The sequence below is a fragment of the Phoenix dactylifera genome, chromosome 8, assembly GCF_051530095.1.
Source record: "Phoenix dactylifera cultivar Ajwa chromosome 8, Ajwa_hap1_PhDact_Kaust_v1.1, whole genome shotgun sequence".
In the NCBI taxonomy this organism is placed as follows: Eukaryota; Viridiplantae; Streptophyta; class Magnoliopsida; order Arecales; family Arecaceae; genus Phoenix; species Phoenix dactylifera.
In genome coordinates this window covers 19,860,042-19,932,130 of record NC_143197.1, presented here as the reverse complement: position 1 = coordinate 19,932,130, position 72,089 = coordinate 19,860,042, and the positions used below count along the sequence as shown (strand labels likewise).

Below are 72,089 nucleotides of genomic sequence, written 5' to 3'. Positions count from 1 at the left end.
TTCCTTTTCTTTTCTTTGGTCCTTCCCTCCGGCACCACCACCTCTTGTCGGAGAGGAGGCAGTGGTCCGGCCGGGGCTGGTGGCCTCGTGGTCACGCCGGTTGCCGGCTTGGCCTGACCGGCGGCTCGGGGCTGCCCCCCGAGCCCTAGGGTAGCCGCAGCCGAAGCTGCGGTGCCCTGCTCATCTGCAGGCCGAGCCCGGTTGGGCTCGGCCCGGGTGACCGTCGGGCCCGGGCCTGGGCCGCGGCCGTTCTCAGGCCGACCCGCGGCCTGTGGGTCTGGCCCGGCCTGCGGCCTGTTGGCCTTTCTCCCTCCTCGGTGCCGGTTTCCTCCCCTCGGTTTCATGGTTGAACAGAGGGGAGAACACCCCACAGAGGGGTTTCTCCACGCTTTAAAATTTTATTAACATGGGTTCATACCTGGTTTTGGTCGGTTGCAGTCGGGCAATACCACCCCTTGGTAGTCCCTCCTTCCTCTCCTAGAGCTTCAGGGCTTCTTCCGCCTCTAGCTTCAGGGTTTCGGCTCTCTGGTTTTTGTGTTCTAAGGGGTCAGGGAATAGAGGGTACAGTACTGGGGCTTAAATACTTTTGTTTAAGGGATGAGACCCCCTTCTGAGAGGTCCCATCCTCTCTTCCCCCTTGCCCCGGGGGCTTCCAGCTGCCCCCCCTTGTCTCAGGCCCGCCGGAATCGGCTGCCAGCAAGGGGTGAGGTGGCGGCCCTCAGTTTTGCATGGGTGAGGGTCCCTCAGTGAGGTCCCATCTTCCCCTGTTCTCTGGTCCGGGAGCTCCCAGCTGCCCCCCTTATCTCAAGGGCGCGCGGTGGCTCTCCCTCTGCCGGCCAGCTATGGCCCTGTCACTTCCCTTCTCAGCAGGAGGTGGCAACCTGATGACCCAAAGATATTGATTTTGATGATCACAAAACCTTGAAGTATAAATACTAATGTTTGTGTTGCAAGGAGAAAGATATTTATTTTGCAAGGAACATAGCAAGTTGAAAGAACACAAGAAGGCCTCCAAAGCTCTCAAGAAAAGTTGGAAGAAAGCTACAATTTATTGGCCCAAGTTTCAAGTTCAAAGGATTCAAATTGGAGGAGCAAATTCAAAGGAAAATTCAAAAGAACAGTCTTCGAGTCGACTCCAGAGTAGAACGAGTCGACTCCAGGGAGTAACAAGACAGAAAGACAGAAAAGACATTTAGGGCTGAGATTCGAGTCGACTCTCAGTGTTACACAAGGGAAAAGTTAGAGAGCAGTTTTTCGGACACTGAGATTCGAGTCGACTCCCACAAAGTCCGAGTCGACTCCAAGACAGCGCAACCCCAAAGACAGAAGATGGTATTTTCGTCTCTGAGAGGCGAGTCGACTCCAAGACAGTTCGAGTCGACTCCAAGGCAGCGCGAACCCAAAAATACAGAGGATCAGTTTTTCGGGCTCTGAGAGCCGAGTCGACTCAAAGGGAATCCGAGTCGACTCGAGGAAGAAAATCAGAAAGTATGTCCTCTGGATTCTTGAGAATGAGCCGACCCCCAAGTACCCGAGTCGTCTCCAGCCATTGGCGAGTCAACTCCAGTTTGATCCGAGTCGACCCAAGGACAAGGCAAGCACATTAATTCAAATTTGGAACAGTGGCCGAGTCGTCTCCAGTAAAGCACGAGTCGACTCCTGCAATAGGCGAGTCGACTCCTGATCGCGCGAGTCGACTCCGATCCCAACGGTAATATTGTCAGGAGGTGCAGACTGTGTCCAACGGCTCTATTTTTGTCTCTAACGGCTAGATTCTTGTTTCCACGCCATCTAAAGCTATAAAAACAAGAGGAGAGCTAGGGGAGAAGGCATGGAAGTGGGAGAGAACATTTAGGAAAGAGATTTCAAAGAGATTACAAGGGAAATCTCCCATAAGCACAAAAGGGCCACTCAAAGTGAAATAGAGAGAAGAAGAGCATCCAAGTGCATCCCAAAGCTTCCTCTCCATCCGTGTGCTGCCTCGGTGATCCTCTACTTCGTGCCAAATCAGAAGAGGGTCAAGTAAAGAAGAAGCCGAGCTCCTTCATCTTCAAAACTCGTTCGAGGGCTTCTCTTTACTCTATTTATTTATATTGTTATATTTGCTTGTTTAAGAAGCTTTGATTTGTTTTAAACTTTGTTTTTAATATCTTGTAACTTGATTCAATCAAGGGATTGAATCAAGGGGTTAAGGTTTGTTGGTGAGCCAAAAGAAAAACCAACGGTGAGAGGTTTGTTGGTGAGCCTAGGTCGAAACCAACGGTGTAAGGGTTTGATTGTGATCCCGGAAAAACAATCGGGGTGGTTCTAGTCGGTGAGCCTAGGAAAACCGACCGAGTTCGTTGTGCGCTCGTAAAACAACAAGTTGGGTTGTGAGCTTGTAAAACAACCGGCTGTAATCTGTAGGATTATAGTGAAATTCCCAAGAGGTCTTGGGGAGTGGATGTAGGTGCTGGGGTGCACCGAACCACTATATGTTTGTTGTGTTTGTAATGCCTCTTGTCATTGTCTAACTAACACACTTACTTACTTAGATAAATTGCTTGCTTTACTGTTATCCGCACATCCTTTAGTTGCAAGCATATTCAATCAAGTCACATTCTATACATCAAACTGTTGACTTTCACTGTGCATCCATACAACTTAGCATAATTAATCAAAAACTTTCAGAAGTAGGTTAAAAGTTTTAAAAGACCCAATTCACCCCCCTCTCTTGGGTTGTATCTACTGGGCAACAAGTGGTATCAGAGCAGGTGCTCTAAGATTAATTATTGATCTCACGATCAAGAGCCAAAGATCATGACAACTCAAATAGATAGTTTTCTAGGAGAAGGACAATCAATTGATACACCTCCACTATTTAATGGCATAAACTATACACATTGGAAAGCACGCATGCGCATTTTTATACAATCACTTGATTATAATTTATGGAGCATTATAGTCAATGGAACACACACAAACACTAGTCATAATGAGAAAATGGTTCAACAAAATTCAAAAGCCATGAACCTATTATATTGTGCACTAGATAGGAATGAGTTTAATTGCATATCTTCTTGCATGACTGCTAAAGAAATATGGAATATGCTTGAAGACAAATATGAATGCACTAACAAATCTGAAACATCATGTGTAGAACAAGAGCAGTATCATATTGCAAATCCATGCTTCGTGGCACAAGAGGTACATGCTGAAACTGAAAGCAATTTTACATTTGATGAACTCCATGATGCCTTTTCTGATTTGTATTTAGAATATAAGAAACTTATTTGTAAGAACAAGAACTTGAAGAATGAAAATCAAATTCTAATAGATGAAAAACTGAAACTAACTAGTAAAATTGAAATCTTAGTTAAAGAAAATCAAGAACTAAATCAAAGAGATCAACTTCTCACTGAAAGTCAAGATAAACTTAAGAAAAATAATGAATTACTTTCAGAAGATAACAGAAGATTAACTAAAGAAGTTGACAAATTAAAACCTATTGTTGAACGATTTACCTTCAGCTCTGAAAAATTGAACCTAATGATAAATAATCAAAGAGCTGAATTTGATAAAGTTGGATTAGGATATCAATCTTGGTACACCCAAAAATCTTTTAAGAATATGTTTGTTAAAACAGTTTTTAATTATTCTAAAACAGATTCTTATAATACTGATAAACAAAAGCTAAGTAAAATCTCTTCTGTTGTTCCTAAATCTATACATTACAAATTTGATGAACCTAAAAGGCAAAAACAGAAAACTGAAGGTTTATCTACTACTTATGTTAGATCTATGTTTGTTAAATTCAACAAGAGGATACAGAAATACATCCCTTGTAATCCTAAAATCTTTAAATTTATGGACAAAATAGCTATTAAGAAAATATGGGTTCCAAAAGGAACAAGTATAGCTAACCTACAGGGACCCAAAAGAGCTTGGGTTCCTAAGTTAAAAATATGATTATTTTTCAGCAAGCATGTCTAGCTATCCAAGGTTCTAATGAAAGATGTTATCTAAACAATGGGTGCTCTAGACATGTGTTAAAGAATTGAATTTAAAATGTAATTAAGAAGAATGATTTAAATGAAAGAAATAATGAAATAAGTAATTCTTGCATCCTCTCGTATTGAAATTACTTTATTAGTTGATTAAAACATAACTTGCAAGTATTAATCATTTTTGTGATATAAGTGATATTTTTTTTTGGTATGAAAAGAAAATATATTCAAATCACTTCATTTTATAGTATGCTCTACTCACTATTGGATAAGTTGCTAAATGATTAATTAATTTATTAAAAATAACTCTATGAATTCTCTATATGCTTGATTAAGAATTTCTATCCATGGCATTATTTTTATTGATCATAAACATGAGAATGTGTACTTGGTATACCTTTGAATATATGTATTTAAATACTAAGATCAAAGAATTCTTTTTGGCATGTAAACTTACCTTATGCTAGTGTGGACCTAATTTCAAAAGACCTTGTCATCGGTTTACTTAGATTATCTTCTGTAAGGTCAAAGTTTGTTATGCATGTTAACTAAGGAAACAAACAAGAATCAATTTCTAAATCTAAGGAAGTTGTTTCCATCACTAAGTTTTCAAAAGCTTACATTGGATTTGTTCTTGACAAATAAAATTGAAGTATTTTCTGTATTTGCTAAATCTTGTAAAAGTGTTTCAAATGAAAAAGGTTTCCAAACTGTGAAGATAAAGAGTATCATGGCACAGTGTTGAAAACCAAAATCCTGATAAAGTTTATACAGAAATTAATTATTTCAGCACCAAGGACACCTTAAGTAAAATAGGGTTAATAGAATTCTTGAAGAAATGAAAAAGACAATTGTGTATGATAGTCATCTACTTAAATGATTTTTTTAAAAAAGGGCTATCATCACTGCTTGTCATACATATGACTTCTATTAGATCTATTTTTGATGAAAACTTCTTTTGATCTTCTGAAAAATAGAAAATGAACTATTGCATATCTCTCATATTTTTCAGTCGTACATACTATGCTTGATATGTTCTTATGAAAATAATGCCAAATCTGATAAAGATATTTCTATCCTTGGATATCATTCATCAAGCAATGCATATAGAACATTCAATGAAAAGTTTCGAGGTGTAGAAATATCAATTCATTTTATTCCTTATGAGACTAATGATTTATTATGAAGATACTAAAATTAAATTATATATATGGTTAATCTTTTACATATAACAATCTGAAAACTTGTTAATAATTATAACAAAATTGAGTTTTTCAGAAATGCACTTAATGAAGAAAAATTGATGACTACTAAAAGACTAAATCAAGAAAAGATGAAATAGATCTTGATTCTTGCATGATTAGAAGTAAAGATCACCATTATCATTTGCTTGCTTTATGAGCTTTATATTCTATCAAATGAATGTGTAGAATGCACTCCTAGGTGCTTATTTTATTAAAGAAGATATATGTTAAATAACCACCATATTTGAAAACACTCATTACAAATATGATAAAGCAATATATGATTTGAAACAAGCATCAAAAGCATGATATAAAAAGCTTAAGCAACCTTTTTGATATAAAGTAATAGTGATAATTCTTTGCATCAAAAAAATGTGATATCTTACTTGCTCAAAGTATACATTAATGACATCATTCTTGGTTCTACTAATGGAGATTTATATGAAGATTTTACTTAGCTCATGTAAGGTGAGTTTGAAATATGTATGATGAACATCTTCTCTCAAACTCCAAATTAAGACAAACAAGAAAGGGGATCTTCATTGACCAAAGTTAGTCCACAAGAAAATCCTTATAGAAGATTGGCATGAAGAAGGTATGTCTATGACCCCATCTTGTAGAATTTGAAAAGGATGAGCAAAGTAGATCTATTGTTTAAAGCTGTATTGAAGGATGATAGAATAATTATTTTATCATACAGCTAGTAGACCAGATTGTATGCTTATTATGTGCCCTTATGCAAGACTTCAATCCAACTTTAATGAATCATATTTTATTGATAACAAATAAATCATAATCTAAATTTTGATAGAAACAACCGTTTAAGATAAGTTGATTAAAACTTAACTAGCATGTCTTATTGACAATTATCTTAAGCAAATAAAATCTAAACTAAATCGATTTTGAAAATAAGAAATTGATTTGACCTTGATAAATCTTCCTATTGCCTCACATGCTTGTCCTTGAACTATCTTGGTTAATGAAACTATCTCTTTAGTTCAAATGATATGTGCTTGCTTATATTTAGGCAATCTCTTGAGTAAAGTGACTCAACATGCAACTATTGTCATATCCTATATTGAGTCATATAGTTAAAAAAAAAATAAATAAAAAATATGTTGGATGAATGTTTTGTATCTTGAAGAAACTAATGACTTTCCTTCAAGAAAGAAAAGAACTTTGTTAATAATGCAGGATCCTTGAGCAAGAAAATGAGAGATTTCAACTTGAAGGATATCTTCATACACTAAACATTCACATGCAAACAAGAGAGAAGACCTTCTTCAGCCAAAAGTTCATACATAAGAAATCTAGTAGGTATTTGACTGAAGAATGCAGAATGAATTTGTAATTCTAGATACTTCTTTCATAAATTAATTGAGCAAAGTCAATAACTTAAATCTTATTATGGCATGATTAAGGTCTTTAAATTATTAATTTTTGATATCATGTCTATATCTATATATATTGATTGACTTATATTTTTAGAAATTGTTTCATGGTTTGCCCAAACTAAAATATATCTTTGCCTATGTCATAACCATGAAATACACAAGTGTATGCTTAAAATTTTGATTTAAAATGACTTGTGAGAAATTATGAATCCTTGAGCACAATGAAAATGTTGTTTGCATGATATACATCTATATGATACATAAGATTATTTCTTTATTCTGCTCTTTCATGTAAATTATTTGAGAATAACGAAAAGAGAGAGGAGATAAAGAAAAGTGTTGGCGGAGGCCTGAGGGGCCGAGTCAACGTTGGCGGAGGCCTGGAGGGCCGAGTCAGTCCTGCCGCCTGCCAACGTGGATGCGCTGGAGGAGTAGGGTGGGTTATACCACTAGGGGGTCCCTGAACCCACTGGCGAGGCCCTGTCGGAGTCCGGAGTTGGGCGAGGCTTGGTCGGAGTCGACTCGTGGCGCTATGGGCCCCTGCGCTAGTTTAAGGAAATAAAGTTTCGCCTTCACTAACACCTGCGGGTTTTGGTGTAATGGTAGCGCTTGATCCTGACAATTGGTATCAGAGTCATAGGTCTCGAGTTCGAAACCCAGGCATCACGTTGGGGGGGGGGGGATTGTTGGCGGAGGCCTGAGGGGCCGAGTCAACGTTGGCGGAGGCCTGGAGGGCCGAGTCAGTCCTGCCGCCTGCCAACGTGGATGCGCTGGAGGAGTAGGGTGGGTTATACCACTAGGGGGTCCCTGAACCCACTGGCGAGGCCCTGTCGGAGTCCGGAGTTGGGCGAGGCTTGGTCGGAGTCGACTCGTGGCGCTATGGGCCCCTGCGCTAGTTTAAGGAAATAAAGTTTCGCCTTCACTAACACCTGCGGGTTTTGGTGTAATGGTAGCGCTTGATCCTGACAAAAAGAAAATATATATTATTCAAGAGAAGTAAAATCTAAGTAAAGGCAAATACTTCAATCTTAAGGAAAAGCAAAACAAGCATAATATATTTGGGATATTTATGAGACTCACGAAAGGGATAAAATCCGCAATTAATTACACTTAAACAGGGAGAGTTTGAAGTAAAAACTTTTTAACATTTCTATATTGCTCATCATAGGGATGGTGCCAATGGGGAGGCTAGTGGTAGTACCCGGCACTATTTGACCCAACTATTCGGTGTAGGGCATATTAGGGACGGCACAAGAGGGAGGCTAGTGGTAGTACCTCGTGCCCCTTCCCAACTCCACTGGATAGGGAGCAAATAGAGTATAGAGCATAAGAAAGTAAAAATGAAAGACAAAGTTAATGAAAGTATATAAGAAGAATCAAGTCAAATTTTTAATCACTTGAAAACACACTTTAAGGATGAAATCATTGCAAGATAATGTTTAAATAGGGGGAGTTTATTTGAAAAGAATTGATTTTGATCCTTGACATGCTTGTTCTTAATATTTTAATGCATGACTTAACACATAATATATTTTGCATGTGGCATGATGTTTTGAATTATGGGTTCTCAATATTTTGTAATGCTCCATGCTTGGATAAGTTGATTGAATTATGTTTTAACTTGGAATATGTCTTAACTTTGCTCACAAGTCTTTACTTCACCCTTGCCTCAAACTAACTTGTGTTCCAATGCTTGAATGTTTAAAATACTACATAAAGTTTTTTTTTAAGTAATATTAAAAAGAAATTTTAGTTTTATCATTCACGATTATCTTTGAAAGTTAAATAGATTTACAAAAAGAAGAAGAGAAGGATATTTCTATTTAGGCAAAATGAATTGATCTTGATCTATCTTTCTACTTGCTTAACTTTGATACATAATGTCCTAATACTTGTTAAAATATCCTTTATTTTGTATCGAAACTCAATATTAAATACAAAGATTCTGAAAGTGCTCGAATGTTATTGAAATATGTGTTTTCAATCTTAGTGATTTAAGATGAGCTACAATGTAGAAGATACATATCTCAAATTATAATTGTGAAAGCCTTCTTGGAAATTCTTATGAAAATTCAGAATCTGATTTTGTATAAAAGCTTAAACTTAACTTAAAAATGCTTATATCATTACATCTTTGTAACCTTAGTTATATGCTTCTATGATCATGTCATTCAGGAGAATAACTCAATATGATTTCTAAATGAAAATTTTAATATAAGAAAAACAGAATTAATTTTGATGCCTTGGTTGATTGTCTCGATACGCATCCGAAACATATCTTTTCTTATCCTTAAAGTGTACTAATATTGGTCTAAATGATGTGTCTTTCAATGATCTTAATTGCAAACAAATATTTTTAAATATATGATCTTATTTTGATATTAAAAAGATTTATTGTGTTTTATGAATACATTGGTGAAAAACTATGATTAAGAAATTGAGTTCTATAAATATATATACCTCAATGATCATCTATATGTTTTTCTCTCCTACATTCTTAAAGATTTCCATCAGAATATATATAGAGTGAATCATCTTAAAGCTAGAAATATTTTAGCTCACTCAAATGACTCTAAAAGAAAGAAAATGTAAATGCTTTTGAAAGAAACTGAGCTTCAAATGAATCATTTTCTGATTAATATTTCTATACATTTTCTCTAAGATTAAGAGAAAGCATAACTTGTTCTTGAAAGATTAAAAAGGGTGATTGCTATAAATTTTGAATAATTCTTGATCACTCTACATTCTCGATATCATAGAATTTCAGTTTTATTCACGCTTGTCATTAAAATCTGAAATTCAATAAAAGAAAAGAATGATTAAAGAGGAATGCATCTTTTGAGGGGGAGATTTAGATATCTTATCCTAAAGATACTTTAATGCATACCTTGAATTTTCTGGATTGATTTTGATGAACCTCTTATATTGCAAGACATGCTTTAATTACCTTGAGATGAGCTCTATAAAGGCTGTCTTATCTCAAACCTTGAGTCTTATGAAAATAAGCTGAAACTTATAGAAAATATATTTTTGAGATTGACAATTTTATTGAACATTATCTTCAAATTCTAACTCTTAAATGAAACTTAATCCCATAAATCTATAACTAAAGAAGAGGGAAAGAATACTAAATGAAAAGTGATCCTAATACTCTCCAATATGTATCATTTGAAAATCTTTATGATACACCATTGAGGCGTGTTAGTTGGTTAGTATATCTTATGCATCACTCATGAACCAAATTGCAAATCTTAAGAGCCTCTAATTTAATGAAAAAGGGGGAGAATAATGTGTTAAATTTTCTTGAGTATCTCTTAGAAAATCTATTTTGAACTTCACTAATGAGTCCTAATTGGCTTGCTCTTTAGAACTTCAATATTGTACCAGTTCATTATTATATGTACCAAAATGTGCTTTTTTTTTTAAGGAATAAAGTCTTTAAAAGAGCTCTAAAAGAACCTTCAAAGCTTTGAATTTTATGTATGCTCTAAGATACATCAAAAATTGCATGATTTCATATTTTGGTATTTGTGCCCCAATGCTCTTACTATCATAAAAGAACTTTGAAGTCATTAAGAATTAATGATCCAACATGATGATATGTTTTTCAAGTATGTAAGTTTTGATCTTATACTCTGAAAATTAATTAAATTGCTCTCATGTTGATAAAATACTTAATAGATTGGGCAAAAGATCTTAAATGAACAAGCTTTCATACTTATTATTGAAGAGAGGTTAGATTTCCATTCGTGTTTTCCTTGAATATCATTTGTGGTACTTCTTGAATTAATTTAAGAAAGATTCCACCTATACTTGATTAGAAAACTATCTGTGGTATCAAATTAGAAAACTTCTTGAAATCACATTCGATGTGTTCTGCTATGAAATTATCTTAATTGGCTCTGATCTATGCTCATTAATCTGATTCTAATATTATTGCCTTGAGTTATATGATTCATATCCTTGCAATAATTTGACATGCAAATCAGAGTACAATAAGGAAAAGAAATATATGAGCATTCTGATCTTTGTGCTTTATGTTTCACTATCTTTTTGATGTTGTCAAAAAGGGGGAGAAATATCTAAGTATATGCTCATAATGCTTTGTGTTTTGAATTGAATACAAATCAGCTTAAATTGAAATATGTTGATTGTGTTAAGATGATTAAATCTAAAGCATTATCATGAAGTATGTTTTTTAAATATATATGTTTTCTACTTCATGCAACTTAGCTATGTATTACTTCTAGAACACAATATATTTTATATTGCATATACTCCAAGTTTTGTCATCATCAAAAAGGGGGAGACTGATGACCCAAAGATATTGATTTTGATGATCACAAAACCTTGAAGTATAAATACTAATGTTTGTGTTGCAAGGAGAAAGATATTTATTTTGCAAGGAACATAGCAAGTTGAAAGAACACAAGAAGGCCTCCAAAGCTCTCAAGAAAAGTTGGAAGAAGCTACAATTTATTGGCCCAAGTTTCAAGTTCAAAGGATTCAAATTGGAGGAGCAAATTCAAAGAAAAATTCAAAAGAACAGTCTTCGAGTCGACTCCAGAGTAGAACGAGTCGACTCCAGGGAGTAACAAGACAGAAAGACAGAAAAGACATTTAGGGCTGAGATTCGAGTCGACTCTCAGTGTTACACAAGGAAAAAGTCAGAGAGCAGTTTTTCGGACACTGAGATTCGAGTCGACTCCCACAAAGTCCGAGTCGACTCCAAGACAGCGCAACCCCAAAGACAGAAGATGGTATTTTCGTCTCTGAGAGGCGAGTCGACTCCAAGACAGTTCGAGTCGACTCCAAGGCAGCGCGAACCCAAAAATACAGAGGATCAGTTTTTCGGGCTCTGAGAGCCGAGTCGACTCAAAGGGAATCCGAGTCGACTCGAGGAAGAAAATCAGAAAGTATGTCCTCTGGATTCCTGAGAATGAGCCGACCCCCAAGTACCCGAGTCGTCTCCAGCCATTGGCGAGTCGACTCCAGTTTGATCCGACCCAAGGACAAGGCAAGCACATTAATTCAAATTTGGAACAGTGGCCGAGTCGTCTCCAGTAAAGCACGAGTCGACTCCTACAACAGGCGAGTCGACTCCTGATCGCGCGAGTCGACTCCGATCCCAACGGTAATATTGTCAGGAGGTGCAGACTGTGTCCAACGGCTCTATTTTTGTCTCTAACGGCTAGATTCTTGTTTCCACGCCATCTAAAGCTATAAAAACAAGAGGAGAGCTAGGGGAGAAGGCATGGAAGTGGGAGAGAACATTTAGGAAAGAGATTTCAAAGAGATTACAAGGAAAATCTCCCATAAGCACAAAAGGGCCACTCAAAGTGAAATAGAGAGAAGAAGAGCATCCAAGTGCATCCCAAAGCTTCCTCTCCATCCGTGTGCTGCCTCGGTGATCCTCTACTTCGTGCCAAATCAGAAGAGGGTCAAGTAAAGAAGAAGCCGAGCTCCTTCATCTTCAAAACTCGTTTGAGGGCTTCTCTTTACTCTATTTGTTTATATTGTTATATTTGCTTGTTTAAGAAGCTTTGATTTGTTTTAAACTTTGTTTTTAATATCTTGTAACTTGATTCAATCAAGGGATTGAATCAAGGGGTTAAGGTTTGTTGGTGAGCCAAAAGGAAAACCAACGGTGAGAGGTTTGTTGGTGAGCCTAGGTCGAAACCAACGGTGTAAGGGTTTGATTGTGATCCCGGAAAAACAATCGGGGTGGTTCTAGTCGGTGAGCCTGGGAAAACCGACCGAGTTCGTTGTGCGCTCGTAAAACAACAAGTTGGGTTGTGAGCTTGTAAAACAACCGGCTGTAATCTGTAGGATTATAGTGAAATTCCCAAGAGGTCTTGGGGAGTGGATGTAGGTGCTGGGGTGCACCGAACCACTATATGTTTGTTGTGTTTGTAATGCCTCTTGTCATTGTCTAACTAACACACTTACTTACTTAGATAAATTGCTTGCTTTACTGTTATCCGTGCATCCTTTAGTTGCAAGCATATTCAATCAAGTCACATTCTATACATCAAACTGTTGACTTTCACTTTGCATCCATACAACTTAGCATAATTAATCAAAAACTTTCAGAAGTAGGTTAAAAGTTTTAAAAGACCCAATTCACCCCCCCCCTCTTGGGTTGTATCTACTGGGCAACACAACCCTTTCACGGTTGCCCCCTCTCAGTACTGCCCCTACAGTGAAATCGGGCCCCACTCCCCCCGTAACTGGGCCTTAAAATATTGGGCCCAGTTGGTAGTGGGCCCGGACATTACAACCTTAGCTATCAAAGAAAGCTAGAAACTAGAGCACACTGCTGAATTCAAATATAAAGCCATGTTGGAATTATAAAGCAAGTATATATATTTCATTATATTTTTAGATAATAGGATTATGATAAGCGAAAACAGCATTGTGCAATGATTATCAAATATAAAGCTATATTAGAATGCAAGCATAATAAATATAACATAAGGCGGAGAAATAAATATTTCCGGTAAATAAAAATTTATTCAAATTTTTGCAATCAAAAAAAGATGATCTCATTGCAAGAATATTATCTTGATCATTGTAAAACAAAATGCATTGGTATAGAGAAAAAAAAAGATCCATATCCAACATAATCTCCACTTCTCTAGCAAAACATGCGATCAAATCTTATAGAGTTCTTAACCTTCTTAAAGTATCCTCCAAATTTCACCTTCAATTTGAATAGTTGTTTGCTCCATTTAAGAACCCAGTACATGGAATAAATAAATACGCACGATATAAATTTTAAGAGAGAGTGCTTATCAACCAAAACTATGCTAACAAAATAAAAGAAAAAAAAAGTACATAGCCATACCGTGTTTTAGCAATTAAAAATGGGGGACACTTCGCCTCTCTTACCATCAAATAAGGTATATGGGTATGCAGTTAGAAACCAAAAAACAAAACTTCAATAGGTTTACAATGAGAAATAGGAATGAAATAAAATTAGCTACAACAATCATTGTTGTTCTTCTAACACTCGCAATGATGGTTTTTTTTTTGGTTCAGTTTAATAGGAGAAAAACAATAGACAACAATGAGAGGGAAGAAAGGGCAAGATGGCATTGCAATACCTTTCTTTAAGATGAACACTGCTTACTTAGAGTCTAGTGATTGATCTTCGGACTAGCTTCCACGGCCAAGATATAAATAGAGAGGAGAGATTCGAAAGATGGATTGAGTCCATGAAGAGTCCAACGGTGACCAAATTCGAGAGATGAGAGATTTGAAAGCAGTGAGGAGATGGGTACCAGCGAGAATCAATCTCCGGTGAAGGAAAAGGAGCGGCAAACAGATCTTGGTGAAGGGGAGGGAGCGGCGACGAGTATCCAATAAGACAAAAGGCCGGCAATGAGAGGCATTCAGATAATAAGCGGCGAGGAAAGAGCCAACAAAGGGAAGAGAGGAAGAAGGATCAATGGCGGTGGAGAATCAAATGGAGGAAGGCGAAGAATTTCTTTTTCATTGTAAAATACTATTGTTTCAGGGGATCATGGATACAAGGCATCACGGGGGGAAGAAGGCAATCGCAATCGTAAGCAGGATCACGATTCCTAGTAGGGACAAGAAAGTAATTTCAGAATCTTATTTTATTTGTAATTAAAATAAATATGGTTTTCATTAATGGTGTTAGAAGAACTGTTATGTTAAGGGCATTTGTGCAAAAACAATGTTTTATGAGAGTACATATCTAAATATAAATTTTAAGAGCGTATTCACGCAAATTTAAATTTTTAGAAGGGCATTAATACAAAAAAAACCCAAAAGGTATTTGGATGGCTAATAAAATGAATAAAAAGTTCAAGACGAGGCCTACAACAAGTAGATCCAAACTCAAGAAGACTAAATCAGAAATAATTAAATTCTAAACTATAAGGACTTGACTTCTGACTTGTACAAACAAAATTAGAGTGATGGCCTACCTAAAATTGGTGTGGAAATGAGACCAAAGAGCAGTGCAACTTATAGGAGATTCAATATGAATTTTAATTTTTCAACTTAATTTATTGTCTATGTGGGAAAACAAATGTCTATGTGGACATATACTACATCATCGAATTAGTTTGCATGGTATGGCTGGGGACATTATCTTATGCACTAAGCATATTTTAGTATTTGTGAGCTAATCAAGGCTGATAAATGTTTACACGAGGTAATTGTTCTTAGGGTTTGTGAGAGGACCCGTGCGGGCGTGTGTTTAGTCCCACATCGGTTATTCGTTGGGTAGATCTTAAGTACTTATACAGGATCAAGAAACCCAAATAATAACTTCCGGCTAGCCATTGTGGGTGAGGTTCAGGGTTGTTAGAAATGGTATCATAACGGACCCGGCCCATAATCTATGTGGACTAGGGGACACTGCAGCACGGATCTATTGGAGCTGACCACGGGCCGATTGTGGTGTTTGTGATTAGATTTGAATGGATTTGAACCCTTAGCCTGACGAGGATGTCAGGGCTTGAACGGGGGGAGTATGTGAGGACCCGTGTGGGCGTGTGTTTAGTCCCACATCAGTTATTCGCTGGGTAGATCTTGGGTACTTATACAGAATTAAGGAACCCAAATAATAACTTCCGGCTAGCCATTTTGGGTAAGGTCCTGGGTTGTTACAAATGGTATCAGAGTGGACCCGGCCCATAACCTATATGGACTAGGGGACATTGCAGCACGGATCCATTGGGGCTGACCACGGGCCAATCGTGGTGTTTGTGATTAGATTTGAATAATTTGAACCCTTAGCCTGACGAGAACGTCAGGGCTTGAACGGGGGGAATCTGTGAGGACCTGTGCGGGTGTGTGTTTAGTCCCACATAGGTTATTCACTTGGTAGATCTTGGGTACTTATACAGGATCAAGGAACCCAAATAATAACTTTCGGTTAGCCATTTTGGGTGAGATCCTGGATTGTTATAAATGGTATCATGTGAGGACCCGTGTGGGCGTGTGTTTAGTCCCACATCGGTTATTCGCTTGGTAGATCTTGGGTACTTATACAAGGAACCCAAATAATAACTTCCGGTTAGCCATTTTGGGTGAGATCCTGGGTCGTTACAAATGGTATTAGAGCGGATCCGGCCCATAACTTATGTGGATTAGGGGACACTGCAGCACAGATCCAGTGGGGTTGACCACGGACCGATCATGGTATTTGTGATTAGATTTGAATGGATTTGAATCCTTAGTGTTACGAGGACGTCAGAGCTTGAACGAGAGGAGTATGTGAGGACCCGTGCGGGTATGTGTTTAGTCACACATCGGTTATTCGCTGGGTAGATCTTGGGTACTTATACAGGATCAAGGAACCCAAATAATAACTTCCGGCTAGCCATTTTGGGTGAGGTCCTGGGTTGTTACAGTTTGGGATGTATAAGGTCAAGCATGTTGTTGGTGATGCTCGCTTTCCTTATAATGGGGCAGAGAAAACAAGCCTTTTTAATTTTTGAACCCACTCATCTTTATTTAGAAGCTGATACATTAACATAACCGAATATTGGGTTTGGATTTGTGCTAGAAAAATATGGACAAGATGAAAGTCGATGATGTCAATAGGGAGGCTGTTATGCACTGCCAATAGCTGGGTAGTGTTTCTACCTTCGCATGTTGTTATCTTAGTTTGTGGTAAGAATGGTTGATGGAGTTCTTTTTCCGGCATTTAAAGCTACTTGCAGTGCCTTGGGAATACTTCAAGATGATAATGGTTGACTTGAAGTCTTGGACAAAAGCATCCATATGGGTTATTGGCTTCAAATAAGGAACTTGTTTTTCACAATGTTAATATTTTGTGATCTAGCAAATCCAAGGGAACTATAGGAAAGGCAATGTAGGTGGTTATCCAAAGATTCACTTCTCAAATAATTCTTTTAAAGAAAAAAAATCCGCAGCTTTAGAGATAGGGGCGGCAGTCACAGCATTGGCAGCAGTGAGCATAGGTCAAGAAAAAGAAGCGGTAAGAGCAGTTAGAGAGCAAGCAACGGCTCATCAAACCTTTCTGTCCGAATGCTTTCAGTTTTGCTTCAGGTCTTACCTTTCTTCTTGCTATTGATATAGTGGAATTCATTCCAGTCATTCCCTCCTACAACCTTCTGATCTAAAATTTTTGTAATTCCAAGTTGGACTTCAACCTTTATAGGGTATCCAATTGAAGTCTTAAAACCTCCTGTAGTAAGGGATTGTAATAGGGAACTAGCATGAGTAGGGTTAGCTCCTCTTTGATGAGTCCTTGACTCCAATGAAAACTTAAAATGAGAGTTCGAAGGCTTAGACTCCTGGATCTAATCTCTGCTTGTTGTTGAAGGACTTCTTTCCTGGTTGATTCCTCAACCTAGGATAGATCACCAGCGTCAACCTATTATGCATTGCAGCTTATCCGCTGCAGCTCTTAGGTCTTGGTAGCTAGTGGGAATTTCTCATTGAATAAAAAGAATAGCCGGTTTTTGCTGTTATAGAAGAAGCTGCTCTTGGCCTTTTGCTTGGCACTAGGAAGTGTTGCCCAGATAGACAACCCAAGAGGGGGGGGGGGGGTGAATTGGGTTTTAAAATAATTATTACAATTAAATGATTTATGAAATACTAATTAACACCTTTTGCAAGTTGATTAATTAGATGCTATGTGCTGTGACTGAAATGAAGATAAGGAACAACAGAGCAATCATAAACACAAGGAATTTATAGTGGTTCGGAGCTAACCCTTGCTCCTACGTCCACTCCCCAAGCCTCACTTGGGAATTCACTATAATCCCTCGGATTACAGCCGGTTGTTTTACAAGCTCACAACCCAACTTGTTGTTTTACGAGGTCATAACGAACTCGGTCGGTTTTTCCAGGCTCACCGACTAGAACCACCCGATTGTTTTTCTGGGATCACAATCGAACCCTTACACGTTGGTTTCAACCTAGGCTCACCAACAAACCTATACACCCTTGATTCAATCCCCTGATTGAATCAAGTAAGGACCAAACGGTTTGAACAAAAACAAACAGAAAAATAGAGCTTCTAAAAAGCAGATGTACAGCGATATAAATGAGAGAAAAGTTAAGAGCCCTCAAACAAGTTTATGATGATGTAGTGGAGGGCTTCTTGAACTCTGGGTCTCCTCTTGAATGTCTTGAAGACTTGAAGGCTGAAGGAGACTCTTTAATGCTGGGAAGAGTTGGTTGACTGGAGTTAATGGCCCTCTTCCTTCTTTTCGTTGAAATCCCTTTGGCAGATGAAGTTTTTGTGTTTGCTTTGAAAGGAATGTTACTTCTCTGCTTTGCTACAGTCCTCTGTGGCTATTTAAGCCATTCTCCACGGAAACTAGCCGTTAGACACACTTTACTAGCCGTTCTGCACATTCTGCACATCCTGACAATATGTCCGTTGGGATCGGAGTCGACTCGCGCGATCTGGAGTCGACTCGGCTGTAGCAGGAGTCGACTCATGCTTTTCTGGAGTCGACTCGGCAACTGTTCCGGATTTGAATTAAAGTGAGCTTCTCGACTGGGAGTCGACTCGACTTAACCCGGAGTCGACTCCCCAAAATCTGGAGCTGACCTTGCATTTTTGGAGTCGGCTCATTCCAAGGAATCCATAGAGGTATTCTTCAACTTCACTCACTCGAGTCGACTCGGAAATTCTGAGAGTCGACTCGGCGCTCAGAGCCCGAACTCTCGATCTTCTGTCTTTTGGCTCGTGCAGTCTTGGAGTCGACTCGAACTGTTCCGGAGTCGACTCGGCTCTCAGTATCCGAAAAACAGTCTTCTGTCTTTTTGGAGTAGCGCTGCCTTGGAGTCGACTCGAACTGTCTTGGAGTCGACTCGCGTCTCAGAGACAAAAATACTGTCTTCTGTCTTTTTGGGGTCGCGCTGTCTAGGAGTCGACTCGGGCTTTGCGGGAGTCGACTCGGCTCTTAGTGTCCGAAAGTTGCTCTCTGACTTTTGCCTTGTATAACACTGAGAGTCGACTCTCGCTTCCTGTGGAGTCGACCTGCCAACTATCGGAGTCGACTCGCGTTCCTCAGGAGTCAACTCGGCTCTCAGGGTTCAAAATGACTTCTCTGTCTTTCTGTCTGTAACTCCCTGGAGTCGACTCGGCAAGCATCGGAGTCGACTCGCATCTTCAGGAGTCGGCTCGCTGACAGGTTTTGAGTTGAGTCTTTCTGTTCGTCTGTCTGTTCTCAGTCGGAGTCGACTCGAAATGATCCGGAGTCGACTCGAGCCTGTGCCAATGCTTCTGATACGCTTGGAGTCGACTCGTAATATTCCGGAGTCGACTCGAGTCTCAGGCTTTGGTTCAGATTCACTTCTTAACTTATCCAAAATGTCTTGAACCAAATCTAGAGACACTTAACCATAAATTTACAAGATTTTCACTGAAACACTAGATTGAATTCATTAGTAAACATAAGATATACTCAAATGCTTTGAGCTCATCAAAATTAAATAGGGTTATAATCAATCACTCCACAATCTCCCCCTTTTTGATGATGACAAAACATTGAGTATATGTAAAGTGAATTGCTCAATAAACCAAGAAATTTATAATAAAATTTAAAAATGAATTCAAGTGTCTGGTATTTTAATTTATCCAAACTTGAAAGGTGTGAAACAATAAATTTTGAAGTTAAAGCTCCCCCTTTCATTTGGAATTATATAAGCCTTCATGTCATGCAATCAATTGTTTGGCTTATATATATTTAATGATTTGGCTTTCTTAAAAATTCAGATTCTTCCCCTCAACACATGCATTCAACTATGTTTTGATTCTCAGAATTTTCTTTTAGTGCATTGAAGCTTTTAATCTTAAATTTTTGGTTTTTAGAGGGAAAATCTGCCAATTTGTTCTTAAGTATGATTCAACTAATCTCCGAATATTCCTTGAATAGATTCTGGAGATTACTCCATTAGGAGCCCTAATAGAGAGATAATGAGCCTCGAGGTATCGAATCCACTAAGAACAAATTCTTGTGTGTTATAAAAATTTTCTTTTTATTAATTTTCATTGATTCCTTTTACATATCTATTAAATATATTTCTCCCCCTTTTTGTCATTGCATCAAAAAGGAAGTAAGCAGAACACTCAAGCAAGTAGAGATCAATGTGCACAATATTGAAGAAAATTGTCTACTCATTGTATTGATGTATATGTAAGTACATTTGTGAATACAATAAGTAAAGCAGTAAATACATGTCAAAGTAAACAAAATCAGCTAGGGCTTCCTCGAGGATGTGGCTCCTCTACTCAGTCTTGATTGTTCCATTAGAAGATTGACTCCATCCGTGACGTTCCCTAGCTGGATGATAATGGCCGAAGTGGCCCTACTGTGCGTCGTGGATAGCTCGGTCAGAGTCTGCTGGAGTGTGTCCAACTTGGCGATCAAGACATTCGCCAAGCGCTCGGCCCCCTGATTCAGGCTGCCCATGTCGTGTCGGATGTCATCTCGCATCTTTCTTGTGTTGCTTGTGATATCGCTCATGTTGGAGAATTGGGCTTGTATCAGGCTTCTGACATTGAAGATCTCCTCCCTCAGATGAGCTGTCATCTCGGTCACGGCTGATAGGGAGGGAACTAATGCAGAAGAGAGGGCAGGGGCTGGACCTCTGAGCTCTCTCAGAAGATCGTCCCGAAGATCTCGTACAATCTCCTGCCGCAACTCCCGGAGCTGCTCAGGAGAAATCCGGGCCTCCATCGGTAGCTGAGGAGGAGGGTCTGGCTGAGGTGGATGGTGCTGAGGTGGAGGGAAAGGTAGGAAAGTCTGAATCTGGATCAGGACTGGGGGAGCGTCTAGTGGTAGGTGTGGATGAGGATGGTTTTCTGACCCATGTTCCCTCTACCTTATGAAATCCCATCCTGTGTAGGGTTCCCTCACCCATGCGATCTGTCCATCGCAGTGCGCGAGAGGGTTCCCCCTCAGAAATGGGGATCTCAGACTCCCTAAAGATAAGAGTGTATAGCATCTCATAAGGAAGGGTGAGCCTAGGTCTGTCTAGTGGCTCACATAGGTATCTGTAAATGAGTTTGGGGAAGTTAATTGGAGTATCCTGAAGGATGTAGAACATAAGGGCTAGGTCCCTCTCAGATACAAAATCAAAGCGGCCGGTCTTAGGAAAAAGGGTCCTAGAGATGATACTCAAAAGGAGCCGCATTTCAACTGACAGTGAACTAACGGACACCTCATCGAGTGGGGACTGGGGTGGACTCCCTAAAATGGCCGTAAGGGCCTCAGTCCTATCCTCAGGATGAGTAGGAGATACCCCTACTTGGGGAAGATGGAGAATTTGAGCAATGATATCCTCCGAAATAAATAATGGGACACCCGCTACGGTCCCCTCTATCCCACCATTTCTCCTATGTACTGTTCCATAGAACTCCCTAACTAGACCTGGGTATGTGGGAAGATCTAGGGAACAAAAGAACTCGAGTCCCTGGGCCCTCAACCTATCTCCTATAGTGAAGCCCTCCCGGGAGAGATAGTCGAAGTTGACGTATCTCCCGATGGAGACCGCCTTCCCGGCGCACGGACGCGAGGGAACCGGCCTCGGCGGGGAACGAGCCGGAGGTTGTGGCCTCACGGGATCGTTCCGAGCTTTGGACCGTCGCTCGGCACCGGTCGCGGGTTGGGGCCTCTTCCGGCTTGAGACAACCGACTTACGGGGCATGGTTGACCTAGGGATGGGGTAAAACCCTAATGGACGGAAGAAGGTCGACGGGAAAAAACCCTAAGGACGGTCGGAGACGATGTAGGAGACGGCTCTAGAGTTTGTGAACAGTGGCGGCGGTGAATAGAAGTTTTGATTAAACGCTTGGATTAGGGTTAAAAACTCGGATCCCGACCGCGAGTCGACTCCTGTAAGTCTCGAGTCGACTCGACCTCGAGTCGACTCCAAAATATGCGTGAGTCGACTCCTCCTATGCTGTCATCAACCTCGAGTCGACTCCCGTCTATGGGCGAGTCGACTCCTCCTATGCTGCCATCGATCTCGAGTCGACTCCTGTCTATGTGTGAGTCGACTCCCCCTTATGAGCCGACTCTGAAACTTACTCGAGTCGACTCGAACTCTGGCACGTACCTAAAAATCATGCTATTTTCGTACCAACCAAGGGACAATCACTTAGTTATGATCTGATTTGATGATTATAGATGAAAAACTCCATATTTAACCCAAGGTAATCATCAAAATCAATGAACTAGAAGAGAATATCACTAGGATGGATCAATCACTCCTAATCCTCTCCTAAGCACACTAAATCTCTCTTCACTCAAGGGTTTTGTGAAGATATCAGCTAATTGATCATCAGTACAAACAAATTGAAGTGTCACATCACCATTCAGTACATGATCTCTTATGAAGTGATGTCTTATCTCAATATGTTTAGTTCTTGAATGCTGAATTGGATTTTTAGTTAGATTAATGGTACTTGTATTATCATAATTAATGGAAATTTTATCTTGTTTAATGCCATAGTCTTCCAATTGTTGTTTGATCCACATGATTTGAGCACAACAACTCCCGGCTGCAATATATTCAGCTTCAGCAGTAGATAATGCAACCGAATTTTGTTTCTTGCTGAACCATGAGATTAAATTTTCACCTAAAAATTGACATGACCCGCTGGTGTTTTTTTAATCAAGTTTACAACCAGCAAAGTCCGAGTCTGTGTATCCTATTAAGTTCAGGCTAGATTCTTTAGAATACCATAAGCCCATATTTTTTGTTTCTATTAGGTATTTAAAGATTCTCTTCACTGCAATTAGATGAGATTCCTTAGGATTAGACTGATATCTAGCACACATGCATACACTAAACATGATATCAGGTCTACTTGCAGTGAGATATAATAAAGATCCTATCATACCTCTATACATCTTTTGATCTACAGATTTACCTGATTCATCTTGGTCTAATTTGCATGATGAGCTCATGGGTGTGCTGATTGACTTGTTTCCCTCCATATCAAACTTCTTAAGCATCTTCCTAATGTATTTAGCTTGATTGATGAAGATCCCTTCTTCAGATTGTTTGATTTGAAGCCCGAGGAAATAGTTCAGCTCTCCCATCATGCTCATCTCAAACTCACTCTGCATTAAGTCAGCAAATTCTTCGCAGAGGCGATTGTTAGTAGCACCGAAAATAATATCATCAACATAAATCTGCACTACTAACATATCTTTGTTTTTCTTCTTTAGAAACAGTGTTGTATCTACATTTCTCCTAGAGAACTCATGTTCTAGTAGAAATTTGCTAAGTCTTTCATACCATGCTCTAGGTGCTTGTTTCAAACCATAAAGTGCTTTGTTCAGTTTATACACATGATTAGGGTATTGATGATTTTCAAAACCAGAAAATTGTTCTACATACACCTCCTCATTAATATACCCATTTAAAAATGCACTTTTTACATCCATTTGAAATAATTTGAAATTCTTAGAGCATGCAAATGCTAATAATTATCTAATTGCCTCAAGTCTAGCTACAGGAGCAAAGGTTTCATCAAAATCTATACCTTCTTCTTGATTATACCCCTTTGCTACTAGTCTAGCTTTATTCCTTATTACAATTTCATTTTCATCAAGTTTATTTTTATATATTCACTTGGTACCTATAATTGAATATTCAGAGGGTCGTTCAACTAGGTTCCATACCTTGTTTCTAGTAAATTGGTTTAATTCTTCTTGCATTGCATTTATCCAATTTACATCTTTTTCAGCTTCTTCTATGTGTTTGGGTTCAAAATGTGAGACAAAAGCTAGATGATTATTTAAGTTCCTAAGAGATGCTCTAGTCCTAACAGGTTGAGATGGATCATCTAAAATTAATTCCTTAGGATGCCCGTGAGCAAACCTCCAAGCCTTAGTCAGCCCATGATCCACCATAGCCTCTTGGCTTGATGATGCATTTCCAATTAATTTTTGTTCATCATCTTGTAATGTCATCTCATCAATCTTTTCTTCAAGAATTTCAGCATCATCATCAAGATTAACTCTCTTGCTAGAAGAGATATCACTAGAATCATCAAAAACAACATGTATGGATTCTTCTATAACTAGGGTTCTTTTCTTAAAGACTCTATAGGCTTTACTAGTTGTAGAGTACCCCAAGAATATACCCTCATCAGATTTAGAGTCAAATTTTCCTAGATTATCTTTCCCATTATTATGAACAAAACACCTACAACCAAAGACATGAAAATAGTTTACTTTTGGTTTTCAGTTTTTCCAAAGTTCATAAGGTGTTTTCTTTATAATGGGTCTCAATAAAACTCTATTTAATATATGACATGAGGTATTGATGGCTTCTCCCCAAAAGTACTTAGGGAGGTTACTTTCATATAACATGGTTCTAGCCATTTCCTCTAGAGTTCTATTTTTTCTTTCCACAACTCCATTTTGTTGTGGTGTCCTAGGTGCAGAAAAATTATGAGTTATCCCCTTTTTACTACAAAACTCATCAAATAAATGATTTTCAAATTCGGTTCCATGGTCACTTCTAATAGCTATGACTGAAGTATCTCTAGCATTTGTTACTTCCTTATGAAATTTCTTAAAAACTGAAAATGTTTATGAGCTAAGAACATGACCCAAGTGTATCTAGAAAAATCATCTACAATAACTAGACCATATTTATTTCCGCCTAGACTTGTGGTTCTAGTTGGTCCGAATAGATCCATGTGTAGTAGTTCTAGAGGTCTAGAGGTAGAGACACAATTTATGGATTTAAAGGAGTTCCTTGATTGTTTGCCATATTGACAAGCTTCACAAATTTTATTCTTTTCAAACTTTAGTTTTGGCAAACCTATCACGGAATCTCTTTTAATTAGTTTTGATATTGTGTCCATGCTTGCATGACTTAACTTACGGTGCCATAACCAACTAGCATCATTATCCTTAGTTTCATTAACAACTAAACATGGGTTATGTTTGGCAAGATCCTCAGGGTCTACAACATACATATTCCCACGTCTTATTCCTTTAAAAACTAAACTATTGTCATTTGAGTTGGTTATGATGCATAGTGATGGTTTGAACAAAACATCAAAACCTCTATCACACAATTGACTAATGCTAAGTAGATTATGCTTAAGACCATCAACATATCGAACATTATCAATAAAAGTTGAAGGGGTAATTTGTACTTTACCTATACCAATGATGTGACCTTGGTTATTGTCTCCAAAAGTCACAGCACCTCCCTTCTTAGCTTCAAGGGTGAAGAATTGATCCTTGTCACCCATCATGTGTCTTGAGCAGCCACTATCCAAGTACCAACAATTTTTGTCGACCTTGGCTGCAAGACACTCCTACACAAGCAAATCATACAATTTTAGGTACCCAAGTTTTCTTGGGTCCTTCATGGTTAGTAATGTTGGTTCCTTTTGGAACCCAAATCCTTTTAATTTTTCTTTTAGTTTTTCCTTTTCTATAATCACACACATTTGCTGTATGTCCTAATGTTCCACAGCAAAAACATGTTATTTTCTTAGTTTTACTTTTCCCTGCTTTAACAAAGAAATTACTAAGGAGTTTTTGCTTATTTTTAGGTTTATACCCTAAACCAGCTCTATTGAATACAGCTCGTTGACTATTAAGTATCATCTCTAATTTTTCTGAGCTATATGTAAATTTTTCTACAAAAGGCTTGTACTTTTCAAGTTCTAGTGTCAATTTTTGTTTTTCTGTTTTTAGATCATTTAGGTCTTTTGTGAGACTCTCTTTTAAGATATGTTTATTGTTTTTAAGTTCTAATATTTCTTTGTTCAGCCTTTCGTTTTCTTTAGTTAAGGTATTAGTCTTTTCAATTAAGATTTGGTTGCTTGTCTTAAGTTCTGAATTTTCTTTAATAAAAACATCTTTATCCTTAACTAATGTATCATACTTACGGATGTGAGTTTGGTTGGTTAGTTTTAATTCTTTGTTTTTAAGGCTTATTGTCTTATATTCGTCCATTAATTCATTGAAGGCATCATAAAATTCATCGAAAGTAAAATCTAAATGTATTCCGGATGTTACCTCATTGTCATTAGCCATAAAACACAGATTGGCCTTTTCTATTTGTTCCTCATCCGATGATGATGATGATGTGTCGGAGTCCGATAGGGTGGAGACAAGGACTTTCTTTTTCTTGTACTTGCTCCCCTTCTTCAGCAAATGACACTCAGCTCTGAAGTGCCCCGGCTTCTTACACTCATAACATCCAATCCCCTCATTTTCTCTTTCCTTACCTTTATCCTTGTGGTAGAAATTTGAGGGGCCTCTCCTTTGATGAGAGGACTTCTTTCGGTTGATGAATCTGCGGAATTTTCTTACAAGAAGAGCCTCATCATCATCTCCCTCATCATCTTCCTCTTCACTGCTACTGCTGCAAGACAAATCTTTGTTAGTAGACACAGATTTTAATGCTATTACCTTTTTCTTGTGAGAGGACTCTTCTTCGTTATGTTGTTTCATGGTTAGCTCATGCGTCATGAGAGATCCAAGTAGCTCCTCGAGTGGCAGCTTATTTAAATCCTTAGCCTCTTGGATTGCCGTCACCTTGGCTTCCCATGACCTTGGTAAACACCGAAGAATCTTCCTGACAAGCTCACTGTTAGTATAATTTTTCCCAAGGCTTTTTAGGCCATTGACAATATCAGTAAATCTAGTGAACATGCAGGTGATTGTTTCATTAGAGTCCATTTTAAATAATTCATACTTATGTACTAATATATTTATTTTGGATTCTTTTACTTGATTTGTGCCCTCGTGGGTCGCTTCAAGTCTATCCCAGATCTCTTTTGCTGAATTGCAAGTAGAGACTCTATTGAATTCATTTCTATCTAAGGCACAATAAAGTACATTCATTGCTTTGGCATTAAGTTGTGCCTTCCTAAAGTCATTGTCATCCCAATCTTTTTCAAGTTTGGGTACAGTGACACCCTCTACATAAATGGATGGGATGTATGGTCCATTTAGTATAATGGTCCACATCTCATAGTCTTGGGCTTGGATAAATATTCTCATCCTAGCCTTCCAATATGAGTAGTCGGATCCATTAAAGAATGGGGGTCTTTGGGTAGACTGGCCCTCAATGTGGGAAGATCCAAATGGGGTTGTCATTTTGATCTTTTACTCTTTGGGTAAAAGAGTTCCGGCTCTGATACCACTTGTTGCCTAGATAGACAACCCAAGAGGGGGGGGGGTGAATTGGGTTTTAAAATAATTATTACAATTAAATGATTTATGAAATACTAATTAACACCTTTTGCAAGTTGATTAATTAGATGCTATGTGCTGTGAATGAAATGAAGATAAGGAACAACAGAGCAAGCACAAACACAAGGAATTTATAGTGGTTCGGAGCTAACCCTTGCTCCTACGTCCACTCCCCAAGCCTCACTTGGGAATTCACTATAACCCCTCGGATTACAGCCGGTTGTTTTACAAGCTCACAACCCAACTTGTTGTTTTACGAGGTCACAACGAACTCGGTCGGTTTTCCCAGGCTCACCGACTAGAACCACCCGATTGTTTTTCCGGGATCACAATCGAACCCTTACACGTTGGTTTCAACTTAGGCTCACCAACAAACCTATACACCCTTGATTCAATCCCCTGATTGAATCAAGTAAGGACCAAACGGTTTGAACAAAAACAAACAGAAAAATAGAGCTTCTAAAAAGCAGATGTACAGTGATATAAATGAGAGAAAAGTTAAGAGCCCTCAAACAAGTTTATGATGATGTAGTGGAGGGCTTCTTGAACTCTGGGTCTCCTCTTGAATGTCTTGAAGACTTGAAGGCTGAAGGAGACTTCTTTAATGCTGGGAAGAGTTGGTTGACTGGAGTTAATGGCCCTCTTCCTTCTTTTCGTTGAAATCCCTTTGGCAGATGAAGTTTTTGTGTTTGCTTTGAAAGGAATGTTACTTCTCTGCTTTGCTACAGTCCTCTGTGGCTATTTAAGCCATTCCCCACGGAAACTAGCCGTTAGACACACTTTACTAGCCGTTCTGCACATTCTGCACATCCTGACAATGTGTCCGTTGGGATCGGAGTCGACTCGTGCGATCTGGAGTCGACTCGGCTGTAGCAGGAGTCGACTCATGCTTTTCTGGAGTCGACTCGGCAACTGTTCCAGATTTGAATTAAAGTGAGCTTCTCGACTGGGAGTCGACTCGACTTAACCCGGAGTCGACTCCCCAAAATCTGGAGCTGACCTTGCATTTTTGGAGTCGGCTCATTCCAAGGAATCCATAGAGGTATTCTTCAACTTCACTCACCCGAGTCGACTCGAAAATTCTGGGAGTCGACTCGGCGCTCAGAGCCCGAACTCCCGATCTTCTGTCTTTTGGCTCGTGCAGTCTTGGAGTCGACTCGAACTGTTCCGGAGTCGACTCGGCTCTCAGTATCCGAAAAACAGTCTTCTGTCTTTTTGGAGTAGCGCTGCCTTGGAGTCGACTCGAACTGTCTTGGAGTCGACTCGCGTCTCAGAGACAAAAATACTGTCTTCTGTCTTTTTGGGGTCGCGCTGTCTAGGAGTCGACTCGGGCTTTGCGGAAGTCGACTCGGCTCTCAGTGTCCGAAAGTTGCTCTCTAACTTTTGCCTTGTATAACACTGAGAGTCGACTCTCGCTTCCTGTGGAGTCGACCTGCCAACTATCGGAGTCGACTCGCGTTCCTCAGGAGTCAACTCGGCTCTCAGGGTTCAAAATGACTTCTCTGTCTTTCTGTCTGTAACTCCCTGGAGTCGACTCATACTACTCCGGAGTCGACTCGGCAAGCATCGGAGTCGACTCGCGTCTTCAGGAGTCGGCTCGCTGACAGGTTTTGAGTTGAGTCTTTCTGTTCGTCTGTCTGTTCTCAGTCGGAGTCGACTCGAAATGATCCAGAGTCGACTCGAGCCTGTGCCAGTGCTTCTGATACGCTTGAAGTCGACTCGTAATATCCCGGAGTCGACTCGAGTCTCAGACTTTGGTTCAGATTCACTTCTTAACTTATCCAAAATGTCTTGAACCAAATCTAGAGACACTTAACCATAAATTTACAAGATTTTCACTGAAACATTAGATTGAATTCATTAGTAAACATAAGATATACTCAAATGCTTTGAGCTCATCAAAATCAAATAGGGTTATAATCAATCACTCCACAGGAAGAGAAAAGAAAGCGACTTTGTTTTTAGCGAAGTTCATCCTTTGACCTTCAGAGTTTTCACCACACCAGTTACATGATCATGCTTTGGCTGAAATTGAATATATAGATTCTAGATTAAAAATGGCAAATCAGTGAGTAGTTTCAGCCTATACCCATGCTCATGGAATGTGATTATCATTCTACGGAAAATAGACTGATGTGAGAAGAGATTCAATATGATGAAAAGGAATAGCATTCGGAATTTCAACAAATGTATTAGGGCTTGAATCCAGACTAGAAAGCTATGTTTGATTCCATTTTAACACTACAGGAAAAGTCGGTTTTACCGACGCTTTTTTGCCGACGCTTTCCACAAGCGTCGGCAATATTTGGTCTAGCGTCAAAATTTGCCGACGCTTGTAAAAAGTGTCGGCAAAGGACGACGCTAATAAGCGTCGGTGTAGTCGCCGGATAAGACGACGCTAAAAAGCGTCGTCGGCAACGAGCCCTCCCTCTCTTTCCGTTTTCCCGGCCACCGCCCTCCACCCTCAACCCATTCCAGAGTTTTTTAAGAGGGGATCATCATCCCCATTCCTCGTCTTCTCTCTCTCTCTCTCATCATCATCGCCCCCCCTCCCTAACCCCCTCCAGATTCAAGAAGCAGAACGGCTCCGACGATGATATCTTCGCCCGCCTCTTCGCCGCCTCCTTGGATCCTGACTTCGCCCCCCTCTCCCTCGAACCGCGGATCCTCAAGTCCCGCCTCATCGCCGGCGAGACCCTCTACGGCCTCTTCCTCCTGCGCTCCTCCCCGACCCTCGCCGAGATCCCCGACCCTCGCCGCCGCCCGCACCCCGGCCATCCTCCGCCTTCCGGAGCTCTCCACCGCCTGGGCCAAGAAGGCCCTTGATCTCGCCCCCCAGGGACTCATGTTCCCCATGAGCGAGTCCCCCGGCACCACTGTTATCCTTCTCGGTTTCCAGCACTACCTGGTTATGCTTGGCACCACTGTTATCATTCCTACTGCTCTTGTTCCTCAGATGGGTGGAGGAAATGTATGACTTAATTACACAAATATGCATGATCCATGAGGTTGATGGTTCGTTTAGCTTTTGTTTTCAAAAAAAATTGTACGTGAAACCACTTTTATTGCTTTAGGATGAGAAAGCTCAGGTGATCCAGACATTACTGTTTGTGGCCGGCTTAAACACTCTGTTATAGACCTTGTTTGGAACTCGTTTACAAGGTCAATTTTCTAAACCAATTGGCTATCTTGGTTTCTGAACAAAACACTTGAAAAAACTAATGAGATTTCATGAACAGGCCTTCTAGTGTACATTGGGACAAGTTTCTTCTCTTTAGGTTCTTCCAAAGCTTCCTGCCTTTCTTTGTGTTTGAAGTATGATATCTGTTGTAATTGGAATGTAATTATGCTCTGTCAGGTTTTTAATTTTAAGTAGGTTGAAGAAGTATAATAGGAGAGACGGGTCTGGACTGTCAAGTCTCTGTGAAGGATTTGGGGTTTTGTTTGATTTTCTTGCATGTGCTTCTGAAGCAGGTATCTCTTAGTTATGGAAATCCTAGTTGCAGAGATTTATTCATGTCAGTGGTTGCTTTTAGGATTGTTTTTGCAGCTCAAATTCATGGATTATGGTTGAAATACGGATGTACCTCTTATGAGTCCCAGAGACTGCAGGGTTGTCATGGACGCAGAAGATCTGTATATGCCATGTCAGAAAAATATTTTGCAGCGTCTTGGAGGAAACAAATATTTGAGTATTGTTTATGATAAATAATCTGCCAACGGATCTAGTAGCAAGGTATGCATAGTTATCATCTATCAAGTTTTGATCTTCTCTTTTTGCTAAATTGAGATTAATAAAGAAGGATTAAACTTGAGCAGCTGCTAGAATATGGTTTGTGCTTGTTGTTCTCAGTCAACCTCCTCCTCCTCCTTCATCCACTCACACTAATTATCCAGGATCAATTTTTTGGGGATGCACCATCTGATAATCGAATCGAGAACTTCTGGTTGCTAAGCAGAAGGTTGACTGCTGGGGCAGATCCCAATTCTAAAAAACAACTTGATTGGTTGCAAGGTAAGGGTGAAGTACAACGGTATAGAGCTAGATTGTAAAGGTAGTAATGGTTCTATTCACATTTGTAACTTTATCGTAGATTAATGACTAAAAATATAGATTGATGGCTGCAAAAGGCTGGTCTGAATTCCCTTCTCATGGACATGCAGGATTAAATGGAAAGCATTTTCCAAATATACGAGGAGCTGAATTTGTTTGGGGTATGGAGGCTGGGTGAGTTTGCCCATCGACCAAACAGAATTTGCTGTGTGAAGTGGCAGCCTTTGGATGGTGGTCTTGTCATTTGTGAAATTAACATTTGCCCCCAGGTGGTACTGCTACTACTGTTTGATTTCTCAGTTCAGCAAATTTTTGCTGCTTAATGATTCCCTGCATCTGGCATCATTCTTTGCAGGATTACTTTGGCCTCTGAAGGAGAGGCTAAAACTGAGAAAAGCTATTGCTATTTTCTTGTGTAGCATAAATCAGTGCATAGAAATGCATCGTTTCATGTGATTAAGAATTTTTAGTCTATCCTCAAACATTCTGCCGCCAGGTGGTACTGCTAGTGCTTGATTATTGATCGAGATCTCTCTCTCAGTTCGACGAACCTTCGATGCTTGATGATCTTTACATCTTGCATCTATCTTTGTAGGATTACTTCGGCCTATGAAGGAGAGCCTAAAGCTAAAGATTGCTGGTGATCTTCTTCCATGTGGAGTACTAAACTCAAAGGAAGGGTGGCATCTTTCCTTATAATTTACTTCTTCCATAGCCTTATTTAAACAAAACTTGATATTTCTGCACATATTTCACAGACTGGGAGAAGCTGAGAAGGCAATTCACCATTACAAGCTATCACGAAAGGAAACCAGCTCTAATGACTTCTCACAAGTGCATGCTCTCCAGACCCATTTGGCCAAGTGTAATGAAGCACGTAAGCAAAAGGATTGGCTCACTGTGTTAAAGGAATCACAGGCTGCTGTCTCTGCTGGTGCCGATTCTGCACCACAGGTCTTACATTATAATAACCTTTCAGTTTATATGGTGGCAGAAATTATACCTTATCTTGTTTCATGTGTTATCTTTGCCTGAAAGTATATATGCCAAGCTTCCTTATCTATTTCCTTGTCCAAATTGATTCATTATTTCAAAATGTTAGTTTTTACTTAATATTACTATGTTATATGTTTTTGCCACACCGCATATCGTTGCCCTGTTGAGATGCAATCATGTTCCATTTGAAGATCTAACTGCAATCAAGATTTGAGTAGAACTTACAGTGAGGAACGTCAGTTGAACGCTGTCTAAAAGATTTCCTGTGTCATTTTGTTTAATATCTTCATAAGAAGAGTATTAACTGTGGTTGGGTAGAGATAATTTAAGTCTATACATTTTTTCTTGTGTTATGCTCTTAAGGTCTTTGCATTGCAAGAGGAGGAGGCTCTTAAGCTCCTAAGGCATGACGATGCAGATTCAGTGTTAAATGGTGCCGCTAGGAATGCATACATCCTCATAATCCGAGCACAGGTTGATATGGCTTTAATTTACATTCGTATTTTTATTTTTTTTAAAAAAAATAGCAATCCCAACGCTTTAAAGCGTTAGTAAAAAAAGTTGTGGCACGCCTACGCCGACGCTTTAAAGCGTCGGCCAAAATACATTTGCCGACGCTTTAAAGCGTCGGCGAAAACCCAAAACTGGGAATGCTTTGGGCTTTCCTGACACTTTAAAGCGTCGGCAAATGTCGTTTTTGCCGACGCTTCTATTAGCGTCGGGAAAGCCCTATTTCTGCCGACGCTTTCTCTTAGCATCGGCAAAAACCGGACCCACGCCCACCTGCCCGACGTCTGACCCACGCTTTGGGGTGCGTGGGCTGGAAACTCGCCGACGCTTAAAAGCGTCATTTGAGATTTAAAATTCCATTACAATTGCATGAAACTTCATTGTATGCAATTAGTCATCAATCTCAATGTGTAGAAGTAATCATTTGGGATGAGACAATGTCTTTTAAAATTTCCTTAAGGATCAATTCACCATTCTTATCATATATCATTATGTGTGATTCAGATGTATTATCTACACCTATCATGCATAAGGTATATAAACACTAATACATGACTGTGCTAAATTGATCCTTTAGCATAGTAGCCTTGACTCTGTATTCATTTCTTTCATTAAGGTTGAAGAGCATATGATAGAAGAGTTTCAAATTGACCAGAAAGAGTTCAAGCATAGGCTCGCATATATATACTTTTAGTAATACATTTAATCCTCAATTTTTTTTTAAAAAAATAAGACATTGTTATTCTAACTTTGAACTTCACATTTTTACTAGATCATGAGTTAGCAGGAGTATTTTGCATTTCATCAGCTACGCAAAGGAGCTTCCAATACAAGGATGTATCACCTGAACACAACGTATACACATTTGAGAGATGTGGTTTCATGTGTAAGATTTGGAAGTTTGTGTTATGAGGTAAAATATGTGAATTATTCTCCAAGAATAAGTGCTATATGATTGCATATTTCTGATGTCATTTATTTTTCTTAATTAAGGGTTTTGATATGAAAGATATCATCATGAATGAGCTTGTGCATAGACCATTGGAGCATTTGCAACTGGGTGGGTTATATCAAATTAAGAATGTTGCTGTAGAAAATATAGAGTAAAGAAACAAGATCATTGATAATGAGTCCTAGTTGATTGATCAAGATACAAAAATCTCATATTATTTTCACAATCAACCAAAAAATATATTATCATGATAAACATGATAGCTGTTACCGTAGTTCTTAGAATGCTCATATACGTTGTTGAGTAACTTCATTGGGTTTAGGGTAGACCCAAAGAGATATCATTGTTTTTGATGAAAGGTGCTTATAAATGCTTAATTACCTTCATAAAATAGGGAAATATTATGAATAATTTTTAGTTACAGCAATTGTAACTATTGCAGTGTTTTAGTGACTATTACCTTATTTAACATTAGAAATGCAGGGCATTGAAAGCAGTGAAAGAAACAACATATAGAGATATCATACTAATCATGAAATAACTATTTTATAGAAAATTAAATTATTGGAGGTTCAAAAATTTCTTTCATGAGAGTTGGTTTATCGACCATTGCATTTAGTAAGTTGCAAATAGACCTAATATTAGAGGATACCATGAGCTTCGGTCACGGTAAATTTTAAAATCAGTAATCCATTTCATAAAAATGCTCTACTTGTTTCATTAGTGTTATTCTTTATTATTATTTTTTTTCAAAATTTGTAGGCTGCCAGATGAACCCAATCCTAGTTGCTTAATAATAGATATAACGCATATTGGTTAGCAACTGATGTCATAGCATGTTCAAAAACAATAACTTTACAATCAATTCACAATTACCCACTTCATTCTCCATGCTAACCAAACAATTGCCCTTTTATGCTTAGGGTAAATTTATCCCTAACAATATTTTTGCGGTATGCATAATTTAGTTTTGATGCGACTATTTTCTCCGTTGATGCTAACAAGATTCTTAGTATATGTGTGAGGGGTCACAAGAAGGTCACAATAATAGAAGGAATGACAAAATTTAGTGGATATGCCATTGATAATCCCAAATCTTCTTTCTTGTGATAAAGATAGTAAAAGTTAAACTGCTCGCAATTTATAATGGTATTCTCAAATTTCATAAATTATAATATTCTATAATATTTTGACAGGTATGTGAAGAGCTATATTCATTGTATTTGACAAATATGCTAATGCAATCTTTAGACAACCTTTAAGACATATCCAGAAATTATTTCCGGATATAAGTATTAATTAATATATAACATCAAATTTACATATCATACTAACACAATTTATGATAACGGGAAGATGAATCCAAGCAGTTTAATGAGAACATATATTCTAGATTTTTTAACAGATATACATTTGTCATATTAGTACTAGAGGATACTAATCATTATTCACATTCAAATGAGTTCATGGTGCATAGTGTTGTTCCAAGTGCAGAGATGATCAATTGTATGAGTGGTGGGATATTTTACATGTTCATTATATTGTTATATGTTACTTATGTATGAAAGTTTACATACACGATGATTTTTTTTTTTTGGGACATCGGCTACTCACACACAATGGGTATGAGTGTAGCCTATAAAGCCAGAAAGAAGTAGAAAATATAAAGAAGACAGTATAAGGTCGCGTCCCTCCCAGATGATATCTCCAGATTGTTTGGCTATATAAGAAGCCACTCAATCCGCAACACTGTTGGCCTCTCTGTACACAGTAGAAGCTCGAAAGGCAGTGCATTCACCTAAAAGACGGCGAATGTCATGGATCAACTGCATCCCCCTGGAAGATCGCCTGGAATTCTGAATCTCCTCGATCACCGTGGCGGCATCCCCTCAAGAATAATGCAAACTGCACCCAGCACTCATCTCGCATAAGAGACGCCCTTCCAAGTGGCTCTGACCTCGGCTCCAACAACGGTCTAATCGAAGATGGCCCCTAGCCACCACTAATTTGGCCTGCTGATCTTTGATGAAAAAGCAGACGCCGCAACATCCGCTCGCCGTGACACTGTCGTCGAAGTTTACTTTGAGGAAACCAGGGGTGGGGGCTCTCAGGAGAAGAGCATAATCCTAGACGCTACATGAGCGGAGTGAGAGCCCCAGATTTTCCTAGCCAACCTAAGAGGTGCCGACGCAGTGATGTCAAGGACCTTCGTTGCATGAAGTATGGCCCTATCCACCACCACTCTTGAATGTGCACATCTTTCCTCAAAGACTCGGACGTTCCTATCTAGCAAGCAGTGATAAGCCAGATAGGCCGCCCTAAGCCTCTGCTCCTACTGGTCGGGCCTCTGAGAGGACTCTTTCAGAAAGATCAGAAAATTCTCAACTGACATGCATTCCAGGCACAAAACAGAAGAGGCCAAGACGCACTCCCAAATCTGAGCAGCTCGCGGCATTTGAATAAGACGTGGATATAGACTCCGCCGCCGCCTGACAAGCCCCACAAGTTGGGGTGATGCTCATCCCTCCGGGCCAACACTCCCCTGGTGGGCAGACAACCTCAGGCCACCTTCCAAATAAACAGTGCCACCTGAGGGTGCTTCCCAGACTTGTGTTATTTTGTTACACGTATGATTTTTTTTTTTAAAAAAAAATCTCTTTGCTGCTTCAACTTCAATCAATTGCCTGAACTTCCATTCACACCAATTAAGGAGCACAAGGACCAGTTGGACCAGATAAAAGTGCATGGCTTAAAGCGATAAAATTAAAAGAAAAAATTGCCAAGAACCAACTAATGTTTGAAAAACTATGTGTGACAAACAAAATCCAGTGAGAGTCTGAGATGCAAGAAGATTGTACTCTTAATCTGGTTAGTGCAATCAATCTAGGAAAAGAGTTTAAAAGAGATTGATTTGGCCAGTTGATCTTGAAGATTTAAATATAAATTTGATTAACATCTATATATCTAAGATTGGATAGTCTACGACTTAAAAGTCTTGTTCCTGAATGCAGAAGCTTTGTAGAAAAGAAAAATTATCTCATCACAAGTTTTTTCTAACTTCAGTTAATGAAGTTGTGTGACTTATCATTTATTTAAGTGCTTAAGATGTATTCTATATTATTCCATTTATTTTATTAATCGACATAAAGAGTAGATTAAGTTAATTATGTTCCTAATTGATTGATGCCTCAGGGTTGTTAACGAAATGAAGGACTCCCACTTCAATTTCAACCGCCATTGCAACTGGAGCCCTACCCCATTGAAACTCCCACAGGAACTGGCTCGGCTCGAAAGGATAATTACCTGACTACTGGAAAAACTGACTTTTTTTCTGCAATTATAGGGGCGTCTATTATTTCTCGTTTACAAATATCCAAATTTTTATTTCCATTTGAGTCTTATATATTGTCCCTCTGTTAAGATGACATAGTTTGTTATAAACATTTTTGTCTTTCTTTATGTCTTGAAATAACATCAGAGATGACCCGAAATAGGAATGCTTGGAAAATGAAGATCTATAAAGCCAATTCTAAATATTTGTGATAAGACTGCACGGTTATGGTTATGCTCATCTTTCTCTTTGTCTAGAACATTTTCCAAATCTATGGGAAGTCAGAGGGATGCTCCTTTGTTAGATGAGCTCTAAATGGTGAATTTTGATTATCAATAAGGGAAATCCCCTAACCACCAACTGACCCTATAGGTTTAATGGCAATTTCCCCTCTCGCTTAACGTTGCTTTGGGCTGGTATTAGGCACCAATTTTCTGCTCTTGACATCAATCTGTAATTCACTCATGACATATGCTCAATGCTTTTGCATTTCCTTCATGACTATGACTATATTCTCTTTATCTGGTGCGATCTTGATGGAGAAATCCTTGAATATACAGTACATGAAAAGCAAGCATGATCTTAGAAAAACAAATTGTACATTGCAGCAAACTTGAGCAGCACAATGGAACTATCAACTGCAAGTTAGTGCAAGTTAGTGCCAAGTTTGTTTTAGACCACTTTACATACACTGCAATGGTTTATTTTTTTATCATGCAGTGTCTCTTGAAGCTGCATTTCCCTATATTTCTCAATTTTCACCTCATCTGGAATCCATCAGAACATCTTGTTTGCATTTCAGATTTAGGCTTAGGGACCTCGTTAGCTCTCATTGGCATTTCTTATACTTCTATACTAACCAATTCCGTTCATTCTACATGTAAAATCACTTGTAACAACTTGTCTTTTCAATGTCATCTGATTAACCTGAGGCCTTCAAACCTCCCCATCCTTCTTCAGATGACAGTACAGCTTTTTAAATACGGACCATTAGTCTCAGATGATAAGTTGCCGCTCATTTCAGTTATGCATCCAGCAAATTTGCTCAATTTCCACAGGCAAATGAATATTATAATAAAGTAGAATTTTGACTACAATGATTCAAGTGGTTTTTATTTGTTTACCTTTAATGTTTATGGTATGACACTGAAGGTCCAAGATGCAAAATAACTTTTCAAAATCCCCACATTGAAACGATCATATAATGAAGGTCCACTGAAGGTTTTCTTTTAGAATGATGTATATCTCTTGCTGAATTGGCTTCAAGATATAGTTAGGACCTTCAAGGTCTGCAACGAAGTAGCTTATTGGAAGTCTCAACACTTTGTGGCATCAGGACCTTTGACTTGGAAGGTTTGAAGAAGAATCTCAAAATATTTTAATAGAAAATTCTGGAAAAGTAAAATAGCAGGAAAAATCGATAACATAGAGGGATGGATAATTAATTTAGAGCATGTGGACAAAAACATGTCCAAGGTAACAACGTTAAAATATATGTACAGAAACAAATGACATCATTTATACCATATGATTTTATTTTCGTCTTGGGGAAAATTGTGTCAGTTTAAATTAAAACTCATAGCTCATCTGAATTGATTTGGACAACCTGTAGAAAGGATGTGAATTATTGGAGGAATTTTTGAAATAATACAGGAGATAGGGGGTGTGCACTGGAGGAAGAATTGGATCTCTTAGATGGCTTAAATTAACCTATTTCTTCTTGGAATACTTATGTCAGATTATCAAACTGACCGGGAAATTCCAGTGCACAGGAGAATGGTAGTTCACCATATATCATTCTTTTTTGTGGAGTAACCCGATCAATATTTAGTTATTCAATATCAAAACAAGGTGACATATACCCACAACACTAGAGGCAGATATGGTAGGTGCATATACGAAATGCACTCATTCTAGATTCAGAACAGGATAACAACATCACTGACAGATTAAAAGAACTCCTAATCAGCTTGAAGCTCCTCAATAAAATGTAGGAAACAACTAACTATAAACTTGATGCTGCTGTTCTAGGCAGAAGACTTATTTTGGAAGCAATCCAGAGAATACTTAGATGGTCGCTTCCTAGATTCTCAAATTCTAGTACTTGATGTTAGCCTCATTTTGATGGCAGCAGTCCTGTGGCCTTGGCATATTTGACAGTTTCATCATAGATTTCTTCAAGTTGCTTGTACTTGAACTCAAAGCCTGCTTTCATTAACTTCTCTGAGGAGAGGCTCAACTCAGCCTTTTCTGGTAGTTCACCAAAACTGCAAGTAATTTTCATAAGAAGGAAATTCAATTAGTACTTGGATTTGAGATGATAAGTATGCTTTATTCACTACTAACTTTCTGTGATTTGATTTTGTAAATAATAGCCATTTATGCTGGTTCAATAGTGGTCTTGAGGTGTGGTTTCCTTAGTTCTAAGGGGAATTGGTAGGTCTTGCTTTTGGATGGATGCAAAGGATTGCATTTCTTGTGTGATTCAGGAGATGTGTGATAAGGGATTAATCACTCAAGATGACTTCTTAAGGGATAATAATTTTGAGGTGGATGTGTTAGAAACAAGGAAAAATATAGTTAAGAATGTGTTTTTATGAAAAAAACACAGGTGTCACACTAATTAAGGTAAAGTTGTAGATAAGTAATTAAGACTGACTGACTGGTGAAATAGAAGGGAGGAGAGGGTTTTGGATTTATATGGATGAACAAGGAAGATACTAGTGCGGCCTGGATGGAGGTTGAGAGACATTTGAAGTTGTTAAAGTTGTAGTCCTTTAAATGATTCGAGAAGATGAATTGATATATCTGATTGCAAATAGTTGGGATATGGCTTGCTGTCTCTATGTCATGGTTACTGTTATGTTCTACCTGGAATACATTTTCATTTTGGATTGACAGAAAGCTCTTTTAAGACAAGGGGTGCTTACTCAGTGGGGACTTTGTACCGCGGGTATCGTTTTGAGAGGAAGCTTGCAAGCTCTGGCAAAGTAGTGTTAATTGAGCAACAAATATAACGACCAGAAGCTGATTCATTCTCAGCAACAAATATGTGAGCCCTGCAGACGTCCTCAATATGTCCGATTGCGATAAAGCCAGAGATTGATTGCATGATCTTCAAACCATGGATCATCATTTCATTACCTGTGAATGGCACCAATAATCAAATTAATCAGAAAGAAAATTCTCCAAGGTTCTTTCATATTAGGAGATCTTGAACTTCAAAAAGACCAGTATGACTAGCTTGCTTATAGCAGGAGGCTGCCAAGATTAAGGTTTGAAAAAAGAAAATAGAGATGAGAACAAGGAAGCCCCCACTTCAATTCTATATATTCAGGGATGCGAAAATCTTACTCAATTTGGTTGATCATTGGATGCCTGAGCATGCTGTACAAAGATGGCATCACCAAAGTATTGGGTGATATTATAATCGAAATGTTGTAAGATCTCATGAACATCCATGGAACTCTGGAATATCAATTGTTGATGGTTGCTCTGATATCCATCTCCCATCCTTGAGATTTATGGTTAGCAAAAGTTGCATGCTATCCTTAATTGCAAGCTGCTCTTGTGTACTGTGTTGGGGGATGGCTCCATCCATCTTTCCCTACCAACGAATTTTGGTCGCAGACTAGCTAACCTAATCATCTATCATCTAACTTGTGTCAAAACATTCAAACAACAACTGGGGAACTATTCGAATGCTTGGATCCATTTTCTCTGTAGTATCCCTTTCATGTTCGGAAGTGATCAGGATTTAGTGAGAGGAGGCTGAAGAGGAACAAGTGGATAAATAAGGGATATGTGCTGTTTCCACAATTACTGTTCTGTGGTCAGCGGAAATCACCATTAGAAAAATTCAGCCATCCTTAGAAGGTGAAAATCGCAAGGGCATTTTGCTTCAGGACTAAACCGCAATAAGGGTCTGGAATATATCGGTTTAAGTAACATAAATGAGGGAGGGCTGATAATTCCTGGCAGTCCAGCTTATTCCTGGATTAACTATTTAAATGAGGGACTGAAAGTAGCAGTATAATTGCAGCCAGACAGAAAGATTAAAAGAAATAACTGTTTCAGGGGGAAAATATACATATTCTACCATTTAATCTTTAAGCCACAAGCGACTCTGGAGATCTTGCTCCTCACCTGTTAGCAAGGACAGAGCCATGTCAATGCTTGCTGCAGCTCTGGCAACTGGTGCAGGACCAATTGAAAGGGCAGGTACAATGGTGAGAAGGTTGATATTATTCTCTTGTGCAAATCTTGATGCTTCCCTCTCTGCGAGCATCTTGGAGACTCCGTATCCCTGCAATATCGCATACATCAACTGTTATTATCGGTCATTGCTTGGCAGTACTGCAAGTGTGAGGATCTTTCAATGGCTTACCCATGTTGGGGGCTTCACGGTAGTTAGATACTCCATATCTGACCAAGATTCCTCATCCAGCACAAGACCATTCTCTTTAGACTTTCTAAAAGAGACACTAGCTGCTGATGATGTTAGAACAAATCGCTTGACTGACTTTGCCTTCAGGCATGATTTCATCACATTCAGAATGCCTTGGACAGCAGGTTTGATAAGCTCATTCTATCATCAAAATTAGATAAGCAAATAAATTGATTAATAAGATAACTAGGAACTGTAATTGTCCGTAAGCCTTATATATTCTTATGCTTCTATATGCTCGCTTGGTTCGGTGTCTGGATTAAATATATGAACAAGTATTTGTAAGTGTTTTCGAACAATCTTCCTGCTGATTGCCTTCTCTTAGAATGGGGGCAGGTAAATTGAAAAGGTAGTGATGACTTCCCAAAAAGTTTATGAGGGAAGTCCTCCACTTATATCCCTCCTCCCTACTATTGTTGTGTTAAAAAAGTCTCTAAATTTGTAATTTTACTACTCTCTCATGAGTCAAACCAATCCTGTCCTCCCTCATCAGCAAGGGAAACTTAATGAGGAGATGGTTGGTGCACCGTAGTATCCGTTGTCTAATAGTTTTCTTTCATTCTGGAAACATATCCATGAAATGGCTTTAGAATCGAGGCCTGGTGCTCTATAGTTCCAGGGCGTCTATGGATGCATACTTACATGCCAGTGCAACCCTCCTGCCTGATTTTGCTATTGTTTTTGGTGCAAATCGTTATGGCTGTAAATTTCTTAGATTTTTTGTTACCTCGAGGCTTAGCCTACACGTGCGTGCGTGCGTGCATACATGCATGCACTCACAGCACCTATGCATGCATCCACACGAGTACATGAGCATGCACATATATGCACAAAGTAAGCAATTATCCTTCTGCATTTCTGGTTTAGATTGTGCAAATACCTCAGGATCATCAGTGTTCAGATTCACTGGAGCTGCAACAGAGAAGACATAATCACAGCCAGCCACTGCTTCATCGAAGCTTCCCTCGACCCCCAAATCTGCACGGAAAACTTTCAAGGAACCTAGATTTTGCATCTCCTTGAGGTGCGAGAGCTTTTCCGATTTCTCTACACCAACAAAATTAAAAGAACTGAAAACTATGTAGCAAGACAGCGAAAATGGCATGTTTGCATGCACAGGTGACGCAAAATCTGAGGAATGGACGAGTTCAAGCAGCGAAGACGGAGAAAGTGAGATGTAGAAGGGAGTGGTAAGCTCATCAACTTCACAATTCCTGGACCAATGTCATACCAAAAACCATCCAAAAGGTGATTTCTAGTATTCCCAAAAAAAAAATATTGGAATTAAAAGATTGACAGCCAAGCAAATCCCTTCCATTGCTCCCTCTCCCTTTCTTCCAGCCATTTCCCAGATGTAAATATGTTTTTAAAAGCACTCGTCCTTCTGTGAGGCTAACTGCTCACTGACCCAAAAGAAGAAGAAGATATGAGTGGAGCGAGGTCACGATTAATACGAAACTAACATCAACCTTCACAAAAATACATGCGATTAATGAAATGCTAATCTTGATTTTTAGGATTGTTCATATTAGGAAAAGAGTGGCAAATGGCTTTTATGCATAACAGCAATATTGTTTTCAGGATACAAGGCTGCTCTATTTCGAAGTATAGATTGCAAAAACTGGAATTCGAACTAAATCGGATAAAAATAAAAGCAAATAGATAAAAAAACAGATTGTTTCGAATGAGAAGGGTGCCTTTATAGAGGACGAAAAGCTGTAAAAACTGCCTAGCACCTCTTGGTCTTGGAGTTTTCACGCTGCATTTATGCAGTTAAATTTTTAACTGCTTTGCCCCAATTGCGGCACTCAACTGGCAGCATATTCACTCAAGCAAATCTTATTTTAAAATAACAAAATCCAACAGTTCATGAGGTTGATGGTAGTTTAGCATTGGTCGTAATACAAACCAGGATCTCTGACAGTGGTGTTCACAGCATAGCCTTTCTCCAGCAATTGCTTGATGAGCACTGACGCCATAAAGCCCGTGCCCCCAGTGACGCAGGCGAGCTTTCCTTGGGTCATCTTTGGCTGCTTCTAGCTAGCTACAACTTAACCTTCTGGCAAATTTGAAGGGACGATCACTGTCACTTATATATATGTATGTATGTATCCTGTACTCCCTTAATATGAGTAAATGTAGGTTGACATGTTGTTTAAACAATGGTAGGTTAGGCATGCGGCTGCCGGTGCACCAACAAGTCAGCTACCGGCTATTCGGGTGGCACCTAATTAAGCTACTTAGATCCAACTGTGATCCAAGTTAGCTAGTAATGCTCCTAACCTGATTAATATCTTCATCTTCATATATTTATTCCATGAGCTAAGATTGGGACTACCCTCGTCAAACTTTTGACAGGTAGCACTAACTTTTTGGATGTCTAATTCGGCTTGGATCTGGGATTTAGATCCATAACAAGCCTAGGTTTACTTGTTAAGAGCAAGTTCTGTGAAATATATGAGCCTTACTGTTCACCAAGCTGTACCAGATGCACTTTGAGAATACATTCGATTGTTCAGGACTAAAACCTCATTCGTAGACTTAATCTTAGAATCCAAGTCGAACCTGAACAAAACGGAGTGCTAATAGATCTGAAACAGTGGTTGTTGTACCTTCTGGGTCACCCCATTATCATAATGTGTAATATTATTTGATGTTATATTATTATAATATTATAATATAATGTCATATATTCTTGTGTTAATATAACATGATATTTTATAATATAAATATTTTATTAATATTGTAGGAGGTGTAGATTGGTATTTATTCTAATTATAAAGGGTGATAAGGGAGGGTGTTTTAACCAAAGTTGTACCATGGGAACCTAGGTATAAACTATGCCCGGTTCAAATGTAATCATGCAGTTTGACTGGTTGATGGGCATAACTTATTTCACTCAACAACTCAACGCATTTGCCAGTTATCTTAAGGATAAATGTGGATAAACCCATTTATTTTAGTTCCAAATAGAGCCTTTAGGGATGGAACTATTCCAACCATTTTATTGCAGGTGCCAACTGGGTATGGTATTGTACTAGGTAATTACTGATTTGAAATTAGTTGTTAGTTTGGCATCTTCATTTTATCCCACCTTATTTTTGGAATTACCAAAAGTACTCTTGAATAACAAAACTATAGAGGTAACCAAAAAGATTGGGGGATATTTATCTTTTTAACAAAAAACAACCATATATTATGTAATTATTAGGGAAAATATACTTTGATTCCCTCAAGTGTTGCAAGAAACACTAGGTCCTAAAACTTTAAAGGTTCAATATTAGATTCCAGAAGTTAATTTATTATATTAACATGGTCTAGTCATTCGTATCCCTTAGACAATGTCATCACGTGAGTATCGAAGTATATTTTTCCTCTTGACTAATAAGTCCTGTTGTTTACAAAACACCCTTTCCTTTCAAGGTATAAAATTGTTTTTAATTAAATCAGTGCTTTAATGTGTAAAAAAATCTTTGATTAATTTAGGGCTCCCTAGCTTCCTCCTATTGACAAAATTTGGTTCAATTCCTCATATTAAAGTTAATTATGGCATGGTAATAACGTTGCTTATGTCTTTTTAGGTGGATCGAAATCAACTAGGAAGGGTGCTAGGAGGAAATATAATTGAAGAAGGCAGGGATGTGCTAGAAGTTGGGCATGCTCAAAGGAGAAGGGGGGGGATCTTAAATAGCTGATCTTGGCCTTATCCGGCCGGTCTCTGGATCGCGATGAACTTCTGATCTCATCGTGATCGGAAGAGGAAGAAGACTCCAATTGGATTCTTCCTCCTATTGTCCTCACGTGCGTCACACATGCAGTGGTCCAAATGTGGCTGGGCCGGTCAAGTAGACTGGGCACAGTCTATTGGTTTCACACTTAGGTTGAGGATCGAGCATAAAGAAAGACAAAAGTATACTTTATCGAGGCAACTGGATATGGGATGACATCACGACCTAAAAGAGTAGTCATAGAGAAACATGATGAGTAGACATTTTAAACCTTTGTATGTAAACATATATTTGGAGTGGTTGATTGATCAATCATGTACTAATCGACAATGGTTCTTTAATTAATCTTTTATTAGTTTTTGTATTCAAGAAATTAGGTAAAATACAAGGGATTTGGTGATAACTAAGCTAACAATCAACGACTTCATTTGAGAATTAACAAATGCTAAAAGCATCCTACCAATGGAAGTGGCCATGAAAACAAAGTGAGAATGGATAACCTTTCCTTGCGGTGGACTGGATTCACTCTGATTATTATATTCAATCTTCACTCTACCAATGCTGATGATGTGGAGATTCTATGGGCTGATAGTAGGTCATTTCTATCGTATACTAATGTGGTCGAGGCTAGATTCTATGATAATGATGTTGTAAAGCTGATCACTATATCTATTGATGACATTAAATAAAGACCCTAGTTTTAATTATCTCGTATCTCTTTTTTCTCATAAATATGATTGTTTTAAGTCTTGGTATTATACTAGAGGATCATACCAATCATATAGCTATAAGGTAATCAATGAATAAGAACAAGACGTATATTGAACCTTCCTCAACAAGTCAGGTTGGGTTTAAGAAAACAAGTACTTGGTTCTATTTTGAAGAGGCTCAGCATATACAGGACAAATAAACTAGTTCAAAATGAATTAATTATATATACTGACTGTATAATTGATGTTGAAGATTTTTGAACAAGCAGCTTAGGTGCATGTTGATGCCAATCTAGGCAAGTAGAGAATATGAAAGCTAACCTTTTAATTGAAGTAAATATGAGAACTGAAGGGAGCTGAAAGGTTATATATGTTAGTGACAATTTAGACTCTAAATATAATAACAAAGTAATTGACTTGCTCCACAAAAAAAAGGGATTACTTTGCTTAGGATTATGATGGAATAATTGGTTAGATGGAAAAGTAGTTGGGCAAAGATTGCCCATCAAACTAGATTTCAAATCTTATCAGCAACCTCCAAGGAAAATATCCATTGAGGTAATCTTGAAGGTATAGGAAGAAATAGAAATATTATTGAAAGAAAGCTTTATTACCGTTACCGGTCATATAGAATGGTTGTCTAATATCATTCCAGTAATCAAGAAAAATGAGAAACTTAGAGCCTGCATAGACTTTAGAAATTTGCACAAAACTGCGCTTAAGAATGAATATCCTGTGCCAATTCTTGATCTCCTAATAGATGAAGCAGTAAGGTATGAATTTTAACCTTTATGGATGGCCGTTCAAGATATAACTAGATATACATAGCTGAAGAGGACATCCAATAAGAAAGCATTCAGATGTTCAGGTACCATTGGTACCTAGAATGGGTAGTTATGCTATTCAGGCTCAAAAATAATGGTGCTACCTATCAAAGGGCGATAAATATAATGTTTTGATGATAGTTTGTTGATTTATGAAAATATAGATGATAGTTGGTTGATTTATGAAAATATATATTGATGATGTTGTGATAAAATCGGAAACAAAGGACAATCATTTAATTGACATTGAAATAGCATTCCAAAGAATGAGACATCAAAAGTTGAAAATGAATCCTTTGAAGTGCTCGTTGGGGTTTTAGCAAGAAACTTATTTTTAGGATACAAAAGAGAGATTGAAGTGGATAAAAAATAAAATGAAGGCCATTTTGAATGCTATATCTCCAATTAACAAAAAGAAGTAGAGATTTTTTGGCCAAGTTAATTTTTTAAGAAAATCTATTTCCAATATAGCAGGAGTCATTTTGCCAGTCTGCCAATCAATATGTTATTTTGCATCAGGTACTTCAAAGGGTTTAGTACGATCACAATAATTTGATAAGCTCATGCATAGTATCATAGTTGCTAACATGCTAAAACCAGTGTTAAACATGCCTTCTCTATTAGTATAGCCTATTTCATAATTGCTCATCCTTTTGCCTAGATAGTAAATAACCAATTTCCTGCCAATCTCATCATGCTATCCCAAAATTATCTTTAATGAAATATTTGTTGGGAACAAGTATAACAACAATGGCCTGTTTGGAGTGGAGGGACAAGAACAGCTGGATTGTGCAGGCAAGTTTAGATCTTATTAAAGACCTTTTGACACTCATTTTTTCAGATTTTGGATATCTTCTCCCTTGAAAGCTTGAAGATGGGTTGTAAAAGGACTATAAACCTGCTCATATATTGAATTCTTCCCAAGAAGCCTCTTATTTCTTTCTCTGTCTACATTTGTTGCCATCCTTTCTATTCCATTCCGGATGAGCTAGAAAACTTGGTTGGTTGGTAGAGGACAATATTGCCAAGATTGTTTGGGCAAGCGGCAGATGCATGTACAGGCGTGCCACCTACGTTGGACTAGCCGAAAAGATTTTGATCAAATAGAGAATAGGTAGTAGCATGGGTCTAGTTGTCTTGATCTTCAAGGACTTCCACTGCTGTCACACCACTATTAGAAGGAAATGAAACTAAATAGCGATGTAGCACTGAGCTATTGCGGAAAGATGTAGTGCTAGGCTACAGTACGGGTGTAGCGCTATATAGAGGTGAGTGTTAGGCTATGGTAATGGTGTAATACTAAACTAGGGTAGAAAATCTAAAATACATCTACTCCTAAAATATAAGATTAAGATAAAGATAAGCGTCGATAGGATGAGGTAGATTTATTTATATATTTTATATTTTTTTACACTCCCCCTCACATGTGGGCCGGACTTTTCTTTAATGGGTGAGCCCAACATGTGAATTTTTTAATAACGGGGTTAAAGAGTGCAGAGGCAGGGTTTGAACTCAGGACCTCTGTTCTGATACCATTTTGAAATCACCACTAATCCCAAAAACTTAAACTGATAGGATGAGGTAGATTTATTTATATATTTTATATTTTTTTACACTCTCCTTCACATGTGGGCCGAATTTTTCTTTAATGGGTAAGCGCAACATGTGAATTTTTTAATAATGGGGTTAAAGAGTACGGAGATAGGATTAGAATATCTAAGGGCATTACAGACCTGTTATTGCCTCAAACTTTTGTGGCTTAAGCGGCTATAGTCCCTCTAAGAAGCTGGCCACGGAGGGATGCCTCCGCATAGCTAATTAGCAAGCTGAGGTATCGTTCGTTAACAGAATTAACCAGACAAATCATTCGTTTGAAATCACCACTTATCCCGAAAACTTAAGCTGATAGGATGAGGTAGATTTATTTATATATGTTATATTTTTTTACACTCCTCCTCATATGTGGACCGGATTTTTCTTTAATGTGTAAGCCCAACATGTGAATTTTTTAATAACAAGATTAAGAGTGCGAAGACAGGGTTCGAACTCAGGATCTCTGCTCTGATACCAAAAAAGAAACAAGCATAAAAGGGAGAGACATAGTTTTGAATTGTTTGGCTTAATTACAATTCGCTTGTATCTTAGTTCAATATATAGAGATTTACAAGTAACAGAATTCAGTATCTAAAGGAGTACAGCTAGGATTTACAATAGCTACATTTGTTACAGACGTTAGGAAGCTTTAAATCTGTCAAACTGATTGAGATGTCAAAACTGATTGAGATTTTCTACATAATTTTCGCACTGCTCCTTGACTGGGTTTTGTGATACTCTAACATTTATACTGATATATAACAACTATCCTCAAACACAATAACTATTCACTCCTAGTGGTTCTAGTAATTGTCCCTAGCCATCCTTATACTACTCATGTTATAAGCATAATTATTCTGCAACTGTTAGACCGACAATCATATTTCATTGACCTTTAGCTTATGTTGGTTATCTCTTTTTGCTCGGTCTATAATACGATCTTCTGTCCTTAGAAAGTTTTGAGACCGTAAAATCATCTCAGTCTTCTACCGACCATTTTTTATGGCTAAGATTTGATCTTTCGACTTACTTATCCATATTATCGCCGAATTATATCTATTCGACATGAGTCTCCACCATTGGTAGTTTTCATGGTCGAACTCTACCCAGTTTTAGCAAGAGTCATATAATTCTTACTTACTTTAATTCTATTAAACTTAATCCACATGGTGTTTGCTCCAGGCCATTAGCTATATTGTTGCGATATCGCCTAAACAAATTGGCCCGAAATCAATGATAGTTTTTTATCTTTGTTGGATCAACTTCAATACTTCAAGAAACAATAATGAACCTGCATAGTTTTTCTAAACTAGCTTCAAACAAGCATTTTGCTAGGTTGAGTCAAAGCTTGTACTCTCGAAGTTACTTGAAGAGCTCATCAAGGTGCACTAGGTATTCCTTAGGCATCTCAGACTTTGTGATTATGTCAACTGCAGGAGCTTGAAGATTGATATGGAGCTTGAAGATTGATATGGAATAAGTAGGTAAGGCTATCAACACTGCATTTACATAACCAGGCATCCCCTAAAGGAGAGAAGCTTACCATTCTGTAGTGCTAATTTTTTTGTAAAACTTGGTTAATTAATTGTTCCAATCAACTTTGCTCTGTGCTCTGTCAAATAGAGGTAAGCCGAGATACATAGGCAAGGATTCAATTTTGGACCGCAATATTGCAGCGAATTCATACTGCATGCTATCCTCATGTCCCATGGTCAGCAGCGAGTTTTGTTAAAGTGGATAGAGAGACCTGAGAATAATTCGAACCTATATACAACAATCTTAAGTGCCAAAAAATTGATCTTTCTTTACCTGGCAGAAGACTGCAGTATCACCCCCATATTACAAAATCAAGGGGCAAGCAAAATCACCCATTTTTGTGCCAGATGCAGCCCCAAGGTGTCCAAAACCAAAATAAAAAGAAAGGCAGCAAGAATAACCCTATCAAAGACGATCCAAATGCATGCATAGGTTTGCTGAGATCTGATTCGTTTATTTAACAAGTGAGTCAGCTAACATATAAATCTAAACCCTCATGTAGCCCCTTGATCTCTGGAATAGTATTAATTATTAAGCGTATAAATTTAGTTTTAATTTGTTCTGGTGGTTCTACATTCTCTATGGTTTAGGTAGGTGACAGTGTGACGATATTCGGTACAATATAGATTGGTTTTCAACTTTTTGTTGTTTTCAATTTGTTAGAGTCCAAAGACGCCAAAGGAGGGGAGGCCCCATCAGTCTCATATCAACCAATTTCACCCTTGGATTTTTTTTATTTGTCCAATGGAATATACATCAAAGAGAAAAGGACAATCTATGTGTTCGCTATCATTGAATTTTCTTGCGGCCCGCATCAGTCATCCACTGTTCTACTATCCAAAGGTTGCTAGCGTTGTTAGGTGCAGCCTCGTGCTCCCATGGTGTTAGATTTGCACCGAGAGGCAAAGGTTTGGTGACTGCAGAAGATAAGATGGCAGGTTTGGTGCTTTCGAGGAAGGAGGGGAAAGAGATTTTGATATAGAGTTTTAGGTTTTTAATAAAATATATTAAAGTTATGGGCATTCCAAAATAAATACTTATACATATATATAACCTGCAATAAATATAATGAAGTTATGACGTTATATTTTTGTCTGTGATATGGTCAACCAGCTATAGCTATGAAGGTTTTTGGCTGGATATTTCAATCTTTTCCGATGCCAGTAGCTCTGACCGGCAGTTTAGATCTCGTTGTCGGATGTAAGGTAGGCCTTTGGCTTTTCCTTTCCGTCCCCTCCTAATCCGCAAGAAGACGTGCTAATGTCACCGTTAGATCGCTATCAGTCACCTTGTCTCGCCATCACCATTACGTCGCCTTGTCTCGCCATTATGGATGATTCCCCGTAGCAATAATCACCGTCTGGCCATCAGTAGAACCTCCGTTCCTTGGTTTGAAAAATTCTAAAACTAAAATTTTAAGTGTGATGGGACGTGGCTTTTCCAATTTTTTTTCTGAAGTAGCAGATACCACCATCCTACTCCGGTCCCATATTTAGGATCAAAAAAGTTTCAAACCATGCTGATCAGAAAATGCTGAGATAATAATGGATTAGTCTTATTCCAACACTCATGGCGATATGCGGATATCCCACCGACACTTGAATTCTTGTCTAAAATAATATTGAACTTTTGGGCGAAAAAATATATAGCTAATGGTGGGTAACTCGGTAATTGATAATAGTCAAGTAGCAAACAAACAAGGAGTTGCACATCATCGGTGTAATTTTTGTGTGAGAACGTTCACAATGGTTGTGTTTGATAACAAAGAGTTTGTTCAAAGTGGAGGAGTGATGTGGATAAAAGTATTGCAAGGTTTGGTGGTGAAAGTGGCTCGAGGGAATCAACCCATCAAGTTGGCCCTTTTAACCAAAAACCTTGGCTTGCATGGTTGCAGACTTTCTAGGTTGCGGTGGCCATGACTTCTCGATTCACCGACCAAGACTAATATATAGTTGATTTATGCTTGCAATATTATCAAAAGGAAAAAGGATCTAAAGAAGTAAAGGCTGGAAATAGAAAGAATGATGAAAACAAGATCTTCAAGTAGAAGTACATGGGACTCTTTTTCTAAAAAAAGAAAAAAACAAAATAGCAAGTCATCTCGTATTAAATTGATAGATGAAATGAGAAACGGGAACTGTAATAGATATAAAAGAAGCAAATTAAGAAAAAAGAAGGAAAGAAGACAAATAGACAATAGGAGGACACAAGGTCCGCCCAAAAACTTGGCCCAATAGAAATCAGGCAGCAACCTTATGACAACGTATTTGCTCCGGTCCAGTCCTAACTCAGCCCAAACCCAGAACAACATACACGAAGTCGAAAAACAGCTACTATGTGGAACCCAACTGGTCTTCCTACTAAACACCTTGAATGCACCAATATGTGCAAATGGTTGGAATAATTATGTGCAATTTCTGTGATTCATGTAGATTTGTGGTAATACTTATCATGCTCTGTGCTTGAGATTGCCCAAATTCTCGGATCAAGTAAACCTATTCTAATTGTACCCCAAAAATCATCCCTTTTTTTAAGTGATTTTTTCACTTCGTCTATTAGTTGTTTATTTAATTGCTCAATTGAATACAACATATTCATATTGATGTGGTTGTATTCGAACAAAGATATTTTGACAGAATACAGTTTAGATAATGCCAGGCTTGAGAATTATGTTGAGGTGGGAATTAAACTCCATTGACTAGCAAATTAAATTGACCTAGACCTAACCTGCCTTCGACTTAACTTTGGATTTGGATAACATTCAACTTGATTGATTTGAAGACAACAGAGGATTTGGTAGGGAAGAGACTCAAAATTTAGCAGAAGGTAAAAACCATGGAGGATCCGGTGGAGGCAAAACCCATTGTTGTGTGTTGCCCAAGGTGACAACCCAAAAGGGGGGTGGTGAATTGGGTTTTCTAAATTTAGTGCTCTTAAAACTTTCCTTATGAAAGAACAATTAATACCTAAGCCAAGTATGCGTTAGTACACTAATGAAATGACAATGCAAGAGTCACAAAATCAAGCACAACACAAACACAAGGATATATAGTGGTTCGGTGCATCCCAAAGCACCTACGTCCACTCCCCAAGCGTCCTCTTGGAATTCACTATAATCCCTCGGATTACAATTGGATTGTTTTCCGGGCTCACAATCCAAAAATCTTTACAATTAGTTTTTCGAGATCACCAATTAACCTAACGATTGGTTTTGCGGGCTCACCAACAACCTACACCATCGGTTTTACGGGCTCACTAACAAACCTTACAACAAGGGTAATAGAACAAAGAACAAAGCTCCTAGATGAGCATATAAAGCAATTATGAATTTCAAAGAAGAGATAAGAGAATAGTTATTGCTTGTTAAAGCTTTTCTCTTCTTTGCTAATATTGGTTCACTCTTCAAAGGTTGGTAACACTCTTAATGTCTCTTTGATTTTGCTCAACCACCTCCTTTTTGGCTTTAGGAATGAAGCAAATTGAATGAAGCACTTTTGACTTAGGTTTCCACTTGAATGCTCTTCTTGATTGCAAAAGATTCTTCTCCCTAATGAATAGTGCCTCTTAAATACTTCTTCAACCTCAAATGATTAGACCCTAGCTGTTGGAATGGAGAAACTAGTCATTTCTAGCCGTTGGAGCACCAAAAAGTACATCTGCAGAACTAGCAGTTATGTTGTCAGTCGTGCTGGGGTCGACCTGAGTTACTATTCGTCAGGCTGGGGTCGACTCCACTTTGGCTGGGGTCGATCCGAACTTTTCTGGGGTCGACCCTCTCAGAGAATCCAGAGAGTTGTTTTGTGACTTCTCAGGCTGGGGTCGACTCAAAATTCTCTAGGTCGGCTCAAGTGGGGTCGGCTCCAGCTTTTTTCAGGTCGGCTCGACTGGGGTTGGCTCCAGCTTTCTTGGGGTCGGCCCTCTCAGTGAGTTCCAGAGGGCTGCTTTTTTGATGTTTGAAGCTGGGGTCGGCTCGAGTAATCTTTAGGTCGGCTCGAGCTACAGTGCTTGGGGTCGACTCCAATTCTATTGGGGTCGGCTCGGATATGAAATCCTATGACCACTCTCTTTTGAAGTTTGTTGGGGTCGGCTCTTGCTTTCCTGGGGTCGACCCTAACTTTTCTGGGGTCAACTCTGAGTTTCCTGAGGTTGACTCTTGATATGTGCCATTGATCCAAAGTGTGCCAATCACGTGCGAGATTTGTTCCAAATGTTTCAGGGTCGACTCCAGCCTACCTGAGGTCGACTCTAGCCCTGTGCCTAGTGCTCTTGAGTTAGCTCTAAGTTTCATGCCAAGTGTGCCACTCCGTGCCATTTCATGCCAATGCATGCTATATGTATCAGAGTCAGCTCCAAACCCCTTGGGGTTGACTCTAGCCATAATTTTCTGCATCTTAAGATTAGACTTGCATACAGGGTTAATATATTCCAAGTAAAGTAGGATGCATGGCACATCAATATTTCATACCCTTAATAGTGAAAATTACATAATTACCCTTTTAAAGTATTTTTAACTTGAAAATTTGTCACAATGAATTTCTTAGTTTTCTCTCTTGCTCTACTATAAATTTGATCTCGAAGTTAATTCTTGAGAGTTGTTTTGACCTTGTATTCATTATGCATTGTGAATGTATCGAGGGCATTGATTGTATTGAGTTAATTGACATTACTAATTTCATGTGACACTTAATGGCTTTGTTAATCATCAAAATAACATTAGGATCCTCATTGTGTTTGCCCCCTAATATATAGATTAGGATATGTACCAGCCAAAGAAAATCTTGCTATCGAAGGGTTGCCCCTGGCCTTCGTAATGGGGATGGCTAGTACTTTAAGGTTATACCACTACCTCCTATTTGGTAAGTGACCAATTCTGCAATCATATAATTAAGTAGGCATGGTCTCACCGACCTTATTAATACAACATTTTACAAATTGACATGGCAACTTTCAAGCTTGAACATCAATCTAAAGTTGACTGAAGTATCAACTCCTGTTCTATCTAGTATGACCTACACTTGCTAGTAGGATTCTGCCTTGCCTTGGTCTATGAATTCCAAGGACTCCACAAAATAGTCTTCGGTGTTTTCATCTACATAGGCCAAGATCCCTAAGTTGGGTTCTTCAAAGATGTCGGCATTTCGATACAAAGATTGATTGGCTAATTTATCTACCATATAGACAAGATCGGCTAATTCCTCTACAATATATGTTGGAGTATGCTTTGGCTTATAATATTGACTGTTGATAGTGGAAACAATTCTTTCGACTTGTTCCAGCATCAAAATCAAAGATGTCAAGTATCACTGCATCAATGGCTCTCGCACGGTGGCCACTTTACTGTTAGTATTTTGGCCTCCACCTCTCTTAGTGTATCAGCCTTTAGATCATGGATGGTCCAGATATGGTGTAATCAATATTCTTCCATTTTTACTTTTAGCATATGAAACTACATTGTATAACAACCATTATATGGTCACCTATCATGTGCTTGTTACCTAGCCATGACATGATGTGGAAATGAGGTGAGCATGAGTGAGCCAGGCGAAACTCTACTTCGGCTTATTTTATATTCGAGTTGAGCTCAAGATATTTATGTATGGCTTGTTTAAAAGTTCTGGTGAAAAGTAAGATCATTTGAGGCTTTCAAGAGAAATAATCCCTATTATATCTTCATTTTATATTTGTAATACATTTTATCCCACAAATCCATTTAAATCCATTATTTATAAAGTGATTGAAATAATACATGATATATACATATAAATTATTTATATATTAATATATTAAGTTAATTCAAACCAAGCTTGAGAAAGTTAAGCTTAGCTCTACTTTGGCTTGTTATTAAATCAAGTGAGCCAAATTTAAGCAAAATTTTGAGCTAAACTCGAGGTAATTCGTGAATAGCTTGTGAGCCCATTTTGTGGTGCATAATTGGTTTTTTTGGTACTTTTCAAAGCATGGATATTTTTAGAATGATTAATGATCAAAATATAGTCTAGTATCGGATTGTTAGTTTGGTTTAATATATCCAAACCCTATCTGAAGACTACTTAATAAATTTTATGATATTTTTATTACCCAAAACTAGATACCATTTGCATAAGGTTTGGGCATCAACCAAAATCAAACCAGTAACCCTAATAGGTCTGGATCTAAATTTACTAAAACCTAGACTCATCCCATCGTAATGACATGCTTATTTTCTCTTGCTATTTTTATTCTTTTCCGAAACTTTATTCTTTACCAAAATTCACCAGCTCTCCAACCCAAATTTCTTTAGAAAATCTAAGTTACATATTGACTCTCCAACCCAAATTATTTTTGGAAATCCGTTCTCTCTCCTTTTTTTGGAAATCCATTTTTTTGGAAATTTTGGTCACACTATGACTTCCAGCCTGATTTTTTTTGGAAATTCAGTTTTTTAGGAAATGTTGGTCACACTATGACTCCCCAACATGAATCATTTTTTTTTTTGAAATCTTCGCTTGCTTCCAATATTCTGGAGACCTTCTCGAGTTGGTAAAATCCTAGAAAAGTGAATGCTTTTTTAAACTTGTAAAAATATAGAGGGTGAATTTTATGGAAGTTTTTCCTGCTTGCACCAGCTTGGGAACAAGGAACTATTTTTTCCTTTGACGTATGTGATACTATATTATGTTTTGTTATTAGTTTTGAATCAGTAGAGACATTGTTGTTCTGCATTCATATATTCTTGATTTCTTTTATGAGATATATTATTGTTATTATTTTTTAGATGGTTGCTGGAATTGTAGAGGTGGTTTGTAGGGGTTGATAGCCACTGGCCACTAGCAGCACTCTAATCAAGATTCTGTAGCTCTCTAGCTTTCATCCAAGTTTTCTTTTTGAAAATGACAAAATCAAAAATGCAATCGGAGACATAGATCTATTACTTGCAGTGACATTATCATATCATAGAGGTTATTGGATGTCTTATTAGATTTTTAGATTACTCGATCTATCGAAAGGAGACTTCTCTACCATATGATCATTAGGATTTTTTAGCCTAAGACAGAAAAGTTTGATTTTATTTTGGAAAGAGATATTGTAGTGATATTTCATGTGCTCGGGGAGTATCTCTTGAACATGCCTGCACTTATGTTTCGATAGATGCATGAGGCAACTAGCAAGTCTAAGGTATCCTTACCTTACAGCATGATCCTGACCTTAGTGTTTCGGAAACATAGTGTCAAGCTTAAGGGAAAGACCTCGAGAGCATTGATGCACCAACACCTACAATGACCACTCACTACATCAGATGGGATGTGCTAAGATTGATGGTCATTGGGTGAGAAGAGGTGGTAGAAGACAAGATGAACCAAGAGGGGATGAGCACAGAAAACCTAAGGCCGGACCTAGTAAGCCCATAGTTCTTACAGATCAGGCGAGCCACCTTTCTCTATGGAGATACTAGAGCCTTTGGTTGTGCCTGAGATTCATTTGGAGCATGGAGGAGGAGACTTAACTGCTTCCTTCGACTTCCAGCCTCCACATCCAGAAAGCAGTACGAGTCAGAAAATCAAACTAGATGAGGAGCAGATGAGGACCATAGTTGAGCAGATGATCATAGAGCTAACTATATTTGGTGTATTTAGAATGTGAGTCGATCCCAACACAAGAGAAAGAAAAGACTAACATGCCTTTACGAGTCGATCCCTGTATAATCGGAGTCAACCCTATAACAGTCTTAGGTGAAATATAGAAATGGGTGAAAATCTGTACGATTATGAGTCAATCTTGAAGTATCACAAGTCAACTCCTGCAAAACAAGGATCAACCATAGCACATATTGAGTCGACCTCAAAACAGTCACAGACAGAAAATAGTGCGCAGCAAAAATAAGCACTTTCTTCAGTCGACTTCTAAAAAAGAAGAGTCGACCCCTAAAGATCATGAGTCGACCCCTAAAGAAGTTGAGTGGACCTGACTACGCCTGACAATAGTAACAGCTAGCTTTTCTGCAAAAGCAGAATAACTGTTTTCACTTCCAACAGCTATTTCACCCTCTCTAATGGATAAAAACTATCTTCCAACTATTTTTCAGGATATAAATGCATGAAAACACTCAAAGAAGAGAACAACTAGTAAAAACAAGAAGTGAAATTAAAAAAAAAGAGAGTTTTAAGTGTGAACCTTCAAGGTCATATATTCGACATATCTAAAGCATTAAGTGCAAAGCTTTCAAGGCCAACCACTGCTTTCATAAGAGCTCCATCATGCCTTAATCTACTCATTAAGGAGCTTTAGTTGTTTCTTTATTGAAAGATCTTATTCTCTATTGCAACAAGTTTCAAGGTTTGAAATTTGGAAAAAGGTCCATCTAAACTTTAAATTAGATTGTATTTTCTATCATGTCTAGGCAAGGCTTGGATAGGGGGTGATTTTAGTTGAGTACTTGAGAAAATCAATTGGGTTTATTTTGAGCCCATGTAAAATAATGTTGCTATAATCTTAGAAAGATTATAGTGAAATTTCCAAGAAGAGTATTCTGGAGAGTGGCGTAGGTGTTGAGTTTGGAATTGAACCACTATAAAATTATATATTTGCTTGTTGTGAGTGTCTTCTCATTTTTCTCATATCTGTATTCTCATTTTGACACTCACTTCACTTTAAAAATCAGTTTTTAATTGCACAAACTTGTTAATTTTTTTTTAAACCCAATTCACCCCACCCCCTCTTGGGTTGTGTATCTGGGCAACAAGTATTGAACTTTAATAATAGCCCCGCATCATTTATATTTGTTTTATATTAATCAATAAAGTTTAATGATAGTTGTACATATTAACCTCAACGTTATTAATACCGGTGTCCACTTGGTCAATTGAGAGCTCAACATAAGTTGGGCCTCCACTTGAAATTGAACATTGAATTTGAGCTAGTTGCAATTATCATATATTCAAAAATTTTGGTTATAGGTAACAAAACTTGCCTTAGCATTCAGAAATTCCAAAATTATTAGACAACCATGGCCAATGTCACTAAACAAGCTTGCAATGTGTCGCATGAAAAAATTATACCCAATAATGGATGCCCATTACGACTACAAGAAAATACATTTTCAGCGACTAAGATTCTAGTCGCCGAATAACCATATTTGGTCACCGAAACCTTTTCGCGACTAGCATACCCTTCGTCGCCGAACCCTAGTCACTGAAAGGTTTTGGCGACCAATATTGTGTGGTCACCTAAGGTACACCAACAACAACCAACGTTTGGTTGCCGAAGAAAATTTTCAGCGACCGAATATGTTGTCGCTAATTTCAACGCGGACCAAATAGTTGATCGTGGAATGTTTGTCTTTCGCTACCAAAAAAATGGTCACTGAATGTCTATCTTCCCCCACTAATAGTTTGGTCGCAGAATGTATTGAAATGCATTAGCAACAAACATTTTTTGGTGGCAGAAAGTATTAATCTGTATTTAATTAACAATTCAAATTATAAGCTTAATATTTATTTTTGGGCTCGTTCCAAATCCTATACAACCAACACAGCCTATCCAATATCCATATTGCACAATACATTTGCTCATCCAAATAGAAGTATACACAATGCTGGAGAATCCATAATCATTCATTATAAATATCATTATCTATAAGTCTAAAGTCAAGCATACCTATTAATACTATACATCACAATGTTTCATCCATACCATATGTTAAGGTGATAATCATTACCAAATACATCAAAATGTAAATTAAAAATTCCAAAATATCTGATCTTGCTATTCATCCAAACAACCATCATGTAGACAAAAATATTCTTATACCAAAAACTGGATTCTGCTTATAGACAACTCCACCATGATCATCTGAACAAAAGCTATCCATGTACCAAAAACTAGATTTCACATGCTCATAACTCCACCATGTATCTGAGAAAGCAAAAAAGAATACACAATCAATAACCACATGTGAAAAATAATAAACTAAAATTCAAGTATAAGTTCACAATGACATTTCGCTTAATTTGGTCAAAATCTCTAAATAACCTACGTAATATAAATGAGAATACATACCAACGAGTATTTGTACCACCAGTTGAATACATGTCCCCATTATGATGGATAGATGATTTGTGCGTTTGAGTCTTTTCCTTTTAGAACTCTGTCACCAAACTTGTAAAATGTGCAATTTGCTTCTGTTCTTCCTCTCGCTCTTTCCTTTCCTCCTCACGCTCTCTCCTCGCCTGCTCCAATTGCCTCCGCAGCTCCTCACGCTCCATCTCACGCTGGTAAGTTTCAGGAGGAAGTTGGTAATCCTCAACTGGTGTAATGCTGACACAAAGATCAGCTATAGTTGCTCCCTGCATCCATAAAGAACTGAAATGGTGCGCCCAAAATCTTCCAGATTGTATATTAGAAAAACATGAAGGACATGAAGGTTATTTGTAAAATTTCTTTTCCTAAGATTGGAACATGTTAGCGAGTAATTTGCATTATTAAAATTTAACTCACTGAGAGAAGCATTGCTATGTCTGCTCCCTGTGACTCCTTGAAAGTGACATAGGTAATCTGAGACCTTTCAGATTCGCTGCCGAAGTGAAAACAACATGATTTTGATAATGATTTCCCACAAGAGAAATGCATAAGACATAATTAGAAGGACAATGACCTCCGCAATTCAATATATTGAATGTTCCCTGAGAAGGAAAAGAATTCCTTGATGTCCCTTTCTGATGCAGCCAGGGAAATGTTGCTGACTTTCACTGTTCTTACCTGCAACAGGAGACAAGGACAATATTTCATGAACACTGTAGTATCCACCACGCAATTGATTTATCTCACAACCAATTTGATTTATCTTACAACCAATTAACTTAGCACACATTGAAGTGCACATGCCATGAATGGTTGTGCCATAGGAATCCTATCAAGGCTCATTATATGTGTCAGTGACAAAAAAAAGTAAATTTAAAACTATTGAAAATGAGCTTTCTTGGGGAAAATTATTAAAACGGTGATGGGAAGTCATAGGGAACTGATAGATATAATGTTAGATCAAATACAAATTTCAGTAAAAAAGGGCACAATATCCTTCTTACTAAGAGATCCTACTCGTTGGCGCCAATTTGAATAACCATGCTTTGTTGAGGAACAAGAGATGGATCTACATGGACTATCTAGCAGCAGTTAGCTGAGACATTATGCACTATTTTCACTAACATCAGTAAATTAGATTGTTAAAAAAAAAATCTCTCACATCTGAAACATCGATAGTCCAATTTGATATAACCGTCAACTGAGGATCCACTCTCATCCTCAAATAGCCCTGGTCCAAAGGGACATGCAATAACATGCTCCATTAGGTGCTTCTCATGGAAAGAAGGGGGGAAAATAGGGCAAAGAAACATCTAAAGCAAGAAGCATTAGAATTGATGGAATAGTGATACATTGAACTAACTCAAAGTTTCATAAGGAGATGGTTACACATATGGTTTCATGTGGCATGCTTAGATGAATGTCAGAACAGAAAATAAAAGGGCAAAGAAATGGAAGAAGCCAGTGTAAGTCAGTGTAGGCTTGGCTTTGATGATATACGATCATGTGCAAATTAACCAAAAAGATAACAAGCTTACTTGCATCATTGACCGAGGATTTGCAGTGTAAGTCGTCTCAATGATTTTCTCCATCTGTGGTTCATGGAACAAATACGTGGAAACATGAATCACTGAACTTCTCTAAAATCTATGAGGTTAAAAATTAATTGTAGATACCTCCAATTCAAATCCATAGTGGAAAGCAACTTTCTTCACATCTTCCAAACTGAGTTCAATGGATATCTACTGGATGTCAGAGGAGAACAAGTTACAGCTAGCTCATTAAGTAAAAAAAAATCAACCCATTATATATCTTATCTGCGCTTGAAATTATATATACATACATCATCAGGTGAGTATGAGTCTGCAAAGTGATAAAGTAGAGGACCCAAATTTATCCAGAGCTGTTCATATAACAAGTATGAATCGTTCATACCATTAGAAGATAATACTTATCACTTACCAAGAAATAAGACACAAAAACCATTGATTAAAAAATTGGATCTGCTTACAAATCAAATTTTGAGAAAAAGTTGGTAAGGTTCAGGAATCTCTGAAAAGTTACTAAATGCAGAAGTTTATTCTAAACAGTTTCAAAAAAACTTACTCCTCCACTTTTGAGAATTTTTGATATTATTTCAATGTATTCAACAATGTTATGTGCCGTATCCAGGAAGAAATATGTTACAACAGCATCCCAAAATGCTGCAAGAACAAAGGAGTGCAGTAAGCATATGAAAGAATTTCAGCACAATTATAGTGTTAAAGTATGTGACCTGAAATAAATCCAGAGAAACCCCTGTTGGATTAAAGTTAAACGACACCTAGTTATCAAACTCTTACAGTGGAGGAAACAGACTGCAGCAAGCTTTCAAATGTTTAACATACAGCATAAGATTTAACTTTTTTTTTTTTTGGGCGCAAAGAGCATGCCTCGGTTGACCCATGCATATGCAGTCAGCTTTGTGAATCCTCCGCAGATTAATAAGATGACTTCTTTGTGTCCTTAGTTTCAAGTCATGGGGAAATTACAAGGAGTGAAAATTGAGTTCCTAGCAAGAGTTGCAACCAGGGGCGGCCCAATACATTTGGCGGCCTAAGGCGAATCCAATGAATGAGGCCTCTTTTTTTTAATAATAATTTTTTTAATAAATATAAAATACTTAAAAAAAAAAGATATAGGAATAGATAGCTATTAAGTATACTATTTCAACAAAGAGACATGGATCTAACAAAGATAGGCAAAAAGCTTTTTCAATTTAATATAATTTTTAAATGAAAGCACATAAAAGTAATTAGTCTAAAAGAAGGGCCATGAAACTGATTAAATAACTGGGATAATGCTTGACAATAGTGTTTACCATGTCAAGCAAGAGCCGGATAGGAAAGGGTCATCCCATGGCCCTTCATGGTCAAGGTAAAGAAAAGAATTGAGCCTCTCTATTAGAGAAAGTAGGGGCCTTATGGAAAATTCACTCCATCTAATAAATAAAAGTCCCATCCCACCATCTCCCCTTCAAGTGAGTACCCAAGCAGCAACTGCAACATCGCAGCACTGCTGCCTTCAACCCCCTCTCGCTCCTTTTCTCTCTCTACCACCCAAGAGGGGAGAAGAAACCGAGAGGAGAAAATTAAAAGAATCTCCACCCTCCAAGAAGTCCATCTCCAATCCCCCTATCTTTCTTCCGGATGGCCCAGCTGGATCAGGAGTAATGTGAGGGAAGGAAAACCAAGACCAAAACCAAAAAAGAGAAGGGATGAAAGATAAGAGTGGCTTCAGGCGTGCATCAACTGTCGCAAGGATCTTTGAGGATGGTGGAAGGAAGACGAGGGGGGGAACGAGTGTTTGTATAGCAGCAGCACCTCCCGGTTCCAAGAGGACTTGATCGTCCCAAGGATCTTTGAGGATGGTGGAAGGGAGACCGATGTACTTTACTTCTAAAACTTTTACTTATAGCCGGAGGATGGGCAGCGGGGGGCGCAGGACGGCGAGCTTGATGTCGCAGCTCCGGAACCCGGCCTCGCCGAAGATCCGGCTGATGATCGGGTCGTCGAGGATGGCGAGCACCAGCTGCTGCAGCTCCACCTTCATGCCGGAAAACGACGACCCGAGGGAAGGCCGTGGGTGGGGGCCTTCCCTGGGCCGGGGGCCTTAGGCGACCGCCTCGGTCGCCTAAGGCTCGAGCCGGCACTGGTGATAGTCAACTTTAAAGATCACGCAATAGCACGTATCTGGTAGAATAGTGATTACGGGTATCGATCCACAGGAATTGGGGTATAGTTATTTTTCTTTAAAAAAAAATATTTAAAAGGAAGAGTTTGTGAAGAAAATTAAACTAAATAATTTAATAAGAAATGCAATTAAAATGATATCAGTTTGGGAGAACCTAGGGCAAGGAATTCACCACTAACATCGGAACAAGGATTAATTATATTTTTAATTTATTCTTGGATAAACATGTAAATTGGCTACAAGCCTAATAAGCATTCGAATAAAATTTCACAAAAGTAATTTGGGCATAATCCATCTTCAGTTGGCATGAAATGTCTACCCTAATCTAAGGTGGCAGCACATCGCATCTTTCCTAAGCATGGACTATCTTATATTTACCTAGTGATCATGAAGAACAATTGTATAAACGTCATATTTAAAATCACAGAAATTAAATATGAGATGAAATAAAATATTCATTAGAAGCAAAATAAGGTTTATACAACTCCAAGAATAGAAATCAAAATATAAAATTCTTGGCCCTTTATTAGGGCTGCATCCGGCCCTAGTGAGAAGATTAGCCCTGCATGGAGTTGGAGACGGCAGCAGCACAGCAGCGGGCTCCCATCTTCATATAAAAATCTTTTCCTTCCATCCCACTCTCTCTATTCCCAAAATATCACAAAGTATTCTCTCCCTCTCTTTTCTCTCTTTTTTATTTTTTTCGTGGGAACTTGGCTTCTCCCCTGTTCTCCGAAGAGATCCTGGAACCGGACCCCCCAAGCTTGCCTTCATCTTCACGCATTGATTCCCTTTTGCCTTCACCTGGATGGGAGGATAAGGTTGATTGAGCTGATCTGCCGTTGGGAAGATGAGGATGAATCGCGAGCTGGGATAATGTTCTCGGCTGAGAGGAGATGCCGGATTTGGAACTATTAACGGTGGGGTCAATCCAGGAGGCTTGGGAAGATGATGCGGAAGAAGGGGAACTCATCCTCCGATCCATGAAGCTCGGGATAAGGATGGAGGCTGAGAAGATCTCGGACGCTGGGATTTGAGGTTGGGAACAGATGGATTGGTTTTGTTCGTGGGATGCTAAACGGTAATGAAGGCTGATCTTGAATGACCGAAGCATAGAATGAGCTGGGAGCTGGAAGGAAGGCTTTGTTTGGATTCGGAAGAAGACATCCGGATGTGGGAGACTGGTGAACTGGGGGCTGTGAACGGTGGATACGGGATAAAGGCTATGGAAGTTTGAATCATGGAATCAGTCCGGAAGATGGCTGGGACGTGGGAAATCCTGATGGATGTGATTCGAAACAGGGGATTCCGTTTGTGGATGAGATAAGGATGCTGGGAGATGTGATCCGGAGGGATGGAATGGATCTTGGCTTTGGGATAAGGATGAAGTCGGATCACAGAGGCAGAGGACGTTGTTGAGAGCTTATCTGTGGAGGAGATCTAGCGGGAGAAACTAGGATGGACTCGGTTCTGGTTGAATATCGTGGAACAGGGGAGTTGGGAAGGACGTGGAGGTTTGGATTCGGCTGATGGTTTGGTTTGGTTATGGAACACGGGATGAGGATGCGGACGAGGATCTTGGACAGGGGAAATGATAATCTGGTGACGTTATTGAGAATTTGGAAAGATGTAGATGAAGTTGGGATGAAGTTTGGTAACGATAGTTGGGAGGAAGGGATCAAGCTGGATCTTTTCCATGGATGAAGGAGTCGGGAGTCACGGGAGGATGAGGATGAATACGGTTGCTGGGTTCATGCGGACGGAAGGGAAGATGTTGATCCATGGGAGATTGGCTCTCTTTTGAATCTAAAACAGGGGAGGAAAGGATGACGTGGAAGCTTGGGATCAGTGGATACGGCTGATGCGAATGGATGTAGCTGGGATCAAACGTGAGCTTCGTCCGTGGAGCGGGATGGCCGAGAGTTGATCCGGAAATGTGGGATGAGCTGGCTCCAGGCTGAGGAGAGATGGATGGATGACGTGGGAAGAAGCTTTGGGAGCCGTGCAACTAAGATGATATATTTTGAAATCTGAGAAACAAATAATTGAAGGGATTTTATTAAAATAGAAGAATTGGATCACATAGAAAAAGAGTTAAGTGACTGAATCAGAGAGTCTTGATTTGCGGGGTGCATGTGGTTTAGGTCTAGGAATAATCCCTAATGAACTTGACTCAACCTGCATACATTAGACTCAATCAGTAAATAAGTAAAACTTGAATTACCTTTAATAATTTATTAAAATGCAATGATGAAGGTAACACATTTTTTAGTTGAATTTATAAAATATATGAATTAAAATAATGATAAGTGCTATGAATAAGATATTAATTTATGCATTATTTAGCACTTATCAACTGGTTGCAACATCGGTCGCCTAAGGCTCGAGCCGGCACTGGTTGCAACAAAAGAAAAGTAACTCTTCAACCCTTCTTTTTTTTTTCCATCTCTTTTCTAACAACTTGTAGAAGAAAATGGAAGAAGTCAGGTACTTCAATTACGTCAGTCACTTTTGATTTACATAGTGGAGAAGAAAATCAATCCAAGAATCTCAGCCTTCTTACCGAATGGAACTATTCAAAAGGTGATTTTCACAGAACATATGATACGATTATAAAAATATAATCCCATTTCCTCCTGTGAGGAAACAAATAGCATTAATTATCCAACATATGAGAAATTTTTTCTTTATTTCAATATTGCACTACCTACTTGAAGAAAGCATCTCTTTGTCACTCATGAATCTTTACAATGAGGAAATTATGATGTAACAGAAATTAAGAGAGAGAGAGAGAGAGAGAGATGAGAAATTTGCCTACCTTGGAAGAGAACTGGACCAACCGGTACCTCTCCCCATCCGGAATCGAGTTTGCGAAACCTCGATGAAGAAGAAGAGCAGCAGAACCCTTGGCGGCGGAACCAGAGGGGTCTCCGGTGGCCATCGAAGCAGCTCTGCCTGGCCGAGATGGAGGATCTCGGGGCGGCAGCGGAGAAGCGGCACTGGGACTGGGAGGATAGGAGGGCCGCCATGGGAGCTAGGGTTTCGAGAGGAGAGGGATTGGGGAAGCTAGGGTTTTGGAGTTAACGCAAAGGATAAAGGAGGGGTTAGGAAGGAGGAGGAGGAGGGGGAGGGGTTATCCCTGCCGTGGACGACCTTCCGGTTAGGGATTTGTTGGATTTGGGTTAAGAAGGAGGAGGAGGAGGAGGAGGGGTTAGGGATCGGGGGGGGGGGGGGGTGGGGAGGAGGGGGGTGGGGGGTGTGCGCAGGTTGAGAGGCGGCTGCAGGGCTAGAGGATTAGAATTTACCTTTCCTTGCTTTCATGTTGGCGCCGGACTGGGGGGATCTGGGCGGGGCGCACTTAGTTTCATTTTAAATTTTTCTCTTTTTATTTTTTTAATTTATAATTTTTTAAAAATAATATTTTTAATATTTTTGGAATTAGAAATTAAATTTAGTGACTTGAATTTCTGTCAATAATTCGTCACTGCCAAAAATAATCTTTTAAAAATTTATAAATACTTGAGTTACGATTTTTGTGATGGCTGAATTTGTCACTATCTAGTTACAATTTTGGTTACCAATTTTACGACAGATATTCCGTCACTATGGTAGTCACTAAGTTTTGGCGCCCATCTTATCCGTGTATTCTGTGACCAGTCTGTCACTAATCTGTCACTAAGTTCACACCACGGTGACCAAATTTTTGTCTGTCACTACTCCGTCACAAATAGTAACTGATAACGGGCCGTCACTAGTTTTCCGTCACTATACGCTTGTTTTCTGGTAGTGTTTGCCGCAACCGGACATGGTCTTCCTCTTCTCCAGATATAGGGTAGGAACTCGGAAGCGAAGAAGGCTTGGCTAGCACCGAGTGGGAGGGATTTGGGATTCTAGATAGGGGAACGACGAACGGGCGAAGGAATTAACTACGGCGACGGGTGAAGGCAAGGAGTTAAAGCCGAATAGAGGAATAGGGAATTAGGGTTTGTTTGGTTTCTCACACGACGTCCCCTACATGCATACTTTTCTCGACTTTTGTGGGATTGAGATTCAGCCGAAGAGACGAGGATATACCTAAGTGAATTAAGGTGTTAAACGGCACCATTTGAAAATAAGCAGTTTTTTTTTTTGAACTTAGAAATTAGCATCTTGCAGCGGCTAGTACAACATCGTTCGGTTTTATGGAAACCTTCCACTATCAAAAGTTTGGTCACTAAAAAATTTAAACTTTCTGCCCAATTTTTTCATCGAAAAAAGGCGCCATTCGTAAAAGTTTTCTTGAACTAAATTTTTTTTAGTCGCTGAAGGTGAACCTTTAAGGACCAAAATTTAGTCGCCAAAAGTTTTACCTCCAGCCCGCACGAAATATTGGACTCGTGCCAACTTGGTATTGCTTTTTCGCGACCAAATATGCATTTAGTCGGTGTAGGACAATTATTCAGTAACTAACAAGAATGTTGGTCGCAGATAGCTTTATTTTCAGCGACCAAACTTTAGTCACCAATCGTTTTACCTCCACCCCGCCAACTTGGTTTTGATTTTCTGCGACCAAATATGCATTTAGTCGGTGTAGGACAATCATTCAGTAACTAACAAGGATGTTGGTCGCAAATAGCCTTATTTGTAGCGACCACTAGTCATTTAGTCGTCGAAAGTGGTCGCTGAAAGTGTATTTTTTTGTAGTGTACATTATCTAAATTTTTATTACATAATATGGTCTCGTGCTTGTATCTTTTTGTGCATATGTATATATATATATATAAGTGTGTGTGTGTGTGTGTGTGTGTGTAACGCCAAAAATAAACCCTTTTACTTTGAACTTTAGATGGCTACAATAAATATCCGAACCATGTCAATCCTAGGTTTTATGAAAAAGCCCATCATCACAAGATCAAAACTAACAAGATACCATGCACTCTGATTTCTATATAGATTTAAACCTTACCAAGAAGGTCCCCTATTTGGATTCACAAGCACATGTAGAGCCATTAGTGGATGGCTAAGGCCGATGTGAGACATATAACCATTACCATTTTAGGACTATGTGATGAAAGAAGATAGCCATGACATCTCAATCATTCTTTCTACTAAATATGTATTTGGCTTTACGGACAAATGCTACCTCCAAGACGATCAATAAAGTTTATATTTGTTTCATATTAATCAATAAAGTTTAATGATAACTGTGCATATTAACGTCGATGTTGTTAATACCGGTGTCCAATTGGTCAATTGAGAGCTCAACATAAGTTGGGCCTCCACTTGAAATTGAACATTGAATTTGAGCTAGTTGCAATTATTATATATTCAAAAGTTTTTGGTTATAGGTAACAAAACTTGCCTTCACATTCAGGAATTCCAAAATTATTAGACAACCATGGCCAATGCCACTAAACAAGCTTGCAGTGTATTGCACGAAAAAATTATACCCAATAATGATTGCCCTTCTTATATTATATTATCTAAATTTTTATTACATAATGTGGTCTCGTGCTTGTATCTTTTTGTGCATATATATGTAATGCCAAAAATAAACCCTTTTACTTTGAACTTTAGATGGCTACAACAAATATCCGAGCATCTGACACCATGTCGGTCCTAGGTTTTATGAAAAATCCCACCATCACAAGATCACAACTGACAAGCACCATTTACCATGCACTCTAATTTCTATATATATTTAAACCTTACCAAGAAAGTCCCCCATTTGAATTCACAGGCACACGTAGAGCCATTAGTGGATGGCTAAGGCCGATGTGAGACATATAACCATTACCATTTTGGACTATGTGATGAAAGAAGATAGTCCTGACATCACAATCATTCTTTCTACTAAATATGCATTTGGCTCTATGGACAAACGCTACCTCCAAGAGGGGGCAAGCACAAATATTAGCCTTCATGGCCCTCCACTACCCACTCTATAATATTCTAGCATATGGTGGGTAATTGCAAGCACACATGGAGGCTAAGCCCATTTCTATTATTACACTTGTAGTGATGATGAATTGGGAAGGAGCATATCAAATAGGAGCACATGTGCTATGATTGGAGAGAAGAAAGAATTTCTTAAACTCGCTCAATCCAAATCACCCAACAAAAAAAAATTAGAAAAGGTGGAAAAACTAGTGAAAGTAGAGTTTTAAGTCTCTTTTCTTTTATTGATGATCATAAACTAACATACATAACCATATTTATAAAAGTGACATTTGTCTTGGCATCATTGGGGTCAGATTCTTCTTTTAGTTCTAACATGACTCCCTTTTCTAAAATAGACATAACTAGTAGATATTCTCTTAAAAAATCTAAAATCTAATAGGAGGTAGATCTTGACTCCTACATCAACTTGACTTATTGTCGCTCTATCGAATTCTTCTTGGGTTGGAATATACGGCCAATCAAAATCTTTTTTGAAAAGAAAAATTTAGTTCGATCAGCCTATTTCAGGGCCCAAAAGATGAAATTTAGGCTTGATCACCAGGGGCGCGACCAAAAAAGACTTGTTGGCATTTTATCCATCCCATTTGGAGAAGCATAAAAAAACTTGGGGTCCTAGGAAACTCAGACGGTTGGTGAGAAAAGGCATCGAGTGGTCAATAGAAACAAGGTTGGTATGCTCAGGAATGCCACCAGCATCTGGTAAATTAGAAAGATAGTGATAGGAATTAAAGAAATGACAGAAAGTAGCATGCATTTAGGTTCTTTGATTTTCAAGGACTCTCACCTCTATCACAGCATCGCTCGAAGGTGTATAAAACGGTGTATATGATAGAAGGGTGTTGCGTTGGGCTATAGTAGAGACATAGTGCTAGGCTATGACAAGCATGTAGCGCTAAGGTAGGTGGAAAGCTAAGTTATGTTACTCCTAGGATAGAAGATAGAGTAAAGCTAAGATAAGATAAAGATACATTGGATTGACTGTCAAAGGATCCCTATATAGAGCACAATTTCAACGTGTATACTAAAATAAACTAACTACCCTCTCGGATAGTAGCTCCATATTTGGCCTCAACTCCTGGTGGTTCTGGTAACTGGCATCGGTAGTTTTGCACTACGCACGTTTGATTGCATTGTTGCCCTACAATAACTATCAAATTGATAATCACCCCTTATCGATCATGGCTTATAATGGTTATTTATTTTTACTCCGGCCTATGATATAGACTCCTGCATATAGAAATCTTTAGGACCGATTCAGTCACCTCTACTAGTTTTCTTTATATGCTTTGTAGTTAATAATGGTCAAGGCTCAATTCATTAGCCTACTTTTCAACATTATGACTAAATAACTCTTCTTCAGCCTCTCCCTCCCCACTTAGTAGAAATCATCTGATTTCTATCTATTTTGACTTCATCCAAATTGGTCCACATGGCAGTTACTCATGGCTTTTTGGTGGGTTGTTGGGATGCGGTGTAAATAAGACAAAATCAAAAAATTGAAATAACAAATCGCACAAAATCTACATGATATATTCTACGAATCTAATGGAGATATGGTGTAGATAAGATTGATACAAGAAATTAAAGAAGAGCAAATCTGATTAATTTTCATTACTGTATCTCCGACTAAATCCAAAAGTGACAAAACAATAAATTCCACAATATCTCACTAAATCTTTGAAAGAATAATAAATTCTGCAATATCTCACTAAATCTTTCTCCCTTCCTAGAGTCGCTATATAAAGAGCTTTACCTTACCACCAAACAACACAAGCACAATGACATCCAAGAATTCCATTGCTATTCTGGTCTTACTCCTCGTTACTCTCATTATGCCTGCCCAATCCACCAGTACGTATCACGTTCACCCATCAAAGTGTTTCTCATTGAAGCTTTTGTTTTGGATGTCTAATTAAGTTTGAGCTTAAGCTTGAGAAACCATTGCTGCAGTTGATGCTAAAGTTTGACTGGTTATTTGTTTGCAGGTTATCCAATTCATGATCAACAGATTGTACGCTGCATTTATATGGGGCCGTGCGTAAATAGTCGTCATTGTGAAAAGCATTGCCAATTCAATCGCCATCTTCCTGGGAAATGCGCTGATTATAATAATACACAAATTTGCTGCTGTCTTCCACCATGATTTGGAAGGGAGTTCAGGAGGCCTTTTCCTTAATGCATATGTAGTCTTCATGAGTTTTATTTTGTGCCGCTATGCCAGCTTTCATGTTCTCTGCTCTCTATATAGAAGGAAATAAATGAAATAATTTATAAACAAGAAAACAATAGAAAAAGAAATGCTCATTTCGTATGTGATGCGTTTCCGAATCTATTTTTCTTTTGAACCCTTTTTTGTATTTAAAATATAATTTTCTTAGATTCTCCATAACTAAGAAATCCCAGGTATAAATCTAAGCAGTGGTGTCCTAGTCATTTGTTTCGGGAAGGACCTTTTCTCAAAATTACGACTTAATATCTGTAAGTGGCTCTCATTAACAGCTAGAATGGATGTCACTATTTCAATTTATCACTTGTCCTTTTTACAGCTATTTTTAAAATGCAATATGATACTTTAAACAAGTATAATTAACATCCGGATTCAAAATAAAAATATTTATTGCACATTAAGTAATAAACTTTAATAATATGCTAGCATATGTAATACTAGCAACATTCACATTAATTACACATTAATCAATAAACTTTAATAACAATCATACACATTACTATTGATGTCATTAATTTCAGTGTCCACTTGGTCAATGCAGCGTTCTGCATAAGCTGGGCCTCCACTTGAAATCGAACAATGAATTTAAGTTAGTTGCAATTATTAGAAAGTTAAAAGTTTTAATTAT

The 72,089-nt window shown here is 38.5% G+C and overlaps 2 protein-coding genes and 1 long non-coding RNA gene across 6 annotated transcripts; 1 reads left to right on the top strand and 2 right to left on the bottom strand.

Annotated features, from left to right (window-relative positions):
• Nucleotides 1-29,291: 29,291 nt before the first annotated feature.
• Nucleotides 29,292-36,883, top strand: LOC103698209 (inactive TPR repeat-containing thioredoxin TTL3-like). 4 transcript variants are annotated; one of them, XM_089924878.1, is made up of 11 exons: nt 29,292-29,987; nt 30,065-30,299; nt 30,438-30,561; nt 30,645-30,840; nt 30,990-31,148; nt 31,235-31,375; nt 31,475-31,559; nt 31,638-31,833; nt 32,239-32,349; nt 33,158-33,298; nt 36,530-36,883. In XM_089924878.1, exons 7-10 carry the CDS (start codon nt 31,489-31,491, stop codon nt 33,167-33,169), a joined length of 390 nt encoding a protein of 129 aa, XP_089781004.1. In that variant the 5' UTR covers nt 29,292-29,987; nt 30,065-30,299; nt 30,438-30,561; nt 30,645-30,840; nt 30,990-31,148; nt 31,235-31,375; nt 31,475-31,488; the 3' UTR covers nt 33,170-33,298; nt 36,530-36,883. The 4 variants fall into 4 exon arrangements, with proteins under 4 accessions (XP_089781004.1, XP_089781001.1, XP_089781002.1 ...); XM_089924877.1 differs by having other exon boundaries at nt 29,297-29,796; nt 29,900-30,299; nt 30,429-30,561; nt 30,723-30,840; XM_089924875.1 differs by having other exon boundaries at nt 29,292-30,561; nt 30,723-30,840; nt 31,235-31,559.
• A 1,740-nt stretch (nt 36,884-38,623) lies between these two features.
• Nucleotides 38,624-43,240, bottom strand: BAN (NAD(P)-binding Rossmann-fold superfamily protein). The gene is made up of 6 exons (XM_008780203.4): nt 43,025-43,240; nt 41,996-42,162; nt 41,056-41,256; nt 40,815-40,974; nt 39,599-39,812; nt 38,624-38,935 (listed from the first exon to the last, which is right to left on the bottom strand). The coding sequence occupies exons 1-6, from the start codon at nt 43,137-43,139 to the stop codon at nt 38,785-38,787; spliced, it is 1,008 nt and encodes a 335-aa protein (XP_008778425.1). The 5' UTR covers nt 43,140-43,240; the 3' UTR covers nt 38,624-38,784.
• A 15,838-nt stretch (nt 43,241-59,078) lies between these two features.
• LOC148702725 (uncharacterized) lies at nt 59,079-63,232 on the bottom strand. Its single transcript, XR_016396198.1, has 6 exons — nt 61,669-63,232; nt 60,567-60,631; nt 60,137-60,240; nt 59,980-60,055; nt 59,542-59,828; nt 59,079-59,397 (listed from the first exon to the last, which is right to left on the bottom strand). It is a non-coding gene; the product is annotated as an uncharacterized LOC148702725 (long non-coding RNA).
• Between the last annotated feature and the right edge of the window lie 8,857 nt (nt 63,233-72,089).

Bases quoted from the DNA above. Each gene is read 5' to 3' on its own strand.
- BAN (XM_008780203.4), bottom strand. From the start codon at position 43,139: ATGACCCAAGGAAAGCTCGCCTGCGTCACTGGGGGCACGGGCTTTATG. The intron at 40,975-41,055 runs GTAAGCCATTGA...GCGATATTGCAG, and splicing joins CCGTGAAGCCCCCAACATGG to GGATACGGAGTCTCCAAGAT. The intron at 38,936-39,598 runs GTAAGCACCCCT...AATTACTTGCAG, and splicing joins CGGTACAAAGTCCCCACTGA to TTTTGGTGAACTACCAGAAA.
- LOC103698209 (XM_089924878.1), top strand. From the start codon at position 31,489: ATGAAGGAGAGCCTAAAGCTAAAGATTGCTGGTGATCTTCTTCCATGT. The intron at 31,560-31,637 runs GTGGCATCTTTC...CATATTTCACAG, and splicing joins GTACTAAACTCAAAGGAAGG to ACTGGGAGAAGCTGAGAAGG. The intron at 31,834-32,238 runs GTCTTACATTAT...TATGCTCTTAAG, and splicing joins GTGCCGATTCTGCACCACAG to GTCTTTGCATTGCAAGAGGA.